The 72,089-nt window shown below is 35.6% G+C and overlaps 1 protein-coding gene across 6 annotated transcripts; it reads left to right on the plus strand.

Moving 5' to 3' along the window:
* Nucleotides 1–15,782: 15,782 nt before the first annotated feature.
* SLC35B3 (solute carrier family 35 member B3) lies at nucleotides 15,783–38,594 on the plus strand. 6 transcript variants are annotated; one of them, XM_039869366.1, is made up of 11 exons: nucleotides 16,063–16,162; nucleotides 19,467–19,589; nucleotides 21,021–21,314; nucleotides 23,585–23,706; nucleotides 27,129–27,283; nucleotides 28,560–28,667; nucleotides 31,573–31,670; nucleotides 33,626–33,718; nucleotides 34,120–34,231; nucleotides 36,861–36,930; nucleotides 37,989–38,594. In XM_039869366.1, exons 3-11 carry the CDS (start codon nucleotides 21,114–21,116, stop codon nucleotides 38,137–38,139), a joined length of 1,110 nt encoding a protein of 369 aa, XP_039725300.1. In that variant the 5' UTR covers nucleotides 16,063–16,162; nucleotides 19,467–19,589; nucleotides 21,021–21,113; the 3' UTR covers nucleotides 38,140–38,594. The 6 variants fall into 6 exon arrangements, with proteins under 6 accessions (XP_039725304.1, XP_039725305.1, XP_039725302.1 ...); XM_039869367.1 differs by lacking the exon at nucleotides 16,063–16,162 and adding an exon at nucleotides 16,229–16,372; XM_039869370.1 differs by lacking the exons at nucleotides 16,063–16,162; nucleotides 19,467–19,589 and adding an exon at nucleotides 15,783–15,980.
* Nucleotides 38,595–72,089: the final 33,495 nt, after the last annotated feature.

A 72,089-nucleotide genomic window follows, 5' to 3' on the forward strand; every position in this document is an offset into this window, starting at 1 on the left:
AAAAAAAAAAGAATAAAATACCTACAAATAAATTGCAACATGTGAAGAACCTATATAACGAAAACTATAAGACTTTATTAAAAGAAATCAAAGAAGATACAAAGAAATAAAAAGATATTCTTTGTTCTTGGATTGGATGAATCAACATAGTTTAAATGACTATATTACCTAAAGCATTATACAGATTTAATGCAATCTCCATCAAAATCCCAACAGCATTTTTTAAAGAAATAGAACAAAAAATCATCAGATTTGTATGGAAGCTCAAAAGACCCCAAAGTGCTAAAGCCATCCTGAGAAAAAAGAACAAGCCTGGAGGCATCACTCTACCCAACTTCAAATTATACTACAAAGCGGCAGTAATCAAAACGGTATGGTATTAGCAGCAAAACAGATACAAGATTAGTGGAAGAGAATCGAGAGTCCAGAAGTAAACCCATATTTATATGGGCAAATAATTTTTGACAAAAAAGCCAAAACATACAGTGGAGAAAAGAAACTCTCTTCAATAAATGGTGCTGGGAAAACTGGAAAGCCACCTGTAAAAGAATGAAACTAGACTGTTGTCTATCACCACACACCAAAAGTAACTCAAAATGGATTAAGGACCTGAATATAAGACCTGAAACAATAAAATGCATAGAAGAAAACATAGGAACTAAACTCAAGGACCTTGGACTTAAAGAGGATTTTATGAATTTGACTTCAAAGGCAAGAGAAGTAAAAGCTAAAATAAATGAATGGAACTGCATCAAACTAAAAAGCTTCTGCTCAGCAAAAGAAACCATCAACAAGGTAAAGAGACAACCACCTGAATGGGAAAATATATTTGCAAGCAACGCCTCTGATAAGGGCGTAATATCCAAAATATACAAAGAACTCATACAACTCAATAACAACAACAAAAAAACAAATGATCCAATCAAAAAATGGGCAGAAGACCTGAACAGACACTTTTCCATAGAGGACATACAAATGGTCAACAAATATATAAAAAGATGCTCAACATTGCTAGCTATTAGAGAAATGCAAATCAAAACCACAATGAGATATCATCTTACACCTGTTAGAATAGCTATAATCAACAGGACATGTAATAAGAAATATTGGAGAAGATACAGAGAAAAAGGAACCCTCATACACTGCTGTAGGGACTGCAAATTGGTACAGCCACTATGGAAAACAGTATGGAGATTCCTCAAAAAACTAAGAATTAATCTACCATATGATCTAGCAATCCCTCTACTGGATATTTACCCCAAAGACTTGAAAACCCATATCTAAAAAGATATTTGCACACAGATGTTCATAGCAGCATTATTCATGGTGGCAGGACATGGAAGCAACCAAAGTGTCCTACAATAGATGATTGGCTAAAGAAGCAGTGGTACATATATACAATAGACTATTACTCATCCATCAGAAGGGATGAAATACTGCCATTTGTGACAACATGGACGGACCTCGGGATAATCATGCTAAGTGAAATAAGCTAGACAGAAAAAGTTGAAAATCACAGGATATCACTAACGTGTGGGATGTAAAACTGAAAGCAACAAATGAACAGGACAAACAAACAGAGACTCACGGACATGGACTATAGACCAGTAGGTACCAGAGCGTAGGGGTTGCGGGAGGAGGGGATAGGTAGACAGGGTGAAGGGGTCAAATATAGGGGGATAGGGAGAGGGTGAAGTGGGGTAAAGGGGATCAAATATATGGTAGCTGAAGGAAACTGGACTTTGGGTGGTAAACACACAATAGAATATACAGATGTCAAATGATAATGTACACCTGAAAATTATATAATTGTATTAACCAATGTTACCCCAATACACTTAATAAAAAAATAAATAAAATATTTAAAAAAAGGTAAAGGGGGTTAAATATATGGTAACAGAAGGAGACTAGACTTTAATGTTGAGCACACAATGGAGTATACAGATGTATAATAAAGTTGTACACCTGAAACAATATAATGTTTTTAACCAATGTTACCCTGATAAATTTAATTTAAAAAAATGACTGACCATACTGAGTGTTAGCGAGGATGGGAAGCAACTGGAATTCTCATCCAATGCTGATAGGATTATAATGTGTATAAACACTTTGGAAAACAGTTTAACAATTTCTTAAAAAGTTCAATATATACCTACTAGATGACTCAGCAGCTCTACTTCTAGATATTTACCCAAGAGAAATGAAAACCTACATCTACATAGATTGGTACGTGAATGCTCGATGGCAGCTTGATGCATAACAGCCAAAACATGGAAACAACTCAAATGTCCATTAACAAGTGGAGTGATAAACAAATTGTGCAATGCATGCAATTGAATATTACTCAGCAATAAAAAGGAATAAACTGTTGATAAACACAACATGGATTAATCTCAAAATAATTAATTTTGATTTTGGAGATATTTGTATGGATGTACACATATATAAAAACATAACAAATTGTACATTTTAGTATGTGCAATTTATATAATTATTCCTCAATAAAGTTGTTAAAAGCTATCATTGATTTTGAATTGATTACGGTTCTTAATTGTTCTTATTCTTGCTTTATAATTGTAAATTATTTTGAATGTATTTATCTTTGTTATTATTGATTTCATTGCTGTGGATCCATTTTCACCTTACTACATGTAATAATAGATATTTTTATGAAGAATATGTTTGGGCTAAATTTTTCAAATAATAACATGAGTATATGCATGCATTGCAATTCCAATAGCAATCATGCATATTCATAGTTAAATCAAAACCTCCAGAAATGTGTTTGTGCAGTGATCTTACAGTTTTATCACTAATTTCTTCCATGATTAAATAAGATAGAAAATGGTACATGAGCCAAGGGTTCTTTTGTCCATTTGAAGTAGGATATGGTCATATGTGTTTGAGCCTTTCTTCTAGACCTAGCAAGCAGCAAGAAGCAGCAGCCTGGAATATTAAAGATCCTATAAGTTTCCTGTGACTGTGTTTGAGGGATATGACATTTGTGAGGAATTCAGGGTCAGATTCTACAAAGATTTCTCTGTTATGCTAAGAACAGAATACACAATGTGTGCTAAAGGCAACAAAGCAAATAAATGGGAGACTATAAACTGATTAGACTAGCTGAAAGGATGAATTCCAAAAATCAGAAGGTTGCAAATAAATCTCCAGATTCTTGAGAGCCTTAAACACCAAAATAAGGAAATCGAACTTATCTCACAGAAAAGACAAAGCCAGTTAGGCTTTTATATCATGATATGGTAGATAGAAATCTAAGATGATTCCTAATGACCCTTTCCCTGTGTATGTGGGCAGAACCTATGAGTATGATGGACTATGAATATGATGAGTATGATGAGTATTATGTTATATTACATGGCAAAAGGAATCTTGAAGAAGGGATCCTTAAGGTTACTAACCAGTTGACTTAAGTTAATCAAAAGGGTCATTATCTTTATGGGCCTGACTTAATCACATGAGTTTTTAAAAACTAGGTCTAAAGGCCAAGGACAGAGCAAAACAGCATTTTGAAGCATGAGAAGGATTTGCCATGTCATTGCTGGCTTTGCACATGGAGGGAACTGCATGGCAAGAATTACAGGTGGCCTCCAGAAGCTGAGAGCAGACCCTCTGCTGATGGCCAGCAAAAAAACGGGGCTTCAGTCTAAAATCCTCAAGCAACTGGATTCTGCTAACGACTTGAATGAGCCTGAAGAAACACCCCCATCTTCAGATAACAGTCCTAGCCAACACTTTGATTTCAGCTTTATAAAACCCTGAGCAGAAAACCCAGCCAACCGAAACCAAGACCTCTGATCGACGGAACTCTAAGCTGATAAATGCGTCTCATTTAAAGCTGCTAAGTTTGCAACAACTTGGTTAGCAGCATTCGAAATCTAATATAGATGGTAACACTATGATTAAAGAAGTATTGTAGAAATATCGATATTCATCTCACAGCAATTTGTACAGCAGAGTCAGGAGTAGCAGACTGGTGTCTCACTGGGCTTGGCCTCACCATTCTCATATAGGACCATAGTCCTGAGAAAAAGAAAAGCAGCCCCTGACAGCTGAGAGATACCCTGGCACTCTCTGCTCGGCCATGGTGTCCTGTGGAACATAAACAGTTTCACAGAACACCAACATCAGACAAGACCATTCAGTGATCACGATGAATCAGAACAAAAACAAGACCACTCAGTAATCATGTCTGAACTCAAGTAGAAACAAGAACATTGTCTAAACTCCAAAAATAGCCAAACATCCCCTGATCTGAGCTAATATAAGCAACAGCTATTTTTCTTACCAATTATGAGTTTAGATTCCTTTTGTTCCTCCATCTAGGTAAAAATTATAAAGATACCCAGTCAGAGCCACTGTGTTTCCTGGCAACAGACAAATTTCTGTTGGGTTTCCCAGAGTAAGTCTCCACTTCCTGGAAATCTCCCCCAAATCACTTGATATCCCAAATCCTGTAAGTCCTTTCTACTACTCTCTTATTGAGATGCCCCACAGAATAATATGCATTCTCCCTCATTGAAGTAAGTCAATACAGAGTATTGTTCAATCACGGGCATGTTACTGCTAGCCTTTGGCTGGAGGGCACTGGCAGTATCTTACTAAGTCCCTGCCGAGTATTTTCTCTTGGCTCTGCTAGTTGGCATGGGGAAGGCTGAGGGAACTGCTGGGGTATTACAGCCTTAGGAAAAGACCTCATCTAATAGGAGGGAGTTGGAGGATAAGTATCCAAGCTTCTTCACTCCTTGAGGAAAATAACTCAGAAGTATGTTCTACATGGTCTCTCAGAGGTCTCCAGTGGGATGAAATTTCAGCTGCCCATAGTAGTAACCTGCTTGAAAACACAGCCTTATTGGTTTTCTTCCCTTTCACATCTCACTTCCCACTTTCCTACCAGTATTTCCAGGAATCAACTTGCGAATAAACAACTTACATATAAATCCTTGTCTTGGGACTGCTTCTGGGGAAACAACCTAACACAGTGGGTAAGACTGACATCGAGAAGTCCAGTCAGAGGCATGTATACAGAAGTAGACAGAATAATGCCCCTACTCCAGGATGCCCACATCCTAATCCCTGGAACTTATGAATAAATTGTGTCACGTGGCAAAGGAAAATTAAGATTGCAGATGAAATTGTTTGCTAATCAAATGACCTTAAAAGAGGGAGATTATTCTGGATTTTCTGGGTGAGCTTAATACAATCACAAGGGTCTTAAATGTAGAGCAAAAGGCAGAAGAGTCAGTATCAGGGTGATGTGATATGAAAAAGACTCAAATGACCTCTGATGGCTTTGAAGATGGTAGAGGACCATGAGACAAGATATGAGGGCAGCTTCTGTGAGCTGGAAAAGGCAAGAATATGAATTCTCCTCTAGAGCCTCTGGAAAGAAATGCAGCCCTGTTGATAAATTGATTTTAGTTCACTGTGACTCATTTTAAACTTCTGACCTCCAGAGAAAGAAAAAAAAAGTTGTCTTTTAAGCCATTAATTTTGTAGTAACGTGTTACAGCAGCAATAGAAAGTCAATACAGCTACCTATATACAAGATGGACCAAAGTACACTAATAGTAACTTCAAAGAGAAAGGAATAGAGTTAACAAATAATGAGAGTTTGACAGAAATAAAGAAGTGAGGGAATAATACTGTTTAGCGAAAGAGATTGAGGTCAGGTTTAGGATGATCACAAGGTTATATCACTATATCTAATGTCTAGGGAGCAATTTGGAAAACAAAACTAAAGCATAGGTAAGCAATTAACTTAAAGGTATAAAATATAGGAGATAAGTTTGTAGCTTTAATTTGAATTTATGCAAAAAATCAGGGAAACAAAGATTGAAATAGCGTACATTTAGAGGCAAGAAGTTGACAATGATTGAGAAAGGAGAATTAAAAGTACAGTATTATAGAAGTTAAGGAAGAAGGAAGTTTAAAATGAAACAGTTCTCAAAGGTTCTAGTTACAGCCGTGAGATAAAGAACAGCCTTGAGAAAAGATATTTAGGTTGAACAGTTACTGCCATAAACCCTTCACAAATTACATTGCAGTAGAGGAGTGTGGGAAGGGATATGCTTATCTTGAGCAAAACAGGAGTTAGGCTTAAGCAATATTCCACCAGCTTGCTCCTACATCCCTGGGAGCAGTCTCAATTATTATCCCACCCAAAGCTGGCCACAGAATTTAGCTTCCTTTAAGTTCACCTGAAATAATCCACCTGCACAGAGGCATTAATGAGCAAAGCAGATTTACCGAAGCTTTTCAGAAAGTTGGGAGTGATGGAATTACAAACTAGACACTTAATTTATAATTAATTAATTTCAATGAAATACCTATTCTTTCCCTACAGCTCTTTCTCAGCCATACCACCTTGATGGTCCTCTTTTCTCTCTCCTTCCTCCATGCAGCTTTGATCCCTGCTCCCGGATTCCTCTAGTACTTTAAACTTTGTTTCCCTCTAAATGTATCACCATAATTCATCAAAATGCTCTAAGACTGCACTGTTTAATATGGTAACCAGTAGTCACATGTACTATTGAGTATCTGCAATATAGCTACTCTGAACTGAGATGTGCTGGAATTATAAAATTCACACTGGATTTTCAAGACTTTATGTAAAAAAATTAATGTAAAATAACTCATTAATAACTTTTTATATTGATTGCATTTTGAAATGATAATCTGTCTATATTGAGTTAAATAAAATGTATTATTAAAATTAATTTTACTTGTTCCACTTCACTTTTTTAATGTAGCTAGCTAGCAGGAAATTGTAAACTGCATGCGTGGTGTACATTATATTTCCATGAGCACTGCTCTAAGAAGTGAAAGGAACTTCATGTTAAAAAGACCAGCCCTCCATAGATAGCAGTTTAGGAATCATCTTCTAAGATGCTATCAAATTACTTCTTACAAAAAAAAGAAAAAAGAAAAGAAAAATTTGTCTCAAAGGGAATTCTTAAACCAGGTACTAAACGAGTAAAATACTTCTCCATCTCATTATAAATGCTAACTCTTCTTAATGTAGAATTTCCACCACACAAATTATTAGCGGTGGGAAAGAATAGGAGTAGGGGCTGGTGTCCACAAATGGCCCAGCTCTGTGAACCCCTGCGCATTTGGGAGAGAGCAGAGCAGAACCTGTAGTCCTGGAAATCAATTAACCTACAGGGGAATTGAATCTGCAGCCATAGCCTCATTAGCATAGCATATCACTCCCATCACATCCTGTACCTAATTCTCTTATCATTAACACTAATCACATTGTAATTAATTGTGTAAATAACTGTCTCCACCACAAGACAATGGTAGGCTTTGTGAGGGCAAGTTTCCACATCTGTCTTTCTCAATGACATGTCCACAGTGCCCAGCAGCATGTACAGTAAGTGCTCAATAAATACTTATTTTTTAAGAAATTAATGAAAATAAAATTAACTAGTTATTCTGTTCACTGCATCTGAAACCATGCATCTACCAATAACAACCTGCCGAGCTTGAAAATGCCATCTGAGTAATTCTTTATGGCAGAGATAGAAAAGGGGCAGCTGATGATAATATTATGCAAATAAAATGGATGAAACACAACGATAGTAGGTCATATTAATAAAATTAATAGCTAACATTTACCGAGGGCTGATCAGACAATAGGCATTGTGCTAACCATTTAACCATTTTTCACTTAATCACCACAACAACTAACCAGATAAGTACTATTATTATCCCCATTTTACACATAGGAAGACTGAGACTTAGAAGAATTAAGTAATTTGTCCAAAGACATCGAACAAGCAAGTAGTTGTACAAGTATTTAAATTTAGCCTGACTCTAGAGCCTAAGTTTTCACACTAGGCAAGATGATTGCCCAAGACATTCTGAGAACCTGAGAAACATAAAGAAGTCCTCTCAATATTGTCCTACTAGGAGATGCAAGGCAGTAGCATTTATCCAAAGGTGCCCATCTCCCATTTGTGGACTATTGCCTGGGGGTGTTAACTTTCTTAAACCTTCAAAGGAGAAGCTATGCGTGTATGCGTGTGTGTGTGTGTGTGTCTGTGTGTCTGTGTATGTGTAAGTGTGTGGGGGAGCTGCAATCAGCTCCCTCAGGCCTTTGTAGTATCAAAGAAGCAGAAAGCAAAAACATGCATGCTTGAGGCAAAACACTATTAGCAAGAAGTAACTAGGCAAGATTGAGAAGATGCAGTTTCTAAAGAAGATTTAACACCCAAGGGTTAATAGAATCAGCTAGAGATCCTACTGCTGCAACCTGTCCTGTGGCTGTAGTTAATAGCCATCTTCTTCCTCTTCCACCATCTATTCTAGATTTATCTCACCCTTGGCCAACACTACAGCTATTGCTTGCCTAGTGGGGTAACTGAAGCATTTGAGCCTTTAGTTGCTTTGCCTTTGTTAGGTCACTGTTGCTGCAACTTCCCATTCACCAATTTCACTGGACATGAAAACACCAAGAGACACTCCAGAGAATCTCTCAGCTTTGTATACATATATCCTCCTTGTCCCACTATGTGGAGCAACATTCATAATACCCAGGGTCTATTATGTAGCAGGTCCTGATAAGAATCCAGGTCTCTTTTCCACCTGCTTGTCCTCTAGTATGAGGCACCAAAATGTCCTCTAGTATGTAGTCATAACTTCAGTTTAGGTGGCTCCTATTATAGTTCCTAGTAGAAGAGTTTTTCCATGGAGGCCGGAACCTCTAATTAGTAGAGAAATGCAAAGCACAAGTTCTTCAACTGAGTCACCAGAAATTATTGTGAGAGAGGGCAATATTATTTCTACTTCATGGTTCCCAGACTCATATATTCTAGCTTAAGGGAGCACAAGACCATTTCTATCAGCTGTGGATTTTATGCATATAAGTATCCTGGATGATGGCCTCCCAACCTATCAGGGTGTTATTATTCCTCAGCAGGAAATTTGTTGTTCACTAGATCATGTCAATGTTCTATTAGGCCAACTGCCTCCAGGTGATGCAATGTACTGTAGGACCAGTAGATCCCATTTTCATGTGTCCCTTGTTACAACTCTTTTACCATAAAATGGGTCCTACAGTCAGAGGCAATGTGTCAGAATATCAGGTGTTTTGTAAGTCCAACAGACTGTAGTGCTGGCAAAGATACTGTGAATGGGACAAATTCATGTCAAGAGGTGTCAATTCCATAAAGACAAATCACTGCTCTGCTAGTAAAGAAGGGCTCTTATGTAATCAACAAAGTGGCTGGCTGCTCTCCTTCCGAATTTACCATCAATTGTCTCTACTGACAGGTTGGACATTCCAAGAGGCCGTAGTTACACCAGCTTTAGTAAACAGAAGCTTTAGCTGTCGGGCCAGGCATTATGACTCCTCCTCAACATCATGGTTTTTTCTCTACACGGGCCTATCAGTTAAGCACTGAAGTAGCCAAGAACAAAGGCTAAAACACACTAGACAACTGTGTTACTTGATTACTGAGGGCCTCCTCTGTGATAAAGGCTCTATATAGGGCATAAAGTGAGACATGAAGATTTAGGATTTTGTGCCCACTCCCTTAGATCTATCCACATGCCTCTTCCCCAGAGCTCCTTGTCTCCAAACAGGCAATTTTGCACCTTCTTAGCCCCTGTCCAAAAGTAGAAACTATTCAGAAAGGAAAGGCCATTTCTCCCTCCATACTAAGTGGACAATCAAGTGCTCACAGCTCTGTCCCCTGGGAGCATTTCATCCCAATGTCTTTTCGGGGCCACCGATGAGTGGGGCTGCAATAGAGCAGTAGGACATTTTCAGCTCACACCAAGCTATTCAGCCAACTGATCTTTGAATAAGGTCTGTGTTGTTGTTTTTTTCTTTCTGTAGTCCTATGGAAGACCCTCCTGAAACCACAGGTATAAGCTGAGATGCATTGGTGCAACAGAGGTAGGTGATATGAGTCTGGGCCACTCATCCAACTTTCTTTACCCTCTAGACTTGCTCAGGCCTGATCCTTAATGTACCATTTTCCTCCCACAGCAGATTGCTGCACCTGTCTGAATTTATGACTCAGTGGGTCTGAATCTGAAAACAACTAGGTCATGATGGGCACCTGCAATTTCTTAGCCACTTGACATTCCATGGTGAGCACCCAGTCTCTCTTAGGCACCAGGAGCATCACAGGAGCTTATCAAAGTTGAGCTCTTCTCTGCTAAAGAAGGTGTGCACTGGCCCTCTGATCGGCCAGTCTGCACCGTGATTCTTCTGTTAGGGTTTCCAGAGGTTCCATTCAACATTAGCTACAGAGATCCCTCCAGCTCCATCGAATCTATTGGGCCACACAGCTCAAGTGACAGAGCAGTTGACAATCCAGTGTAGTGTGAATCTGCTACAGAGCTCTCTCTTGCCCTCGGCCCCAATTCAGAGCTGAAAGTTGACATAATGAACAGATTAAAGCAGTATCCATAAATGAGGCCTATGTGGCCTCTGAAATCAAGAGGCCATGAGGTGCTTTATCTCTTTTTTTGTGATAGGGGATACAAAATGCAATAACTTTTCCCTTACTTTAAAGAATGTAGCTTCTGTGCCCCACATGACATCCCTTTGGCAAATCTCCGATTTAAGCCACAGCCATAGTGAACACTTTTGTGGGTACTCAGATCCATTCTGTACTCACAGCGTTTCAGGGTCATCTTTGATACTACCAATGTCCTTTAGATAGTGTTCATATACATGCTGGAAGTTTGAACAGAAGCTGTGGAGAATGTTCCAAACTCCAGTCTTTAAGGCTTTCAGTTCCTCAGGAACTGAGCCCCATGCCCAGAGCAATATCCTCCATTTGAACCCTAGTGCTGCCTTTGTTTTTTCTATCCCTCTCCCTCTTGTTTACCTTCTGCTTTCTGGAATGACCTTCCAAACAAATTACCTGCACACGAGTTCTTGTCTCAAATTCTCATTTCTGGTAAACCCAAAAGAGGATGCCAAAAGACTCTTCCCAAATCATTAGATGCCTCTAACTTTGGAAGATTCCGAATCCTTATAGGTTTTATTGTCCATTCTGTGGCACACATGTATCTTCCTAGAGTATCCTATACTTGCCTCCTGTTTTCTGAGTCCAACTAGCTTGATGTCAACAAGATAGAGGGCTTCATGACAAGCAAGGTTCCTGCAGGACTCAGTGTTGACAGAGAGTGGGAAGGTTATCCAAGCACTAAAGAACTATAGTGAATGTGCACTGAAGTCATCTTCACAAAGGAGCAAATTGCTTTTATTCTGCTTTACAGATGGGGCATTTGCCAGCTCAATAACTAGATAACATGTATGAAAGATAGTTTTTATCTATTTTAGTAAAAATATCACATCTGGCACAATAGCAGCTGCTACTGGAACTACAACTTGGACACAGTCTACCAATATACACCATGATCCACCTAATTCTTTCAAGAGCCAAAACTATAAATTGAATAGATATATGATAGAGATCATCACCTTTACATTTTTTAAGTCTTTATTGGTAGTACAAGTTTTGCAATTTCTCCTTCAGTGCAATAAGCTTCTGATTTACTGTCTGGGACCAGGGAGCGGAGATTATTTCAAGAGCTTCCACATGGCCCCTCCTACTATAAGAACTCTTACCACAGATCAGAGAGGGTTCTATCAGTTGTCAAACATATCAATACCAATTAAACCTTGGAGAGTTCACAGACCCATTGGACACACTATGAGACACACTTAGCCCAAACTCCTTTAATCACTTGGCCTTCATATTGACTGTTTAATATCAGTGTAAATTTAGTCCCTCTGTCAAACAGGCCTTGAAAATCTGATAATTCGCTTTGCACAATGTGCTTGGGTAAATGGCTTTTGGTTTCTTGGGGAATTTATTGGGGAGTATAATGTAGATAACTTGTGGTGCCATTGCAAGTTTCCTCAAGGGAACTGGATTCTCCCTCAGTTGATGAAAGTGGGTGTAAGGTTACTTTTGTTAAGGAAGTTAGTGTCAGTCTTTTGCTCACTAATTCTATTTGTTTTTATGGTTATTCATGGCAAAAAATATGCTTGGGACACATATCTGTCTTATCCTTAGGAATGCTTTGGTTGTAAGCCTACAGGACAAGGCAACTTGGTTGCTACTCTAGCTTTGCTGCTAGTTTTGTTAAAGGCATTCACCTTGCTTCTGTTGGCTAAATGCTGTCGCTGGGCTTCTGCTTTTCTGGAATCCTATTGTGTCCATTGTCCCTATTATTAGGAATCCTAGTTCCATGGAAGCATCTTCTACTTTAGCCCCAGCTTACAGAGGACACTAAGCTTTTCAAAGGTAGCAATGCCCTTCTCACCAGTGTATTCTATGTTACCTTACTGAAGGCAGTGTCCGCCAAGCCTTCCCATAGAACATGGCCAGGTGTTGGGTTCTTGGTTCTCACATAATAAATTCACTATAAAAATACCATCTCCTTAAGGCTTCTGATTCCTTCCTCGATATTCAGTCAAGGCCATTTCACTATCCCTGCTTAATTTACTGTAGGCTTTCTTCATTCAAGCTTCAAGGAATTATCTAAGCAGGGCATTGGGACTGGTTCTAGGTGTCCTCATCCAGCTATTAGATTCTGAGTCATAGAGATTACTCCTATGTCATTAAATCTTTCTTTATCCAGCCATATATTTTGTCCCTTTTCCAGCCATATATTTTGTCCCTTCTCCCCCACCCCCAAGTCCAATACCTGCAATATCCACTGTGAGATTCTTGCATGTGTTCTCCTAGTTGTTGACAGTTGTCATCAGCTAGATTAGTGATTCCTTGTGTGACAGAGCTATTTCCTCCTCAAAGGAGGGCTGCACTTCCCCACTCAGGCTATACTGAGAGCTGACCCTAAATTTTTATCTGAAGGCAATGAGAGGAGGTTGGAGCAGAACTTGAGGACAAGCATGATCTTGTCAGGCATCTGTCTCTATTGCTTTTTTGTGGTATTCAGGTGAGAGAAAGTTGCTCTGCTGAACAATGGGGAGGGGTAACTTCTACCAGCCCAGGCAGTTCCAGGGAATTTAGGGGTTCATGTTTCCATGTATTTCCCACACAACTGTCCCCTTTCTAGGTCTCAGGGTCTATTTCTTCCCTATTAGAGCCTTGACTTCAAGGTAGAGACCTACTACACTTATAATTAAATAATGAACTGGATATTTAGCACTCTGTCTTGTGGCTACAAGAAATGAGGGGTTTTTTTAAATATTAATATAGATGTTTTCCAGCTCTTGTGGTAAGCCCCGAGTTGATAGCTGGCAGACTATGAAAGTTAAAAAAAAAAAAAAAGCCAGCAAATTTCCTCATCCTTATAAGTACAATTGCCCCCTTCCCATTCAAGTGCCAGTGCTACCTTGCAGACTAATGTTTCATGTTCATCTTTTATCCACCACAGGTAAGAAGAGCCTTAGTAATTGTGATGATGTAGCCCACCAAGAGGTATTCTTTTTGCCATCTGACTTATAACTGACCCACTCCCAGAGACCTGAGAGCTGCATTTCAGGCTTTCTTCTTACACTAACTTTCTTAGCTTGGTTTCCCTCAAAACATCACCTAAGACAATTACTTGTGTTTGGTCAGATCATTTTGGGAGGTTATCCTAGTGAGAAGCAGTGAGGGAATGTGAAGAAATATGTAAAAAAATGATACTATAGTGCTCTTTCGAAGTTGCTGCTGTGGGCTACCAGAACTCAATTTCACGAGGATCTCTTGAGAAGCACAAAGAATGGCATTACAAAACTGATTGCTAAAGGAAATTATAAACTAGCCCTTGGTGAGGCAAGGTAAATTTTCACAGATCAGCTATTAGTAGTTTTCCTAGTTTAGTTATGCTTCTAGAGGTTAGCATATTCGCATCACTGTAGATTGGATTACTGCTCTGTTTATTTTGGCTTGGGCTTCCATTTCCTCCCCTCTTTTCCCCATTCCAAACCCATTTGAATCATTTAGGTTCTGCCTTCTACAGGAAGCTTTTATAAGCCACTCCAGTCAATATTTTACTTCTTCTAATTTCCATACTACTATCTTAACAGTCATTTGGCACTTAATCTTACTCATTCACCAAGTATTTACTGACTACAGATTACATGTCAAGTGCTCTGTTCTAAATAATGGCAATATAGCTGTGAATAAAGGAGACAAAATTCCTGCTCTTGTAGAACATTACAAGAGGTGGGGGAAACAGACAACAAATATGTAGGAAGTGATCAAAACAACTATGAAAGACAAGTAAAGCAGGGTGAGGACACTGTATGTGTGGGGGAGGGGGGAGTTCTCCTAGATAGGGTAGTCAGGAAGAACTGTCTTATCAGTTTACCTTTGAGCAGTGGCCTGAAGAAAGTGAGGACGAATGCCTTATGGATGTCTGAGAGGGCAGTAGTCCACGCAGAAGGAATAGTAAGTCCAAAGCGCTGATGCTTGATAGGCTTTGAGAGGTTTAGGACTGGCTTTGAAGAATGGCTGTGGATGTGGTCCATCCATGTCAAGTTCTTTCTTAGAAACCATGATAGGATTTTAACTTTAATCTGAGTAAAATGATAAGTCAAAAAAGAGTTCTGAGCAGAGAAGTATATATTCTGTCACAGGCTCTCAAAGGATTATTCCAGCTGCTGAATAAAATTTGTATGTAGAGAAATATAAAGAAGTAAAAAGACCTGTTAGAAGGTTACTGCAACTGTCCACACATGAGTGGATGACACCTCTTGTACTGTAAATTGTTTTATATTGGCATTTACCTTTCCATGTGTATCCATAACTCCTTAAAGGCAGGGAGCTTATACTTGTAATTTATGGATTATGTATATGACCTATGTACATGTCCATTTAATAGGGGCTCAATAACTATTACTTAAATGCCTAACAGTAGTATTAAATCCACATTATTCGATTGACAGTATGGCATCGTGGAAAGGCTTTGTCATTTACTATTTCTTTAAGAAATATAAATTCTCCAAGCCTTAATTTCAACTTTTGTAAAATACTGATAACACTAACCTAAGAATGTTGGTCAGAAGTCAAAGAAAGTCAGAAGTCAAAGAAAATGCCTAGCCACTTCCACTTACAGCGGGAGGTACCTGCCGCCGCTTCACAGAACCTTAACACCCAGTGCGGAACACAAATGCCATTTCCGTATAATGCCTGTGAAATTTTAAAAGATGTACATAACTGACAGGAGTCTAACATGTGTTAATGTAACTCATTCTTCTCTGGATATCCAAAGCAGGGACTCAAAAATGTTCCAATTTTGTTATAGTAATCTTTGCCTTTCATATCGTTTTAGGGTTACCTAAAAACACCATCAAAAAAACCATCGCCTATCCCATCTTGTTTACTTTACATCAATACATACCAGTAATTGTAAGTGTAGCCCTAAGTGCAGGGTAAACGTTTAGGGGTTTGGTGGTTGGTCAAGCTATGGGATTTTCATTCTGAGTAGTAAGTGACGCGTTCAAAACAATGCTGGCAACACCTAAGCTACCAAAGACCCGGTTGTTGTAGGTACAAACTGAATTATAACGTCAGAGGCAACCCAAGTGTTACTTCAGTCCATCCTCACCAGAAAGCAGGTGAGAGTCCGGCAAGAAGAACATGAAAACAGAAAAGTACAATGACTTTGCACCATTTCATTTGGATCAAGCAGAGAGAAGAGTGAAACCCAAGGATTTCTTAATGCAGGTTCAACATTTTCCCCCTGGCCGCCTTCTCATATTTCAGAGCAGAGTCACTGACGTCTCCTCCTGCGTGAGCGCCCACGGAGCTGGGGGTGCCGGGGAGTGCCAGACCACTGTAACCCGGGAGGCTGGGGTAGCTCAGAGGCTCAGACCCAGGAACAAGTGGAACACCGACAGGAGGATGGGAACACTCGATCCGATGGGCGACCACTGCCCCTACGCCATTTTTAGTGGGTAAAGAAGAGCACTCCTCGCACCGTTGGGCTCACCTTGCCTGCTCTCGTCCCTCGTCCGGAGAGATAGAGTATGCGCGGTAGGTAACCTAGCCAACGCCACCGGCCACCCGAGTTCGATCAGGGGGCGGGGCCGTGCCACTGCGCACGCGCACAGGGACACATAGGCGGAAGTGGCGCGCCAGCGCGGGCAACGCGAGCACCTTGCGAGAAGACGGCGGCTGCGGTGGAAAGTACAGGAGTAGAAGAGGAGAAGCAGGAGGTGATAGCGACGAACCTGGGGAGGGGGAGACTGTTCCACTGGCTGGCGCCACCCAGGCTGGGGTCATCCTTCCAGGTGACACCCCGGCTCTGGAGTGGACGTGCCCCCCCGGGCCTTTCGCCTTGTTTGGGACCCAGATCCCCTCTCTCCAGAGAACCTTGATACTGTCGGTCTTCCTCATCCGTAACCAGCGTGCGGGGAGACAATGAGGTCGGGATTGAGAGCACGGGTGACTTCCTTTTTTTAAAGAACGGAAACCTGCTGGCATGGTTTCTAGGGAGGAGCATCTGCTGCTCCTCGTCACCTCTCCGCGCTCCAGCTGGAGAGAACTCGCTCAGGCCTTGGTGGGTGGACTCACAAGCATGGGGCCACTTAAGACGGTTGGGCGAGGGTCTTTTAACTACTGTCTGGGCCTCTGGAGGAGTGTCAGTCGCCTGGTTTCCCCAAGACTGCATTGCAATTAAGAACTACTTCCGGGTTCTGAGTTAAATGGACTCTGCTGTCCATTTGATTTGCAGTACAGAGTGATTATTCTTGCAAGGTTATTAAACTCATGTCATAAACTTCCACTAGAAGTTATTTATGCAGATTTCTCCGGTCTTTGAAGCTTAATTCTCTCCCCCACATTTTAATTTTTCTTTTATATATTGAAAGAAGGCCTGATGATTTGGTGCACTCAGGATTTTCTTGCTGATGGGCATATTCATTTCTTCTACGTTAGAATACCAGATTTCGAGAATTGATTTTTGGATAAACATTTTCTAAGAGAATTGAGATCGTCTGAGACTAGGAAGAGAGATAGCAGCATTAGAAAATAATTTAAATAAGTGTTATTTGTACTTAATTTCTAAATAAATTAGTAAACATATACATATATATATGTGTATATATAGTCCTAAATTTACCTTTCTCCCTTTGGGGAAAAAAGAGTTGCCTTCAAAAATTAGCACACGGTTTCTTGAATTTTGTGGAATGAAGTGAGTACAGAGAATTGGGACAGAATCGTGTTTTTCTGTTTTATAATCATACTCCATAGCTCAATTAATATCTAGAGTACAGTTAATCTAGGTAAAATGGCAAGATTCTTTTATTAGTAGCATTGAGTATGACAAAATACAAAATCAAGCTTTTCTCATGTTAGTCACACTGAAATGACAATTTCCTCATATTCTACCCTTTTGTAATGGGAGACTTTTCTTCTGAAGGTTGGAAAAGAGTAGATTAAGAAATTAACTGAAATAATTTCGACTTCAGTAGGTCATGGTAAACATCATCACTTACTTATTTAGGATCACAGTTATTGGATGTAAGAGCTCACAGTGTCCACCTTTATCAGTCACATGATCTGACCAGTAATGTTCTGATTAATAAAACTGCATTCTAAAAGCAAGGTCTTAAAGGGCAGGCTTTCTGGTGCTGGTGTCTCGAGTAAGCAAAGGAGTGAATTTATTACCATGTTCATTTTAGATGCTTTGTGAGAAATTTCAGTAATGCTATCAGTATTTTGGCACACATGTCCAAAAAGTGACAGTGCTCCTGGAGGGATTTAACTGCATATCTGGCACAGTTCTGCGGCTTATAAGATTGCCAATAGGTGTGTTAGAAGTGGCAAAGTATTGGAAAGAAGAGGAATACTGTTGATTATATGGTGTTTACTAAAGTGCAGTAGAGTCTTTCATTTAATGTTACACTTTTATTATGTGCTAGAACATCATGAAGATGACATCAGTCTCTTCCCTCAAGGATTCCATAAACTCGTAGGAGAAGCAGACATAAAAACAAAAAAAGTTATACCGTTATGATTTAGATATTGTAAAAATATACATAAAGTGCTATAAGAGTTCAGAGAATCAACCAGTTTGTAATGTGTAGGGCCTTAATCATAGGTACAGTTTTATCAGAAGTCCTGTTGAGCAATGTGAAAGCTGGATCAGAAAGGGAGAAGAGATTATACAACTAATCTAGTAATCTAGGCAAGAGAAAATAATTGCTTGATAATAGGGTCAGAAACAGATTTTAGATATACAGATGTAGAGTCAAGAGGAATCTTAGCAAAATATAGAATGTGAGGAAAAAGAAAGAATCTAGGATAACTTCTAGTTTTTAGCTTGATACCACTAAGTGAGATTGGGAATATAGGAAGAAGTGCAAGTTTGTTTTGAGGGGAAAATAATGAGTTCAGCTTTGGGCACTTAAAATGAGGTGCCAGTAGATCAGGATCTCAGGATAGAATTCTGGGTTGGAAATCCAGACTCATATTTTCAATCAAAGGGGGTGAATCTGCTTCAGCAGACCATTATCACCCTAGCAATATTTCTAAAAAGTTCAATAGTGATAACCAACATTTATGAGCTGTTTCACTATATGCTAGACACTTTTACATTTATTTTGCTTAATCCTAGCAAAAATCCTATGATAGGCATATTTTTACTCCTTTTTAAAGATATAGAACCTAAAGTTCAGAAAGGTTAAGTAATTTGCACAAAGGCTCCTCAGCTAAGTAGTAGCAAAGCTGGACCTCAAACTTAGAACTGTCAGAATTCCAAAGCATGGGGAAAGCACCATGCCATACTGCTTTCTTATAATATTAGGTAAAATTTCATTGAGTCATATGTCAGGCATTTTGCTAAAATCACAAACATCTCAACAGAAGGTGATTTGGGGAGAATATTTTTGATACCAATAAAATCAGGAAAGAGAGGTCTCCCAGAAGTTTTATTTATTCTCTGTGTGTAAATATGTAATCATTATTTGTACTTTCCTCCCAACCTCTTTTCTATAAGGTTTTTAGTTTTGCCCAGTTTGCCAACACCACAGTACATTTTAAAAATCATATTCAGGTAGAGAGTGAGTGGTTGCAAGCCAAGGTTCAGGGCATCCAGAAGAAGGACCACTTAATTTGGTTCATCTAAATATTGGATGCAGAGTATGCCAATCAGAAATGCAGAGACAAATAAGGTGAGTTTTACCTTTCCGGTTCTGTTCCCTCCTAAATTGAGAAATTACGGACAGTGTCACAAAGGAGGGAACATTCAAGCTCATCTTCAAATCCTGACCCAGAGAAAAAAGACATCAGGCTGAAAGCACACCATGAACACAATGCAAGAGTTTTTGAAAGTCCATGGTGTGTCTCAGGAATGAAATAATAGTCCATTATGGGCAGTTTAGGGCTTGATCGAAAGAAGTCAAGGGACAGGAAACTTAAAATCCTATGTGGGGCTAGATTTATGTGAATGGTACTCTTTATCCGTGCCTACACGTATGGAAAGTAGTTGTTCAGATTTTTTTTTCTTCTACATTCAAGATCATTTAAAGCACAGTCTATAAAGAAATTTGGATCTCAAGGGGACTTAAAAGTCTTTCAGAGATGACAGTGATTGAAACATAGTGTGAGAAGCAAGAACAATGTATAAAGAAGAAAAAACAGGTAAAGGAAAAGAAATACAGTCAAATTTCTTAAAATTACACATTTTCTGTTTGAAATATGGCAGTTACTCTGTAAAACAAATGTTCTTTGATACCTGAGTATCGTTAGTTACAAGTTGTATTTCAAGCCTTGACCTCAAGTTTAAATTACTGAGTAGATGCTATTTGATCTCTAAATCAGCCACTGGAAGTGATCATGAAGAGGTGATTCTAATTTTTACCATTTTATACCATCATATGAGTTTCTTTAAAAAGATTTCCAGAAGAGAGTTCACTGTTGTAATTATCCTTATCTTTTTTTTCCTCAACTAGAGTCTAAATTTTAGTTCCCACTGGGATTGTAACACTGAATTTTGTGGTGGTGTTTTTTTAGGAAGATAATTTTTTCTTCATAAGTTTGTTCTATTCTTTAATTTTCACAATACTCTTTCTTTGACCTTTATATGGGATTCATTTTTCAGTTCACATAAATCCAAAGAGAAATCAACAGTCATCTATGGAGCCTTCATGATTTACAGACTAACAGAAAGTGGTGGTTTTCCAGCTTTTTACAATCCCAAAGACTTTTTGTTTGTTTGTTTTAAACAGCTTTTTTGAGGTATAATTGATATACAAAAAAAACACACATGTTCAATAGATACAATTTGATGAGTTTGGACATAACTATACATCTGTGATACCATGACCATAATCAAGGTAATAAACATATCTGTCACTTCCAAAAATTCCTTTGTGTACCCTTTTTTGTGTGTGTGATTAAAAACACTTAACATGAGATCCACTCTCTTAACAAATTTGTAAGCACACCGTGTTGTTAACACCATAGGCACTGTGTTGTATACTTGATCCCTAGGACTTAATTGTACAATTGAAACTTTATACCTGTTGAACACCAACTCCCCAAAGACTTTTTAAATTAAAATGATTTCTCCAAAGGAAGAAAGCATTTTCTTTTTAAGGGATACTATTTGCTAAAGTATATATTTTTTTGATAATTTCTGATAAATCTAGCTTTTTAAGTAACTTAAAGTTGTTTGACTTGATTTTAAGATGTCATTACCAAATACATTTTACAATTATCTAAATAGAGAAGCATCGTTTGTTCTTTACTCTTCTGCAATTAAAGATTGATATTAATGTCGAAGATGTTATGCATAAACCATCATGGACTTTAAAAATTATATCCTTACTACATATAAAAACAATAAAGGCATGTTTATTTTTTTAATGAAATAAATGTGAGGTTGTTGTTGTGGAAAGATAAATTGGAGAATTGACATTGTTTTTGGTTGGAAGCTTGAATGGGCAATTAATATATTAATATTGAGAGAATGAGACAACTGTATAATTTTAAAAATGTGATTTGAAATATTTGGAGCATAATACTTTATGATCCAAATGTTTTGCTTAAATTGCTTGTTTCCTTCTTTAGGACTTAGCTCAGCAAGCAAATGAAAGACTGGACAAAGGAGAAAACACCAACAAAGAAAACTTTGGAAGCACTGAATGCAGCAAAATAATAACCATGGATCTCAAGTTCAGCAACTCCAGGAAATATATTTCTATAAGTGTCCCATCCAAAACCCAAACAATGTCACCACACATCAAGTCAATAGATGACATTGTAGTACTTGGCATAAATCTCAGCAAATTTAACAAACTTACTCAATTTTTCATATGTGTTGCTGGAGTTTTTGTATTTTACCTCATTTATGGATATTTACAGGTAAAAATGGTTATGTATGTTAATTATAACATAAGTCAGTAAGGGCACTTGCTAATAGTTTTATTCAAAATGTTTTTCTTTATAGAACTAGTTGACGTTTCCAGTATAGTAGTAGAACTTAAAAGCAAGTGTGAAAATGGGTCAAAATTTCAGTTAAATATTTTAAGTGAGGGGAGGGGAGCAGAGACAATCTTAAAAAATTAAAATTATGAAAAAGTTTGAAATAAAGTGTAGGTAATAATTACAAACTTGGTATATTAGAGAATGATTCAGGTAATGATTGGTATTTTAGAACATGATTTTCCAATAAAATTGATTGATAACACAAAAGCTATATTCCAGTCCATTCTTGATTCTTGGAGCTTAATGTAACAGGTTATATTTACAAAAGCATATCAGGATGTCTTATATTTTTCTAAGGGTATCTCTTTAATTCTGTAATTGAATCATTCTTTTTTGAAGCTCAGCACGTATTATGTTTTCATTCTTATTGATTTCTTCTAGTGTGACTTGGCCAGAACCTATTTTTCAGTGATATTTTTACCTATGCAAAAGATTTTTAACATTGCCACAGTTTGTCTCATATTTGTATTGTATTGTGGCATAACTATATACATTTGACCAGCAGCAAATTCCTAACCTTCAAAGACATGGGCTGGATGGGAGGATCTAGACTAGTGTAAACAGAATGTTTGAATGGACTAATATCATTAGTGAGTATTTTCAGCCAGTACCAACTTTACCTTTTTATGTAACTCTCTAACATGAGGGAAACTTTTATAATTCAAGAAAAGGAAATCGTTTTCTTCAAACACAGGAAATATTTCGGTATTCTGTAGTATTAATCAGAGTGATAATCTTTGTACTCTTTTCCATTGTCTTATAGAGGTGAAATATAAAAAGTAGGTATAAATGAAGAAGATGATTCATGACTATTCCTTAGCTTATAAAAATGCTATGAAGAGTATTAGTGTAAAACAAAAACAGGAATTAAAAATCTTAATATTTATTATAATAACTGATTTTCTCACTAGAAGATGACTAAAAAAATAGGTATCACAGTGAACAATGAAAAATAGTAAATTTTACCAAATAAAGGTTGGAATTTTTTGCTGAAAAACATTTTTTCTCCTTCAAAATGTCATTGTTACCAAGTAACTTGGGAGCAAAGTTAGCCTTCGCAAAAGAAAATGAATTAGAATTTACTGTACAGACTTTATTAAACTTTGATCAGAGATTTTAATTTATAATTAATTTATAATTTATAACTTATGTGCAAAGTTTCTTTTAAAATTAGATAAATTAGATGTTTGTAACATCACTGTCACTGTGAAAACACATTGCTACCAGCATATAATTGCATATTAAAATAGTGTAAAGAAAGTGGTTGGAGTTTTGTAATAAAATTAACTAATAAAATTAGCTATATATAGGTTTGTGTATTCCAAATAAAATTATATATGAATGCCAAAATATTAAAGATATTTTCATGTTTTATAGTTCATAAGCCAGAAAAATCCCAAATGCTTTATAGACTTGAACATGAAATCTAAATTTGGGGAGTTGTACAGTATTCTAAATGTACGAAATCTAGTTCAGGGTCTATTTAGAGGCTCTATTCAGTTGGTCTTTCTAAAGAAATATATACATCTCTTTAAAATTTATTTAAAATACAATTGAAATATACATATAGGGGAAAGTTTGATTTTTTTTTTTTAATTAAGCCAGATTACATTAAGGAATACCTCTTAATGACTTCTTAAGAATGTATCATTAACAATTATTGTAAGTATTACTTTATGGTATAACATTATGTTTAGGCAAAGTAACTATTTTCTCTATGGCACAAGTATTCCAAAAAATAACATTATTGATTTGAACTGATTATAGTCCTGTAGAAAAACAGGCCTGAGATAATAGACTACTCATGAAATAATGCTTTTTGAATAGTGAATTAGTTCTTAAATAAGCTACCTATGTCATTGTTTGGGGCAACTCTTGGTCTTTTTAAAAAAAAAAAGCGAAAAGCATAGAATAATGCTGTTTCTCCCTCCACTTCTTTATTTTTCTTCTGATTTTTATACCTGGATATCTAGTGTCAGTTCTTTGGAAAGGCCTCCTAACTACTCTAATTTTACCTCTGAGAAATCTTGTGATTTGAGTGTGTGTGTGTGTGTGTGTGTGTGTGTGTTATTCTGTTTTTTAGGAATTTATTGTAAGGAAATTGGTTTGCCTCTTGAACTTAACAATATCGATGTATCTTTTGACAGGAATTAATATTTTCAATGGAGGGTTTTAAGTCCTATGGCTGGTTCCTTACTTTAATACAGTTTGCATTTTACTCCATATTTGGCCTAATAGAACTTCAACTTATTCAGGACAAAAGGAGAAGGTATGTGGTTTGTTTGTATTTTTTGACAGTTAAGTTCACTAGCAGTAGTTAAATTTTTTGTTTTGCTCTTTGGGCATACAGAGTATATTAGCCATGAACTATACATTTCCCATTAATAAAATTTATCTAACACAAAGAATTTTTATCGATATAATCAGTTTATTAAAATATTAAATATGATATTTCAATATACACTGAAAAAATCTCTTAAGTGTCATGTTATCAAATAAAAATGTAGTTTAGGTGCAACTTGTAGTGATTGTCTTCTTGAAACAGGAGAAAGTGTTCAGATGTACCAAGGTGTTTCTATATTTTACTGAAATAGGTATGATTACTGAAAGATTATTGGAAGATTTACAGTGCTACTATATCAAAGTGGTGATATGAAATATCAGTGCTTGTTTTTATAGTGGTGTAAAAATGTATAGTTATTTCTTGTGGGATATATCCCACTTAACATCGCCATATTTGTAATGTCCAGTAGCTGAGATTGTATTCTGATATATCAGAGAAATTCCATAACATTCCTTTTCATCAAAACCAAAGGAATTTGTATGAGTTTATTTTAAATCAGCCATCTAAGTTTGAAAAATACCTTGAAATATTTTCATGGCATATAGAACAATATGCAGTAAAAACTTTGTCTCTGATTATAAACAGAAAGTGGTTAGGAAATTGAATATAACTTTTTGGGAAATATAAATATAGTTATCCTATATCCTAAAATGTGAATATTTCATGTATATATTGGACAGTTTAAATATAATAAGTATCTCTAATACTGTACTGACATTGTCTTCATTGATATAAATATTTAATCTTTCAATGAAAATAAAATTTTCCCAGCTTTTTTTCTTACATAAATGTTTTTGATGTCGTATGAAAATAACTATTAAACTTTAAATATTTAAATCTGTATCACCAGCATTTCTTCGTGGGTCTAATTTTTTACCTCTCAACCTCTCTGTATTGCCATAAATTATTAAGCAGTGATATTAAAAAATATTTGAATCTGAGAATATCTTTTTTATTATTTTCATGCTCTGAAATCTAAATCATTTAGCCATAGGTAATAGAATAAAAATTAATGAGATTATATTTGTCAAGACTAATATGTAAGGAAGCCTGATGACTCATTACCTATTGCAAACTGCTGGACTTCTGATTACTTCTGAAGTAAAAGAATCTAATGCCGTCTCTATTAAAAGTCACACAAAGAAATTGTATCTCCTCAGTGTTAAATTTTAAAAAGATAGACCTCCCTCTCAGCTACCCAAATGAGATGAGAGTGGCCTCAAGCCATGTTTATCCCAACCTTTAAACCACATGACCATACATATTTAAAGATAATATCATTTGTGTTTGATTTAAACATAAGTGAAAGAATCTGGTAGAAGAATTTATAGATGTATAACAAATAAAATTATGAATTGAAACCTTTTTATTCTAAAGCATCTGAAAAGCTATTTTTAAAAAAGTCTTTAAAGTTATGTTACAATGAAAATAAGCCTAATCACATATTTCTAAAATTATTTCTGAGTATTTACCCATCTCTGATTTTATTTGTGGCACTGCTCTTTAGACTTTTGCTTAGTTTTTTTCTTTCTTCCTCTGTTTGTATGAATACCAGTGTACTTGAAAGAGTACAAGATTTGGAGTCAGAAAACATCACTTTGAGTCTTGTACTGCCTCTTAATAGCTCTGAAAAGACCTCAGGGAAGTTTCTTAAATTCGCTCAGTTTTATTTTGAGGATCAAATGCGGTAATGTGTGGGAAAGCACATTATAAATTATAATTTCCTAAATATACTACTTGTTATTTTTCAACTAAGATTACCTATAACTTTATTATTAATTACTTTATTTGAGTTTTTAGTAAAGGCGATCTATGAAATCGGTTTTGAAGGGGCTTTTTAAAGTTACGATTTTCCCTCTATATCTAAGGAAATAAGCAGTTGGGGTGTTAAATAGGAATCCTGTAGGCAAGATGATGAAATCTAACTTCCTTATTTACCGATGAGAAAACAGACCTAGGGAAGTGCTGGGATTTTCATGAGATCATATAGCAAATTGCTGTCACAATTTGAGCCATTTGAATTTAGGTTTCCTGAGTTTCAGGCTGGGTTTTGTTTTTTTGTTGTTTTTTGTTTTTGTTTTTTTTTCCTACTTGTACTATACTGCTTTTCCTTGTGATTTTTCTGGCTTGAATTTTTTTTTTTTTTTACTTTTTGGCTACTGTTTGACTTCTGTGATTTTAGTCATTACCTAGAAAAGCAATGCTGTCCTTCCATGATGATATCCCACTGAGGGTTAAACCCCATGAACAGCATAAAAATCAGTGTTTGTGTACACTGATGCATACAGGCATGCCAGAATGTTTCTGTGTGCATTTTAAATGTTGGCCACTGTTAGGGATTAAGTAGGAAAGACCTCAAAATTGAAATGTAAGTGGCAATGATGCATTTTAATTGAATTTTTCCAGTAAATTATTTTGCCTTGCATGTAGCCATATAAAATATATGAAAGAATGTTGTTGGCCTTGATTTACACATGAACACAAATTCCAAATGAAACTAGATCTAAGTACACAACATAATCTAATTATGTGAATAGTGCTTCCTATGTTAGTTACACCAATGTACAATATTATTCTTTTTAGAGCATTAATTATCTAATCAAAGTGAGCATATGCTCACAGTGATAGCTCAAAATTCTGAAGATGTCAAATTAAGAATCTCCTTTAGGAAATCCAGATAGAACCCAAAATAGATTTGGGGTCATAAGGAGAGAGTCAGATTCCTCACCTGAAAGCTGATTATTTTAACATTTTATGGAATACAGAGTTAGAGATGAAGCAAAAGATAGCGTAGTAATATAAATTATGTCTATAGTTTTAAACCACCATGTACTTTTACTAGAGAAATTCTGCTCAGGTTACTCTAGCAGAATAGATGGATGTCTTTTTCCTAAAGCTAGGTGGAAAATTAGAAAACAGATCCAAAATTTAGAAGTTAAAATTATTTAAGGTGCCTTTTACTATTATAGAGGCCAATATTTTAAAAATCACTTTTTCCCCCTAAATTTAATCAAGATCATTTTTATGTGTAGCTAGAACTGCTATTAAAAAACTTTTTTTTATATACTTTATACCTTCAGTTAGAATCCAGGTAACTTTCTCATACTAGTTTTTTATATAGTTGAGAGTTCTCACTGATGATTGATTAAATAAGGATGAATTGTCATTTTTACCACCATCTTTTATACAAGCAGTGTTAGAACTTTAAAAATAGTGATATCTTACCAATATTTCTAGAAATACTAAACAAATTAGAAGAGTAATTAGACATTTACACATTGTAAACACATTAACAATAGTATGAATTGGGTCAGAAAATGAAGATTTTAAAAAATTGTCTTTTACAGAATACCAGGAAAAACCTACATGATAATAGCTTTTCTAACTGTGGGTACTATGGGGTTATCAAACACTTCCTTGGGCTACCTGAATTATCCTACCCAAGTCATCTTCAAGTGCTGCAAATTGATTCCTGTTATGCTAGGAGGAGTTTTTATTCAAGGTACAGTAATGATATGTTTTCATACTGTTTGTAACTAGTAGGATATATTATGACATCTAGCACAGGAAAAACATTAAACTTTGGTTAGTATTTTTAATGAACAATCTAGCTATTGTAACAATTCCGAGTGATATTTTTATAATACCTTATAAAAATAAGGTATTATAAAAACCAATACTTCTGTGATATATACCTTAGTATTTGAAATCAATAATTTGAACTTGGGTAAACTAAAAGTAGTATTTTGTTTTATTCTTTTAATCTGGGATCAACTACATTTCCAGAAATACTATATTCACATATTGAAGGCCTAGCTCAGAAGTACCTGGAAAGCTCCTTTTTTCAAATTTTCATTCTTCTGTTCTTCGGAGCTCCGCCCTCTATGTCCATTATACAAATAAATGGATATTTCTCATGTTGAGCAGAACTGCTTTTTTACAAATTCTGCTGGCTTATTGATTTCCTAGAGCCCCAACCAAGTTACAAGTTATGTAGAAATAGCAGTAAAAGAAGAGATAATGATAGCAACAAGCAGCCAAACAAATCGTTATTCATATGACTCTCATGAAGAATATTCATGTTTCAATAATCAAGTGTTTCTATATCACTAACATTGTTATACAGCCTGACCTCATTTTATGCCTTAGATGCCTTCCCCAAAAAACCTTTTAAAATGAAAGTACGTATGTCAACACTTCACATATAATTTCAGGACAACCGTTCACACAGGAAAAAATAATAATCTCAATTACATTTACCATCACAACTGACTGGGCATGTATAATATTTCCTTACAATACTTCCAGAATGTTACAATACATGGTTATTTAAATGTGAATATACTAAAGGAAATTAATCTTCACCATCCTAGAAGTTATTTATTTGATTAAGGTATTTGCAAACAGAACAGTTATATAGCTTGAATAATTACTCTGGTTACTTTGTAAACTTATAAACTATAAGAAAATGAATAGCCTTACATTATACATAAAGAAAAAGAGGCTCTAATTTCCACAAACTTTAAATATTCATATTTACTCACTACTACAACAAATAAAATAGAATCTCATTATCTATATTATAAGATGCTCACTGGTAATTTAATTTTCAAACAGTCTTCTGTGACTATATCATGCCTTGACCTAAGTGTCCTTCATATATTTTTGATGTTGGGTATAAGCAGATTCCTGCTCTACTTGGTTAAATACATACATCAAAAACTATGCTGAGTGGGTATTTGCATAATGAGATTGACTTATATTTGTATTTTGCACAGGAAAACGTTATAATGTTGCAGATGTGTCTGCTGCAGTATGTATGAGCCTTGGTCTGATATGGTTTACCCTAGCTGATAGCACAGTTGCACCAAATTTCAACCTGACAGGTAAGGAGTTTTATTGTCTACTTAGATTTTGTAGGCAGTTTGGTTTAGAGTAAGAATTTTTAGTTTCATAAGGATTTTAAATGATGGTCTGACATGTGTAATTCTCATATCTAACATAGCTTTCGAGCGTTCCAAAAGATATAGTAAAAATATTACAACTCTCGAAATATACAATTGTTTTTAGTACTCATATATTTTTGATTTGACAAGAAGCTGTTTGCCCAGTCAAAATATGTTGTCAGGTACATGATAGGTCAATTTATTTGGGCTGAACTGGAAATATATGCATGAATTATAGGAGAACCACAGTAATTATTTTATTCTCATGTATTTAAAAAGATTGAAACTTGCACATTTACTTGTCATTGTTTTAGCTAAGGACGGAAAGTTATGCTGTGCTTTAATGTTAAACTGGGTGATATAAATATGGTCATAACCTTAACATACTTAAAGTTTCCACCATAAATAGTTTCCTCCTAGTGTGCCATGTGGAATTTTGTAAATTTTGGATTTTTCAAAAGCAGAATAGGTATTATAGTATGTTTAGAAATAAATAAGAATTAAAAAAAATGTGTGTTGGAATTTTTTTTCATTCTAAAGACCTTATGGAGAAATCGTATATATACATAATGTCATTCTTAACTATTGAGTTTTACTCATAGTTATTTTAGTATCACGTTTCCTAGCCTGACAAAATGGTATTTAAAATATCTAGGTCTTAAAAGGAATTCTGAGAGAACAGGAAAAAAAAATATGCATATATCAACAAGTACAAAGTATAGTGAGTATAATTACTTATGGAAAAAAAAGTATTACGTAATGAAGAAAATCATTTTACATCAGCTTCGCTGTTCTTACCTTCCTTAGGAACCTGGTTAACCAGGCTAAGTTAATAGATTTAAATGTAACTAGTTCAGCCTCTTAGAGCAAGTCTTTACCAACTAGAAGCTCCAGTAGAACCTCTTACATTTGTTCTTTCACCTTGGATCATTTGGAGTGCCAGGGATCATTATTTCAATGAGTTTTACTCTGAGAAAGCTTATAGTTGCACATGTTTCTAACATGGTTTAGATTTTTCAGACACACTTTGTTTTCATGTCAGCAAATCTAAAAGGAAGATTATATTTGAAAACTGAGCAACTTAACTTATGACAAAGCAGTTTAAGAGAACTCACAAAACTTACAGTCAGAGACATGGCATCAAATTCTGTTTGAATCACTTAAAAATATAACCATGACTAAATTGCCAGATGCCTTTGTGCTTCACTTAAAAACAGAGGTAATGTTGATAATTCGCCTCACACAATAGTAGCTATATAAGGTAGAATGAGATGATGGAATAATGGATGTGAAAGCATGTATACCTGGTGGGGTGAAGATGATGGAAAGAGGTGGTTCTGTAACTTCTCACTGTAGCATAAGTGCTAACTCTTCTGAGTTCTGTGGAAATAGTTTTGTAGAGAATTAGAACCTAAATATACTTAATTATTAAGAATAGTTATGGGCACTTATCATAATCCTTATCTATAAGAATATATTATCTAAAGGAGATTAGATTAACCTAAAATGGCCAAAATAGACATAAATAAATTTTGATTGTATAAAGGGAATATATCAGATTTGCTTATTCAAATAAATGTCTACCTTTAAAATATTCCCCTTAGGATACACTTTAGTTATTTTCATAAAAGTATTTCATGTTGCTGTTGTTCAGAACATTTTTGAAATGTCTTCGAATAGCCTTTTAGGATTTAGGCCGTTATTTTCAGGAGCTTCAGTAATACCATGTGTTTTTCTTTTGAGGACAGATATGATATTTGAAACAAGTAAAAGAGCATTGAGAATCAAGTTTGTAAATAAAAATGCATGATTAGGTAATAAATACCTAAGTTAGATCATAAAAAGTCAAATTGTAGATTAAGTATGAAAACCTGAACATTTTCAAGTGTATAATATGTATATATATTTTTCTGCTACCTTTGATTACTTATGCATTTAAAGAAAATAAAAAGAGAAAACTCCCTTAAATTCCATCGGACTCACAGATGTAACCAAGACTGCTCTTTATTCTTTCTGTAAAGCACCATGACTGGTGACCAGTGTCCTAAACATTCGGAGTTAAGACCCTGCTTCTTAGGTAGACGTGCACATCTGTATGAATGTGTTGATTTCTGGTTTCATTTAGGCCAGTTTTATCTCTTATTATAATTATACAGTAATTAAATATATACTTGAATTGTTCAAAAATGAGTTTGAAGAATTGTTTCTGTAGGTATGAATGAGACAACTGCAAAAATTGGGAATATTATGAAAATATGAAAGGATTCTGCACTCTGTTTCAGAAGTTCCTAATTTTTTGGTGTACTTTTTAACAAAAAACAAATTTCATAAAGAATGTGTTACGAGTAGTTTAAACAAAAGAGAAAGTGCAGCATTTTAGTTAGGACTGCTACTCAAAGAAAAGACCTTGGCAACTTCATGCATGTTTATGTGTTTTAAATTAAACATTTTAATAATTTTTTTTATGATTTTCCCTCTGCACCTGATTTCTGTAATTGACTAACCACCAATCCTAATAAATCTTCTAAGAATTTCTTCTATATTTGTTTAATACAATATTTCTTTCAGACATATAATCTAGTTTAAAAGCAGAACTATTATTTGATATGATAGTGAAACACAATAATCGTGATGGCATTAATGCAGTTTATTAGTGCTATTGTTTTTTTTTTAATAACATCACCTATGTGCCTGTTACAACTGGTTATGGATAAAAATACTCCTTTTTACTGAACAAACATAATTTAAGACCTGCTTTTGATTTTTAGCTCAATTAAATCTGCTAAATCTTGATTATCATTTGTATGTTTAAATAAGGAGGTTGTTTTCTTATGCCTTCTTGAAGGTGTGATCCTTATTTCCCTGGCACTATGTGCAGATGCTGTCATTGGAAATGTTCAAGAGAAAGCTATGAAACTGCATAATGCTTCTAATTCGGAAATGGTAAATACTCTAGCAGTTTTTTCTTCATTCAGACAGACTTAAAAATGGAGATATACTTAATTTTTTGAAGTAGTTACAGTATTACAGACTGGCATTGCATTTTTAAACTAGTTTATCATATATTCTTTAAAGTATAGTACATTCGAACATAGGAAGAAAAAAAGTAAAAATGCTACTGCTAATAGCTTATTATAGAGTATTTGATAAATTTTTCTTCAGCAATTAATAGTTTTTTACATATTTTTAAAAATTCTCTGTTACATAATTTTTCTCCTCTCTTTGTATTTGGTATTGCTTTCCATTTAGAAATTTGTAATTTCTATGTGATCCAGTTTATCTTTTCCTTTATGGCTTCTGGCTACGTATTATGATTGCAAAGGGCTTTCCTGACTCAAGATTTAAGAATTTTATCCATGTTGCCTACTAGTTTTATGATTTCCTCTTTTATTAAGTCTTTGATCCACTCAAAACTTTAAAAGTTTTTCTCCATATAGCTATCCATCCATTTCAATATCATTTATAGAATAATCCACCTTTTCAGCTTATTTTAAGTGCCTTCTTATTTCATATTCTAAGAGTTCAAAATTGTATCCTTTTGCATTTATTTCTGCACCAGAACCATATGATGACAGCAGCTTAATCATACATTTACCATATGTTAGGACTAGCCACCATTGTTCCTTTTGTTTTTCAGAATATTACTACCAGTAGTTATTCTTGGGTGTTCATATTCCCAAATAAAGTAGAACTCCCATTGATATTATGATTGGTATGGCATTGAATTATAAATTAAATTAGGGAGAATGGCATCTATACCCTTGATTCTTTCAGTCCAAGAATAAGGTATGACTTTCCTTTTATTCAAGCATTCTTTTAAAAATGTCCCTTAGATTTTAAAGTTTTCTTCATATATACTAAGCATATTTCTTTTGAAGTTATTGTTAGGGGTTTCATCTTTTTGCCATTGTTACTGAAATAATGCCTTTTCTTGCAATATATCTTCTAACTGGTTGGTATTTGTATATAGGAAAGCTATTGTGTGTGTGCGTTTACATTAATTTTATAGCCAGTCACTTTGCTAGACAGACAGAACTTACTGCATTAAGGATCTATAGGACTGGCCTTTCCCGTTACTTTGTCAGCAGAGTAGTGATACTCTAAGAAGTCCCTAAGAACAAAGGAACTTTAATCTTGGTCAGTTTTCTTGATCATCATTACCATTCTTCCTAGATAAGGTAAAGATAAGAGAATTAAGGAAGTGTAGGTACTTAGAAAGTTTATGTAATACAGTGGTTAAGACCATAAGTCCTGGTCTCAGATAGCTTCAGTTCACATCCTCATTTTACTGACTCTCTTATTTGGGGAAAATGACCTAATATCTCTACGTTTTAGTTTCTTCATCTGCAAATTGGGAAATAATGATTAAAAGTACCTCTCTCATAGGTTAGTCATGAGAAATAAGTGGAATAATCCACATAGTGCATACAGAACATTATTAGCACAGCACCTGACACATAGCAGGTACTTAAGTTTGATTCTGATGTAGACTGTGTTGATAAGGAGTATAATAAACTGGAATGGAAAAAGTAGTAGGAAAATTGGGAAATTAAACAATAAATATGCCATATACTGCTTATTTTCATTATATTTTAATGTCTGCAAACTTAATGTTCGGGTTTTTCATGTTTAATAAGTTGCTTTAATTTTGTTTTGTTTTGTTGATGTATGTTTTTAGAATCCCAACATTAAAATCTGGTTCGAATTCATTATTAAGCCAGGCGAAAAATGAATAATTATGTAACTATATTTAAAAAGATCTGCACTGATGTGCTTTACATAAAATAAGGCATAGACTTATAAACAGGATCAACTATTATTTCCACATATTGAAAATTCTTCATTTTCCACCTCTGGTTTGATAGCACTTTTTTCCACTTTATTTTTATCTACTCTAGGTTTTGTATTCATATTCAATCGGTTTTGTGTACATTTTATTGGGATTGACATGCACTAATGGATTAGGCCCTGCAGTAACATTTTGTTCAAAGGTAAACATTAATTACATTTTAAAAAATAAACATCTTCCATTAAATAGTTTCCTCTATATTTCTAATTCCCCTTGTTCAAAAAGACTTTTTTATGTAATTTGATAACTTCTTTATATGCAGATCAGAAATTATTTCAGAAATGAAATGATTTATATTTAAATTTATTTTATCCTTGCTCTACCCTTTAATTTTTAAGATATTCATGATGTAGAAGTTGTAAATTTTAAAGTTCATCATTATTTTTCCATTAAATCAGGACTAAATAAGAATCTTTGCTTGACTGCATTGTTGAATGGCTTATTATTGCTCAAAAAGTTGATTAAAATCTGTAGTTTTATTTCATTTGTAATACCTCAGGGTTTGTTTTGCATTTTTCTAACAGGCTTTTTTATATGTTGCAGAATCTAATTCGGACCTATGGTTATGCTTTCCTTTTTTCCCTCACTGGGTATTTTGGAATCTCCTTTGTTCTGGCTTTGATTAAAATTTTTGGTGCACTTCTTGCTGTAACAGGTAGGAATGACATACTTGCTTAGGTTATGAAATAGGATTTAAATTTTCTCTGATACTCTTTTCCAAAAGATAAGGGCAGCATCTACTCTTCATTAACAAGAAAATTACCATATTTCACCAATTTATTTCTCGGCTTATGGTATTTCTTTAAAATTCTAAACAAAATGATGTTTTATCTTAATTTTGCATTAAAGGTTTAATTTTAAAATTAAATATATACTTTTATATACATAATAACTTAAATACATTAAAAGAACTTTTTTATTAAAAAGTATGATAGGATGAATACCTTCAGAGAAAAATACTGCCTTTATACACTTTAATTTATACCTGAAAATTCTCATTTTGTTGCACTTAAAGTATGACAGGTTGATTTTAAACAAAGCTTTTGGACCTTTCTCTTTTATACTTTCTAGTACATCAACCAGATAAGATTCTCTTTTTACTAATAATTATTATGCATCTGCTCTGTGGGTATTTTCCTCTCCCTTTAGAGGGATGGAGGTTGTATTTTTCTGCTTTATAGGAGTGAGGGCAACAGGTGAGGGACTACAGGTAAGGCTTAATGAGGACAACAGATGACTCCCTGTGCTACCTTGTATCGTTTACCAAGTGAATGGTATAGATGACAAGTGCTCTTGGCATCTCTCATAAGGAGAGAGCCCTGAAGCCAGGATTGGAAGTAGTGCGGCATGTTAAAAAGAGCGCTGGCTTGCAGTATCATAGAAGGTGGAGCCCAGTCTCAGCTCTGATATTTAATGATGTGTGACCTGGAGAGTAGTCTCTTATAGTCTCTCTTCTTCTTTGGGCTTCATTTTTCTCTTTTGTGTAATGATTAGTTGGACTTGATCATCTCTAGCACAGATTTGTAGAATTTGCATTTAAAATGCATGTATATGTTAGTCATTTACCTGATTTTAAATTTCCATTGTTTTAGAGGACTACTTATTTTAATGCTCCAGAGTAAATTAAGCAAATGAACAAATATCTCTCTCTTTGTAAAAGTATATTTGCTTCCTAACTTTTCTCTTTACTTACCCATGTATGACTCTCATTTTTAAAGTTTACATCCTGATAGCAAATAGAGAAAATTTAATTGTAGATCAGGCCATATCACTAATCTTTCAAGTCATCTCATGTTATCAAAAAAGACTGCAAATTCATATACTTTAGCTTAGGTTCCAGTTTTGCTTGTAAGATAATAACTGTTTTAAAAGGGTCTGATATCAATTGATATGTATTGATTGAGCCCTGTGGTTAGTATAAAGAAATGTGAGATGCAGTTCTTGTCTTGAAGATATGGGCCAGTTTATTTCTCTCATAAAAGAAATCCAGAGGTGATAATGATAATTACAACTAATACATATGAAGCCCTTATTATGTCCCAGGTGCCATTTTAAGTATTTTACATATATTATTTACCTTAATCTTCAAATAACCCTAAAAAGTAGGCACTATTATTATTCCATTTTACAAACAGATAAACTAAAGCACAGAGAGGTTAAGTGACTTGCCCACTTGTCAACGAGCTCGTAAGTTACAGAGTCATAATTACAACTGAGCTAGTCTGGCTCCAGACCTGGCTCTTAACCCACGTACGGTACTACCTCCTGAGCTGGTGTCTCCACACTCACTAGGAATCCAGGCTCCTTCTGTCTACTCTGACATCTTCATCCTCATTCCAGGCAGTGGTATGGAGCGAAGATGAAAGATACACCTTTCTCTTTATGGAAACTTCCTAGAAATCACACTCTCAGAAATAGCACTTCGGCTCACATTTTTGTTTTCCAGAACCTAATCACCTGACCACACCTAGTTGCAGGAGAGGATGAAAGGTATGCCCAACTAAAAACAGGGGTCCTTTTACTAAAGTAAAAAGAAAGACAGGTTTTGGGAATCGGGCTTCAATACGTTCCCAAAACAGTTCATTTGGTGTTTGTTCATTCATGCATTAAACACCAAGAGACAGGAATTTTAGAGTCTGGGGAGATAAGGATGAATAAGACAAGGAACTAAGTAAAGCACACAGTCCAGTGGGAAGATAGCAACTGATCATGTAAAGTGGGGGAGAGGTTATAATGGGAAATGTGCAACATGCCTCTCTCTACCTGATGGGACAAGGAAGGAAGATTTCAGGCCTTAGAGCAAGACTTTGAGATAATAACTTGAAGGACAAGTAAAAATTAATACATACATGTGAAGAGGATTGATTGTAAGCGTTACTCAAAGTCTTATCTAAAGATAACCACTATTAAGATACTAGTATGCTTTTAGATTGCTACTTTTAAAAAATAACCCTGCTCTACCTAATCATACCTTCTTTGGGACAGCCTTTACTGCTAAAGTAAGTCTCTCGAAGGGATGACCTTCCTCCATCATGTCATGGCCTCCATCAAGTGCTTATTACAGTTGTCTGTATTATTTTATATCTATACTCCTATTAGATTGTAAACTCCATAGTAGCAACAACAGTGATTTTTTTCTATGTTTTTTGCTTTTCATTGTTTCCTTTCACCTCGCATAGATCCTGGCACTGAGTAGGCTCTGTGAATATTTGTTGAGTGAATGATACCCAAAATATTGCCAGGATAGTAGGTACCTTCTAAACCAATCATTTTTTTCCCTACAGTGACAACAGGAAGAAAAGCAATGACTATTGTACTTTCATTTATATTCTTTGCTAAACCATTCACATTTCAGTAAGTACTTTTTAATTCAACAAGTTTCTCCACTTTGGGATACTTTGTTTTACATGCCTTTTAAACAGCCTTAATTCTTTATAAAGTATATTTTTTTATCCTGACCCCTAATTTATTGATATCTTCTGCTGTTTCAGAAATGTATGTAATTATTTTAAAGAAATCATTTTGTACACTTACCTAACCAGTTTCAGTGCAAATGTGACCTGCTTGCAATATAAATAAATGAATGTGAGTGATGTGTTGAGGTTAAGGGATACATTCCCCCTTGCCCTAGTGCGAGTATATAAATTATATAAATTTACATATTTATATAATTTTTAAATTGTTGGTTTATTCACTGCCTTTTTCTACAAAGGAGTTCAGGTAGAGTAGTATTGTGTAAATTGTGCTCTAATTATTTTATTTGTAGCTTTTAATGAAAGCCTTTGTTTTCTTTACTATCTGGGATGTGTTTGAAATTAGCATCATTTAAACTTAAGTTGGTTAGGAATTGAGAAGATTCAAACCTAGAAATTATCAATGTGTAAACTTAAAGGTAACAAAATAAATTCCCATCCATGTATTATTTGTCTTCTATAAATTAGTTTCTCTTTCTACATGCGGTAGCTATACATTATAATAATGTTTGCCAATTCCCCTTTCTCAGGATGTTCCCCTTTTTCTCTCTCTATATTCTACCTAACTAGGATAACTAGTTGGGCTGCTGTATTGTGTTCCCAAGATGGCCATTGGCAGATTTATGTATCTAGTGCTTTTAGTATACTCTTAAGACTTTTAGTAGGAATTGGACTTCAAATTTATTATTATCCTTAAAATTCAAGTGAACTTACATTTAGTATTTTGTAAAATACCTTATTTCTGTATATACTTAATATAAAAGATATGAAATTCTATCTAATCTGATCAAACACTACAATTTTTATTTTAATGCTATTATTGTAGGCTTCCAATAGTAAAATTTTATTACATAATTTCTGTGAACTCATCACCAAATTCTGTGGTTAATCATAAATTGTTATCTTAATATTAATTTTTCCCCTATTTTTTTCTCTTAGGTACATATGGTCTGGTTTGTTAGTTGTCCTTGGTATATTTCTCAATGTTTACAGCAAAAATATGGATAAAATAAGACTACCATCACTATATGATCTGATAAACAAAACAGCAGAAGCAAGAAAATCAAGGACGTTGGCACAAACTGTATAGGTAGTTATTTGGGCTGTTTAACATAGAATTCTAAGGGAACAATCATCAATTAATTAACTTCCCAAAGGGATTATAAAAACCAAAAGATCTGAAGGCACACTCTCCATTTGTGACTGGATTGCATATGAAGTCAGCACTTATCTTCAGAGCACTTGTTCGTTTGACTTCTGAAGCAATCAAGAGAGCCGCATCTGTCACACCTTAGAATAAAATGTCAATATGAAGGATTGTAATTCTTAGCAGTTTATTGAGAATTTCACTGGAAATGGACCATGTTTCAAGACTAATTAGATATCATGAATCAAAGAAATGATATGTAATAGAAGGTTGTTTATTCATTCCATTTTGGTGGTATTATTTAAACTCATTCTCTGTTATAAGAGTGAACTGATGATTTAAAGTCTAAAGAAAATAACTTCATTATAAATAAAAATGATTCTGTGATTTCTTTTTAAGAATGTGTTGATAGAATTTACTAAGGGAGAGGCGAAGGGTGGAGTAAGGCTTTACATCAACTTTAAAACTTAGGCTTTTCTCTGATAATTTAAAAGTGTTCTTTAATAGAAAACATGCTTTAAATTTTCTGTAAAATATAGACAGTATATGAAAAGGAGTCATACCATATCCTGTAAGTATCTATCACAAGAAAAATTTACTACTATTCATCAAAGAAGTGCTAAAAGATTTAATCATTTGGATTTTTTAATTGAAGAGAAAAGAATTTGTCTTAAATTATTATAAAATAATAAAATTATTGTTTTTCTCACAAAAGCGGAATCCCTGGCAAGTTAAAAATGAAATTGGATAAAGTTAAGAAATACAAATAGATTTAGCAAATGTGTATAGTATGTTGCTTGCACAGTTTTGAATCTGAACTCATAGAACTCAAAAGATTTTGGCCCTCGATTTTTAGCAGGGAGTTTTGGGATTTTTTCAACTATTAAAAAAATTCTACTAATCGTAATTTTCAGTATAAGTAATGTTGGTTAAAACAGCTCAGTATCTGTGTTATCGGTGGTATCACTAATATTTTGTCAATATAATATACTTGGGATATTTAATCTCAGTTCTTAAACTTCCATTGTATTCTGCTGGTGACTTAAACCTGGTGTGTGCATATGTGGGTACAACAGAGTCTATGATAATTTCAGGATTGAGCATGAAGAATTCTGACTGATTTTCATTTGTTACATGTTAAAATACTGGGGGTTTTTCCCCCAAATGATAATCACTTTTTAAGTTTTCACATTTTAAAATGAAAGGAGTCTTAATTTTTACTTCATTATGCTGCCTTAAACTCTAAAACAATAAGGATTTATACTTTTAAAAAAAGTTTTCTCAAATCTTTGATAAAATATTATAATTTTAACTTATCAGGGAATCTTTTTACCCTCTACACTTTTCTAAGTTTTTACCACTGTTTGCCTATTAAAACTCCTCATTGCACTCCTCAATTTTAAACAGTTTAGCACTGTTTAAAAGTCAGTTTTCCAGCCTAATCTTTTATACTTCATTTCTGTTTTTTTACCTGCCATCAGATGAAGATACATTTCATCTCACTTATTTATATCCATGGAATCATCTTAATGAATAGTCTGAAATATAGAATAATGTCTACAGTAAAGGAAATCAACATTTGAATGTGTATTTGTGCTAGATTTTTTAATATGACTCTTTCATTAATATTATGTTATCTCAACAACGAAAAATAATAATTGCATACAAGCCAAGGAATGCTGAGGACTGTTAGCAACAATCAGAATCTAGGAGAGAGGTGTGTAACAGATTGTCACTCAGAAACCTTCATAAGGAACCAACCCTAGCAAAACCTTCATGCTGGCTTCTACTGTCCAGAACTGTGAGGGAATAAATATATGTTGGTTTAAGCCACCTGGTTTGTGGTACTCTGTTAAGGTAGCCCTAGGAAACTCATATAACAAGTATTCAACACGATTACATTTAACAGAAGTTACTGTATTACAAGGGTTAGCGAAGTATGATCAATGAACCAAATCCTGCCCATTATCTTTTTTATAAATAAAATATTGGGACACAAAATAATAATAATTGCAATCTCTAATATTTAAGCTCTTGTTAGGTTTCAGGCACTATTATAAGTGCTTCATATGCAATACCTTATTTAATCCTCACAATATCTCTATGAGGATATTATTATCCTATGAGAGTATTATTATCCCCATTTTACTGATGAAGCTGTGGCCAGAGGGATTAAGTGACATTCCTAATCTGACATACCCATAAAGAGTCAGAGCTGTCTGTCAAGCAGCCTGGTTCCAGAGTCCATGCTCTTAACCTCTGTGTTGCCTCTCTAAGTAGATGTGATTATTAATGTTCATATTTTTGCAAATACAGAAGTTGAAGATCAGTGTAGCTCACAATCACATTACTATGGGATAGGACTGGGATTTCAAGCCCATTTCTGTCATTCTCCAAAGCATATTTTCTGTCCATTGGACCTCACTATGAACATTTAAATAACCCAAAGTGACATAATGAGTGATGAAGTATCTCAGTAAAGAATTTGTGAGATACTTAAATGAATAAGCAAGGACCATTTGATTGGAACATTAAATGCAGATAGATGTATTTGTTTCAAGCAATATGTAGATAGATAAATACAAAATATATAAGCAGCTGAGTTCACATTAGGTGCCTGTCATACAGCAGGTATTCAGTAAATGGACCAAAAAAAAAAAAAAAAAGCCTGGATAATTGACGTTCTAAATTTTGCCATATTATGTTCTCTTTTTTGGCATAATATTCAGTGCAACAAAATAACAGTAGAAGAACCTGGCTAACATTTTTTTTTTTCAATTAGAGTTGACAATAAATATTATTTTATATTAGTTTCAGGTATAGAGCATATTAGACATATATATAATTTATGACTGGCTAACTCTTGTTAGATTACTGTATTAAGATTGGACCTAGAGGTAAACCAACCTAGCCAGAAACCTCAGTAAGAACATGTTTTATAATAAAGAATTTGGCTGACTTTGGCCCTGGTTCCTGAAAGGGAGTTTCTGATCCTTGGAATTTCTCAAGTGATGGAAGTGTCTTCATGGTTTGCCATATATAGTGGCAGGATGGAGGTTGGTCATGCTAGAAAGACTAACAATGTGACGATAGGGTTGGCATTTTGAGCCACATGATATCAACCCAACCCCAAGGGAATGGAAAGGGTTTGGAGATTGAGTTCAATCCTGTGGCCAATGAGTCAGTCAATCTTTGTTATGTAGTGAGACCCCAATAAAAACTGGGCAACAAGACTTATCACTCCCCTGGTTAGGCTTTATGCTTAACAAATGTTTTAAATAGTTATTAGCATTCTCTGGATTGTAATCTAAGTCAAAATATTCTCAAGTGATTTTTTATCTTAAATCCACTTTACAGTCTAGATTCTTCTTTGGTCAAAGAGCACAGAATTCTAGTAAAATTTGACCAGGATAATGCACTAATAACATGGCTTACCATAATGAAAATATTTATATATTCTAATATCATATTTGCTCTGTAAACTACACAGTTATCAAATTATCAGACTATGAATATTTATGCTCAAAATCTTTGTTGTGTGCTTCCTGATTAAGCTTGTGACAATTTTTTCCTAGTTTGTGTTCAAGCATTAATTTTTTTATATATTCTGCTTGTCATGTGTCCCTATCGAATGTCCTTGTACTTGCCCATTGAGCCAACCATCTTAACCTTTTTAGCAAATTGTATGGCATCACTGACTTGACTGCCCCATTTTTACTTAACATCATTTATTCCATCATTCTCACTGGGCCAAATATGAGCCAGGCATTGTATGAGATAGAATGCAATAAAAAAAGCAATCATAACGTTCACTCTTCAGGAACAGCCATTCCAGAGATTTGCTGTGATCCCTATATAAAAATACATAACTATATTGATTTCCATCCAGTCATGGAGTATCTTAGAAAGGTGTGTTTGTTTGTTTGGTTTTTTTTTTTTTGAGTTAACAAGTGTTCATTTTTTTTATTATGCTTCAAATATCAAACATCACTATATATTCCTTTATCTGTATCAAGTATTACATTCTAAAAACATTTAACTAAATATTTGGCACCTCCGTTCTTAAAGTTTCCACAGCCATTAACGCTTGCAGCAATGTAAGGTTTTTTTAATTTTTTATTTTTCAGTTATAGTTGGCATACAACATTATATTAGTTTCAGGTGACATGTAAGTAAAGTTGTATGATATTCGTCTTTCTGTGTGACTTACTCCACTCAGCACAATACCCACTATGTTTATCCATGTTGCTACAGATGGCAAGCTTTCATTCATTTTTTTTTAATTTTTTTTTAATTTTTTTTTATGGCTAAGTAATATTCCTTTGTATACATGCACTACCTCTTCTTTATCCATCCATTGGTTGTCTCCATATCTCAGCTATTGTAATTAATGCTGCAATGAAAATAACATGGATATGTCCCTTTAAAGTAGTATTTTTGAGTTCTTCGGATAAATACCCAGAAGTGAAATTACTGGGTCCTTCTTTATCTCTTGTTATAGGCTTTATTTTAAAATATTTGGTATAAATATTGCTACCCCAGATTTTGTTTTCATTTCCATTTTCATGAAGGATCTTTTTCCATTCCTTTACTTTCAGTCTGTGTGTGTCTTTCAATCTGAAGTGAGTCTCTTGTAGGCAGCATATGTAAGGGTCTTGTTTTCTTATCAGTTCGGCTGCCCTATGTCTTTTGATTGAAGCATTTAATCCATTTAAAAAGTTTCTGTTGAGAAATCAGTTTACGGTTTTATGGGAGCTCCCTCGTAGTTAACGAACTGCTTTTCTCTTGCTGCGTTTAAGATTCTCTCTTTGTTTTTAACCTTTGGCATTTGAATGATGATGTGTCTTGGTGTAGACCTTTTGGGGTTCATCTTGCTTGGGACTCTATGCTTCCTGGGCTCGTATGTCTATTTCCTTCACCAGGTTAGAGACATTTCCATCATTATTTCTTCAAACAGGTTTTCAATTCCTTGCTCTCTTCTCCCTCTGGTACCCCTGTAATGGAAATGTTAGTATGCTTGATGTTGTTCCAGAAGCCCCTTAAACTATTCTCATTTGGGGGGGGATTTTTTTTTTCTTTTTGCTGTTCTGATCTGGGGTTTTCTGCTACCTTATCTTCTAAATCTCTGATTCGATCCCCTGCTTCATTTAATCTGTTTATTTCCTATAATGTATTCTTCATATCAGTTTTTGCATTCTTCATTTCTGACTGGTTCTTTTTGTGTTTTCTGTTTCCATTTTTGTTTTCTCTTTGTTAAAGTTCTCACTGAGTTCATCTACTCTTCTCCAAAGTTCATTGAATATCCTTATAACCAATGTTTTGAACTCTGTATCTGGGAGATTGCTTGTCTCCTTTTTGTTTAGTTCTTTTTCTGGATCTTTGTTCTGTTTTTTCATTTGGAATATGTTTTTTTATTTTCCTATTTGGTTGTCTCCTTGTGTTTGTTTTTATATGTATTAGATAAGGCTCCTTAGTCTCCTGATCTTGGTTGAGTGGCTTTATGTAGTTGGTGTCATGTGGGACCCATTGGTGCAGTGTTCCCTAGTCACCTGAGTGCTCCAGGCATGTTCTTCATATAGGTTGTGTGTGCTCTCTTGTAGTTGAGCCTTAATTGTTGTTTGCACATCAATGGGTGTGACTGACCTTTGGGCTGGTTGATTATGAGGACTGGCTGGTGAGGGGCTGACCTTATGAAGCAGGATTCACTTTAGCAGGGCTCTGGTGCCTGCCTACCCAGTATGCCCTTTGGGTGTGTCATCATCTGATGCAGCCCTAGTTGTGCTTGGGTCAAAGCTGACCATAGGGCATGCTGGCCCCAGCTCCTCCTGGGAGGGGCCCCATCACAAGCCAAGTTCAGCCTCAGCCTGTGCACTGCCCGAGGCCACCTGGCAAAAGTCATCAAGCAGTCTGCAGATGGCCATTACACATACTGGCTTAGAGGTACCCCGAGAGGCCAAGCCCCAAACCAAGGCCAACTGCCACTAGTGCCAAGCTTAGGGCTGCTTAGCAAGAGGTACAGGGCATGCTGAAGCCATATGCTGCTTGTTTGGGTTTTGTGAATCTTTGAGAGATTTTAGAAAAGTCCACAGCACAAACCAAGAGAGGCCATTTGTATGGAAAAGCCACTGGAGGTGGCTTGGTTGGTCCTGCAAGTTGGGTGGGACCATCGGTGTTAGCCAGGTTGATGGAAACTCAAACAAAGCAGCTGCCTGCATCTGCATGCTGGGAGTGGGGAGAGATCAACAAAGGAACAACAGAGTCTGCCAGGATTCCTATCTCAGAGAAAGCTGCCCCTCCAGCCCTCATCCTGAAGCCAGACAATTTAGTTCCTCTCCAAATGTCCTTGGTGCTTTTCAAGCAGCTGCCCCAGTGCTGGCTCAGAGGCAGTCTGCAGCAAGCAAGTATTCATGTGAGCCTTTAATTGAAGGTCTGGGACTCTAACCACCCATTGTCTCACTAAACTACAAGCTCCACTGGTTTTCACAATCAGAGGTGTGGAGCCTTCTCTTCTTGGCACTGGAACCCAGGGCTGGAGAGGCCAGTGTGGAATTGGGACCCCTTTCTCCTAATTCTCACCCGCCATATGCAGTTATGGGACTAGCCAGTTTCACATCTCTGCCCATCCTACCAGTCTCGAGGTGGCCTCTTATGTACATCCCTAGTTGTAAGACTTTTGTTTGACCAGACCTTAGACGACTACCAATGATGGTTGCTCTGTAGTTTACTTGTAATTTTGATGTGGTCATGAAATGAAGTGAGAACAGCATCTACCTATGATACCATCTGACTGGAAGCCTAAGTTTTAAAAAATTCTCTGCAGTGGCAGTGATTCTAAAACTATAATGTGCATTTGAATCACCTGAAGATCTTAAAAAAGAGGATTTTTAATTCATTAGGATTATCTTGGGGCCTGAGATTTTGCTCCAAAAAGATGCAGATGCCGTTGGTTCATGAGTACAAACTCCAGACATTTTCAATGTCAAGACATCTTGAATTATTTGAATATGTTCACCCAATTTCCTTTTATTTGCTTTCCTAACTTCCCATTCTATATGACCTGACCAGATTTAAGAGACTCTCAGAGTCTCTTTGTCAAAACTAAGCAGAAATCTTATGTTGCAGAGTAGCTGGCATAAGTGAAAAGAGTTCTTTAATCATTGTAGGTGTACAAAAGATTTAATATTCATTACTTTCTCCATAAATGTTACCTTTTTTTTTTAAATCTTTACAAAAGTAAGATAAACTCTTAATTTCCTACAGTCATGGTCTGTTGTTTTAATTTCATGGCATGTAGTTAGAATATTTTTATGCTATTTTGTAGTGACATTATAAAGAAAATGTTCACTTCAGTAATTTACCGCTGCTTCAGAATGAACTATGCATTACAGGGGGTTCAGGAAGTAGGACTTAACACTGAAGTTAGTCACAGAATATGTTTTATTCAATATCTTAACCCTCCAATAGCCCCCAAGTTTCTAAAACATGATTAGACCATCTTAATCAGTTTAACACAATTGATGAGATTTAATAGATGAAATGAGTAAAGAAATGATGATGATAGAAATCAGACCTTGGAATCTGATTATTATAGATCTCATTGCAAGACTCATCTTTTATTTTTTTTTCTCCTAATGCCATTTACAATGAAAGGAATAAAAAGCAATCAATTCAAGTATATATTGTGTTTCATTTCTGACTAAACAGGATATGAGCATTTTGGAACTGATTTTTTTTATGTTCCAAAAATTATTAATATGTATTTTAATTATGTAGGATATTTATGTGTGTCTGTTTGTATGTATATATGTGTGTATTAAAAAATCTCCAGAGAAGATTCATAAAGCAGGTAATCATTTTCTCTAGTTTCTAACTACATTTTAATTAATATAATGTTGGTCTACAGTATCTGTGCTAAGCAACACAAAATCTTAAAATCTTAGGACTGATTTGCTGTTTAAATCAAAGTTGATTGAAGTGATTTTTCTTAAGGAGGTTTGATCTAGTAGGATGGGGTGAGGCTGAGAGGAATTTACTATAAATGCCTACTACAAACATCCACAGCCAGTTTGAGTCATACCCTTTTCAGAGAAGCTCTACTAGTTTGATTACTCCTTTTTTCCCCTCCTTTTCTGGGTGCCTATAGATGTTGGAGACAGTAGTTTTGTCTCACATATCCCTGAGTTACTCTTTAATGGTTCCCATCTCTTTACTTGCTGCTTCTGGGTGAGTTTCTCGATCTGATCTTTCAACACATTCATTCTTCATCAATTCAATCTGCTATTAATCCTGTCCATTGTGTTTTTGATTTTGTATATTCCAACTTACTTTTTATAATATTTCCACTTGGATTTTTCTAACAATTATTTGGTTTTGCTTTATGTTACCACTATTTTCCCTTATCGTCTTATTATACAGTAGTCTCTCTTATTGGCAGTTTCACTTTCCACAGTTTTAGTTACCCAGGGTCAATTGTGGTCCAAAAATATTAAATGGAAAATTCCAGAAATAAACAATAAGTTTTAAATTGCATGCCATACTGAGTAGTATGATGAAATCTGGCATCTTCCTGCTCTGTCCCACCCAGATATGAATCATCCTTTGTCCAGCACCTCCATGCTGTAGATGCTCCTCACTCATTAGTCATTTAGTCTCAGTTATCAGATAGACTGTCTTGATATCACAGTTCTTGTGTTCAAGTAACCCTTATTTTTCTTAATAATGGCCCCAAAGTGCAAGAGTAATGTTGCTAGCAATTCAGATATGCCAGAGAAGCCATAAAGTGCTTCCTTTAAATGAAAAGGTTTGTATGAATAGAAAAATTCCTGGGCTCTCTGTTCTAATCATTCTGTTTTTGATGGAAGATGTTTTTTAGTTGTTTTTCTTTTACAGTAATTATACATCTTAGCATAGGCATTAGCAGTTTCCCTCCAGCCTTCTCCTTGCCCTCCATCCAGTGCTTCCTTCCCCTGCTTCTAGTCCACACTTCAACATTAACATAGCTTCAGCCTTCCCAAAACGTCTCACCTTTTGGTATAGTTTTGTTTTTCCTAGAATCCATATGTGTGTCTGTCTATCTGTCTCCTTCTCCCTCTTCCTTTCTCTTCTCTCTTCCCCTTTCCTCTTTTCTTTCTCTTCAATAGTTTCTCCAGCATTTCAGGAAGAAGCCTACGCTACTTCACCATCTTGACAAGAGCCAAGACAAATTAAAAGGGAATTTCTTCCAATTCTTTGCACTATTGATTTAACTGATGAGTCTCTGATTTACCATTCTAATCCATATAATTAATAGCTTGCTGGTTGCTAGTTTGATTCAATTTATTTTTGAATACTGGTTCATTTACTAACTTAAATTGGTAAAAATTCAAATTTAACTAGTATAATTTGTAATGTTTAACAAGTATAGATTTAAAATCTTTCAGAAGGAAACTTAACTAATGAAAGTATAAAATTGAATTAAATCATTACAATAAACTTAAAATCTATATTATGGTTAATTATATAAAATTGTTTTTGATACATCTAATTGTTTGAGACAGAAAAACTTTAAAGTTTCAATTATTTGAGCTGATAACAGTTCATATACCTTGTAAGCTCCCCAATTTTGCTATTGTCTAGTGCACAGTGAAGGAAGACCCTATGAAATAGGAAAGAGAGAGATCATTTTGGTTGTGCATACATGGAAACAGGCCTCAACTAGATAAATGACTTACCTATGGTTCACATGTAGAAAGTAGCAGAATGGACCTGAATCCGGTTTCTATGACTCTGGATCCTAGTGTCTGTCTGATAACCTGTCATTCCTGAACTCTTATCAGCCACACCATCAAGTTAGGGTTGGCATCCTTTCTACATTTCTGTGTCCTCCATCAGGGCTTAACACTGCCTCCTCTGGCCCACTTAAACTGAGCAAGACTTTTTCCAAGGAAGGGCTTTTGTGAACAATCTCATTGGTGTACTTATTAACCCATCTCAGAAGACTGGCCTCCTCAACCAGGTTTTAAGAGAGATGCACATACAGGAGTAAAAGAAGAAAGGATTTTCTTCCTGGTGTCCCTGGTCAGCCAAATCCACCTATACATCAATGAGATGGCCCTGTTTTATGGGTAGGCACTTAGAGTAGCTCATAAGCAGGTGATGGGACTCAATCACAGAGAAGAATGTTTAGGGGCAACTGGGGGTTGGGGATAGAATCCAAGGACTGGTCAGATCTTAATTTCAGTAGAATAAAGAGCCAAGGCAAGTATGGCAAAGGCTGAGAAGACATCTCTGGAAACGAGATAGATGGTAGAAGCTTAATCACATAGGGAAAAAATAGAGAATGTTGGCTGCAAGGTCAGAGGAGAACCAAATGGAATATGACTTGATAAACTGTGAACTCCAATGTCCATTTACCTCCCCCACCAAGTAATCAAGGTGGGACTAAACCTAAAGCTGGTATAGGAATCAAAGGTAATTATCAATGAGTATTTTTAAATATGGCATGTAAGAACCAGATCAGAAGTTATACTTAATGACTCTTCTATGTTAGCTGGTGTTATATTACCACCATGAGAAAGGAAAATCTAGAACTAGGAGTCAATACTCCTGAATTATCAGTAATGTGATGAGATTTTAGCATAAATTGCTTGATTTTACACTTTATGTACCACATTGAAAAAGGAATGATTAAAAACTCTCACCACAGAATTGTTTTCTTATTTCTTAAGAAACAAGTGGTTTGTTAATAAGTGGTATATAACTTGAAATTATAATATTCAAAACTCAAATTACATGATCCTAAGCTTTTCTAAGCATACAACTTCAATAGTATTATGATTTCACTATTATCTTCCAAATAGGTATAAATATTCAAATGAAGTAGCTATAATATCAGAAGGCTTCATTATAACATGAACACAGACATTTTCTAGAGAGCAGAGATGGTCATAAATGGTTCAGCTCTTTTAAAGTGACATTGACACAAGTCCACGCAAATTAATAGTCCCACCTTAATTGACTTTGTGGAAAGGTTAATAAGTAACATTTTGGACCCACATGACCCCTCCACTGCAAAATATGAATTATCGACAATCATAAAATGAAAAAATAGTAAGCTTTTCTTTTTTGTGGTTGGTTTTTCTTGATAAAATCCATTGACCCAAATGCTGCATTGCTTCACCTAGTCAACAAATATGTATTGAGCAATTTGCAAGGCTCTTAGGATATATTAGGATCTATACATGTAAATGCCATAGCTCCTTCACTCAATTATTTCAGAGTGAGTAGAGAGGCAGAAATAGAATTATGATAAAATAATTTCTATAATGTAAATAGCTATAAAATGTAATCAGACTGTTCAGAAAGACTTTTTCTAAGAGGAAGTATTTAAGTCCAAGTAAGAAATTTTGAGAACCTAAAAAAGCACTCAGGGGTTGGGCCTGGAGAAAAAGGAAAGATATTAGAGATATTTAGGAGGTGATTAATATGGGAAGGGAGAGCATAAGGAAAAGGAAGAATTTTAGGATAACTTTTTAGGTTCATTCCGCAAAATACCTGCCTGGTCTTCTTTAAAAGTGTCAAGGTCATGAAAAAACAATGAAAGACTGAGAAATTGCCAGATTGAAGAAGACTAAGGAGACAGGACAACTAAATGCATCATGGTATCCTGGATGGGATCCTGGAAAGAGAAAAAGGGCAATAATGGAAAAGCTAGTGATATTTGAATAAGCTCTGTAGTTTAATAGTATTATATCAATGTTAATATCTGATTTTGAAAGATGTTTGAGATATTCGATAAATATGTTAATACTAGGGGAAGCTGGGTGAAGTGTATATAGGAGTTATTTGACTCTTCTACTCTTCTGTAAATCTAAAATTAATTCATAAAATTTTTTAAAAGAAAAAGTTCTGTTCTTCAAAAGACATTACCAAGAAAGTAAAAATGCAAGCCACAGAGTAGACAAAGAAATTGATCACATATATAACCAAGAAAGAGCTCTTATCTAGAATCTGAAAAGAACTTCTGCATTAAATAGGAAAACGGACAGCCCAATACAAAAGTTGGGAAGTGACTTAGGGGTTTTACAAAAGAGGATAGCCAAAAGGTCACGAACAGATGAAAAGGTGCTCAAACTCACTAGTTATCAGGGAAATTTAAATTTAAACTTCAAATGAATGTTTACTACAAACTTACCAGAAAAGCTACCATTAAAAAGATCATAACTACTAAACATTGACAACCAGGTGAAGAAGGAGGAATTCTCAAACACGGTTGGTAGAAATGTAAATTGATACAGCCCCTTCAGAGAACTATTTGGCATTATATACCAAATTTGGTTATATCATACCCAATGACCCAGAATTTCTACTCATACATACATACACTAGAAATGTGCGCCTGTGGTTGTCAAAACACACAAGAAATTCAGAGCAGCACTTTCATAAAAGCAAAATCTGAAAACCACCCAGATGCAGTAGCCACCTATAATAGAATGGGTAAAAAACAAATGTGCTATATATGTACAATAGAATAAATATGAAAAATAATAAATTTCACATTCATAAAGTTTCATGAAGAACATAGATACAAAAGAATACAAATTATATGATTCCATGTATACAAATTTCCAAAGGAAAGAAAGGCAAAGCAAAACTATAATATTTAGGGATGAATTAAATGGACATAACTAACACACACACCTACCTACCTACACGTGTTTGTTTTATTAAACTCTCCTTCAAAGACAGTATATTTGACTTTAAGTGATATATACAAACATCAGATATTTTTTCATCACATGCTGCATTTAGTGTTTTAATTTAGAAGACAAATCTAAAACACTAGCCTTATCATTCTTCGGTTTGCATTTAAATATAAAATCTTGCAAGTGTTGCATCCATTAAAATAAAACAGTCTTGGAAATTAAGCACTAATTTCCCCTTCAAATGGCAATTTCTGTTTTTTTTTTCTTTTTTCAAATTGCCACTGTAATGAAGTGGCCAGTATTATGGTAGGAAGTGATTTCAAAGGCAGCAATTTTTTATTATGAATCATACACTTTATTTACCCCCTAATTTGAGTCAGCTCTAGTGACATAAAATACATGTGAAAACTCCATCTCAGCTGAGACTAAAATAAGTTTGGAATGGCAAATCATACTTTCAGCTCAAAGAGTAAGTAGGCTTTCCTGCAATTCACTAAAGAGAAAGAGAAAAGCCATTATATTTTCACTATAGGATGATTTCTGATAACTCTCATCTGCTCCTCTCAGCAGGCAGGTTTTCAATGTCTTAAAACATTGCTATGTTGATGACACATCTGAAAAGAATAACTTATCAAAATTGATATGAGAAAAAGCATTTAGAAAACTATGAAGCACTATAAAAGTATTCATTTTTCTTAAACTATTAGTCTGACCATGATCTTCCATACCATTGGTCATGCCGTTCACTCTACTTCTAACAGGAGTTCCCCTTTTTAATTCCCATAAAATTGAGATGTAGGCAAAATATCTTGCTTCCCCAATTACGAAAAAAAATTTCTCTTTTAATGTTGATCATATCCCATATAGACTTCTGATCCATGTCCCCTTAAAGTTATTTTCCATCAAATGACTACAGTGTGGTCAGGTGAAGTTCGGGGCTTCCTCCTGTGGACTGCAGTGTAAAATTGAGTTCTGCTTTCAGCTGCTTTATTAAACTGGTATCATGGTCATTTACTCGAAGACAAATGGTGATAAGCATGCGCTTCATTCTTTTGAATCAGCACTATCTAATTTAAATGGTAGCATAATTAAGAAATGAAATTTTAAGATGTCTATTTGAAAATGAGCAGTACTGAGGTCTAAAGTTTGAACGATCACAACTGGGTTTTGTTCTGATGGAAAAATACAGAAAATAATACCGAGCACTGCAATTGCAATTGCCTAGATCATATTCCACGTTTATCCCCCAAGGGGTGGTTCTCCCACCTATAGCTTTAGGTTATATGAAGACAGGAAATGCAACCTGGTCTTTGAAAAACAGTCTAGCGAACTTAAAAAAATTCAATCTGTGAATATTTCCTGACTATGTAAAATAACTTAAATTTCATGAAGATATTATTTTTTTCACTCTAAGAAAACAGATCTGCCTTAAGAAGGTGATGAAATCTCTGCTTCAGAAATATAATGTTGGGGCAAAACTACAGTAACCAAAAAAAAGATCAGTGGCTGCAGGAGCTGAGGAGGGGAGGGAAGGGAACGATGAATAAATGAAGCACAGATGAAACCGTGCTCTGTAACGTGCATTTGTCAAAACCCATAGGATTGTATATCACAAAGATTGAGACTTAAAGTAAACTATGGACTGTAGTTAATAATGTATCAATATTGAAACATTAATTATAACAAATGTACCATACTAGGAAAAGATGTTAATAATAAGGAATCTGTGTTGAGGGGTGGGGACCAGATTGGAAGCGTATATGAAATGTTATGTACTACCTGCTCGATTACTCTGTAAATCTAAAACTATTGTAAAAATAAAGTCTATTAATTATTTTTCTTAAAAAAGAAATGAATGAAGACACTTACTGTGGTAGGCGAGGAATGGCCTAATCTTTTATGATCTGGGAGTAAATTCACAGCCCCCAAGCTTGTTTCTGGTGTGAGTTACACATAAAATTGAGAGCTTTACAAATACAAATAGACTGAAAAGAACAATAACTTTTTTGAAGCTTTACAATTCCTATATTCATCTGAAGCAAATCAGAAAAATAAAGGAGAAAGAAAAAGCCATTATTTATTCATTAAAGTATTTTAACCAAGGTTAAATGTTCTAATTTAAAAAGATGTGCTTGTTGATTGTGAAAAATTGAGGAGGGGGAATGGGGAAATAAAAAATTATTTTAAATGTTAAATATATATATATATAATGTCCGCTGAACAAATCCATAATGACAAGGAAATTAAAGACAAAGGCATAACAACCCAGTACTCAGAGGCTGGGCAGAATATAAGCAAATAATTAAAGATGATTTAACAGCTAAGGGAATGTGAGTAGGGGCAAGTAGTTTACTGTAGCGGATTTCAATTAAGGTTCAGCTGCAGAGGAAGGTGAGGGAGGCCTTGGAGTTTCGGTTTTGTCCTTTGGGAGTGGGAAGCCATTGTGGGGCTTTCAGTTAGAAGTAACGTGATTCAGCATTTTGCCTCAGGAACGACTGTGGGACACAGCTGAAGGGGTGGGACTAGCAGAAAAGATGTATTAGAATAATACGGATTAGACTTGCTCAGGGTTATACTGAAAGGATAGAGGGGAGAAGACTTTGAGAGATACAAAGGAGGCAGAACAATAAGACTAGGTAGAAACTTGGAAGTGAGGAGGGAGAGAAAAGACTTCGTGAGAATTACTTCCAGGTGCCACATGCCACAGAGAGAATATAGGAGGATCAGTGGGAGGTGCAGAGCAGTGTGTAGGGAAGGCAATGAATTCCATTTGGAGTGTGTTGAGATTTAGTTATCTATGGGTCATCCAAGCAGAACTGTCCAGTAAGAAGAAATGAGATCTATGGTTCTGCAAGTCAGAATGGTCTGTCCCAAAGATGAAGTCATCGATTTGGTAAGGGAACCTGAATGGATGAGATCACCTGGAAGACATCATATACACTGAGAAGGAAGAGGCCCAAGTACAGAACTCAGGGAAATACCAGCATCTAATGGGCAAGCAGAGGAGATGAACCCCCAAGGGGTTTAAAAGGAACTGGAAAGAGAGAACCAGGAAGTGGTGCCGTAGGAAGCAAGAGAAAAGAAAACTTCCAGAAGTTTTATAGTTTCAGGTGAAGAATGTTACCAAATATTTCCCTTCTTCATTTCTAGAGTATTTTAAAAAGTCATAAAAGGAAATAAAATTGTGTGCCATATATCTCCTAACTTTGCAATATTAAAAATATAGCTGAGTTAAATCAATCTAATGATAATGGAGTGCCAAGTAAGAATTAACTTTAAAATTGTTGTATTCAGCTTAGCACTAGAGTTCAAGAGAAGGAAAAAATCTGCTGGCATCTCTTGGCAAGATTTAGCACACCATCACGGCTAATACGTTTGTGAACTTCTAAGAGAAAAAGTAAAGCAAAACAATGCGTACTGGCCTCGGAGTCAGAAGATATAAGTTTAAATACAATTCTTGCCACTTACCAGCTGTGGGCAATTCATTTAATCTCTTCAAGGTCCAAGAGGGAGATGGCAAATTCTGGAAATTAAATATGTGGAGTATATTTTTATATAATTCAACTAATGTTCTTCAATTCTTTTGTATTTGTTACATACTCCAAATACTAAAATATTCTATGGCATTCCGGAGATTAGCTAATATTTTCCTTTAACGTAATACCTGCTTAGAGACACATAGGTACCCCTGAGATTGTAGATGTTTCTCCCTCTGTGAACATTCCAGTGCAAATACATGCAGAGGCCAACTGGCTGAGAATGACTTAATCGTGTTCATTAAAAGTGCAAAAATTGGTGTGCAATTTAACATCTTAATTAAATCTGAAGATTTTTTAAATGAGATCTCTCCAAAAGCATTATCTGTAGGTCTGTTGGCTTTTTTTTTTTTTCATTCCACACGTTATCTAATATGTAATAGAAACATAACAAAGGTCCTTCTCTCCCCTCATCTATCCCAGTCTGTTAACATCACACTGCAGCGGGGCAGGGGCCTCTCCATTATATCCTAAGCCTGCGTAATAAATAATAGTTGATGCTGAAAGCCTCTAGCAACAGCAAATAATATGCTACATAACACACCGTCCTCTTGGAATCACCACAGCAGGAAAGACTGGCAGCACATTTGTTACCTTAGTCGTTTTGAGGAAAAAGAAAAAAATAATTAGGTTCCTAGAAATGACAGAATTAAAAGCAAAATGCATATCCCTTGACACTTTGAACTGGAATTTTGCTTGTCTTCATGTTGTTGCTGTTGTTGTTGTTTTAAATAGGTTTATTGAGGCATCATTTACATATGGTAAAATTCATTCTTTTTCATATACAGTTCTGTAAATGTTGACATACAGAGTATTGCAGTGTATAAGTTATACTACCCAAAAAATTCCCTCATGCCCTTTGCTGTCAACCTTTCCTCCCCACTAGCTCTTAGAAACCAATGATATGTTTTCTGTCTCTATAGTTTTTCTTTTCCCAAATGTCATAAAAATGGAATCAAAGAGTATGTAAAGCCTCTTGAGTCTGGCTTCTTTCACTTAGACTAATAATGGATTTGAAATTCATTCCTATTACGGCTTATATCAGCAGGCTGTCCCTTTTCATTACTGAGTAGTATTTCATTGTAAAGATAAGATACAGCTTAGCATGTCACTTGTTGATGGATGTTTGGATTATTTCCAATTTGGGTGATTATGATTGAAATCACTATAACATATACCAGTTTTCATGTGAACATATGTTTCATTTCTCTGGAGTAAATAAATAGCTAGGTGTGGGATCTTTGTGCATTGTGGTAAGTATATGCTTAACTTTAAAAAAGTTTCCAAACTATTTTAAAAGTTGGTATTCCCATCAGCAACGTATGAGAGTTATGGCTGCTCTGCATCCTCACCAACACTGGGTATTATAAGGTTTTTACATTTTAGCCATTCTAATAGGTGTATAAATGTATCTCATTGTGATTAATATGCATTTCCCTAATGATTATAATCTTTCATGTGTTTATTTGAGATCTGTATATCTACTTTAGTAAAGTGTCTGTTCAAATTTTTTGCCCATTTTTTATTGGCTATTTCCTTATTATTGAGTTTTAGGAAATCTTTTATATTATGGCTACATGTTCTTTACCAGATACATATTTTGCAAATATTTTCTCCAGTGTGTGGCTCTTTATTTTCTCAACAATGTTCTTCAAAGAGCAGAAGCTTTTTTTCGATGGTCTAATTTATCATTTTTTTCTTTTATAGATCATGCTTTTGATCACTTCCAAAGAATGTTTGCCTTACTGAAGATCACAAAAATATTTTTCTATGTTTTCTTCCAGAAGTTTTATAGTTTCAGGTTTTATATTTAAGTCCAGTTATCCTTTTTTCGTTAACATTTGCAGATAATGTCAGGTATAAGTCAAAGTTCTTTGTTTTGCATATGGATTTTCCATTGTTTCAGCACCATTTATTGGAAAGAAGTTACCTTCTCCATTAAACCATCTTTGCACTTTTATTCAAAAATCAATTGACTGTATATGCATTAATCTAATTCTGGACTCCCTATTCTATTTCACCAATGCATCTATCTTTTTGTCAATACTACACTCTTTATTATTATTGTAACTTTAAAATATGTCTTAAAATCAGGTAGTGTGAGTCCTACAGCTTTGTTCTACTTTTTCAGAATTGTTTAGTCTAATTTAATTACTTTGTATTTACATATACATTTTAGAATCAGTTGTAAATTTCTTTTTAAAAATTGCTGCTAGGCTTTCGATTGGGATTGAGTTGAATATACATCGATTGGGGAGAACCGACATTTTACATATATTAAATTTTCTAATTCATGAATATTGTATATATTTTAATTTACTTAGGTCTTCTTTGATTTCTTTCATTAGTATTTTGTAGTTTTCAATATGTTTTCAATAAATATATATATATATATATATATATCTTGCACACATTATTTACAATTTCTAGTTTTCCCCTGCACATTATACATGTTCTAAAACAGCTGTCCTAAACTCGGCTGAAGCTTAAAATCATCTACAGAACTATAAATACACAGATTCCTGAAACTCACCTCCCACAAGTTCTTATTCTATAATTCTGGGACAGGACTAGGAATTTATGTTTAAAATGTCCCAGGTAATTCTGATCTTAGTGAGGTTTGGGAATCATCATAAAGCATGTCTGGATATAAACTTTTCCTAGACAAGACAGATATGAATAGAACATAATTCATTTCCCACAATGACACTACTAATCTATACTCATTGGAGATTTTCAGTTGGATTTCCAGTGATGGATTTGCAGTAACATGTCTTTCTGAAATCTAACTGTTTCTTTTCAATCAATGGCATGCATTTGTTGGAAATAGTGCCAAATTACTAACTGGAGTTAGAAACATTAAAAGTCCATCTATGGCCGTGCTTGGCCAGATTAGCACCACATTGCTACTTGTTTGAGCAAACTGTGTATAATTGCTTGTGAGTCGGGCGAGCAAATAAGAGAACACTGGTTAAAAAAGCAATAAAAATGTGGTTAAATTCTAGAGCGGTTTGCCAAGGTAAGTATTGTGATAAATGGATTGTTGTGTGAGAGTGCTATAAGTCATATTAAGTAGTTTTGTCAAGAGGGTGGGAGTGGATTTATTACCAGGACATTGTAGTATCTCTTAGAAGAACCCAAGAGCTGGAATTGCAAACTAGCCTCCCCAGGGGACAGAAAGAAGAACAAAGAAAGCTGTTGGCATCCCAGGCAGTTCATGGGATTCCTTATGCTCCCATAGCTGTTTCTTGCTCTCTTTTGTTTTCTTCCCACAGAGCAGCTTTCTCAGCTCCCTCTCAATCAAGAATATCCCCAAAGGAAATTCCGCACCCTCCATCTACATGACTTCAGAAGTCACAGCAATGTCCAACTAACCAAAAAGCTCTCAAGTCAAGTTGTGGGATTGGCCTAAATTAGATTACATGACCACCTTTGATATTGACTAATGAAGCCTAGGAGGCTATGAGAAATTATCTCTGAGAAAGAGATTGGTAACGTATGCAACTTGATTAAAATCTGTCATGTATGGATGCCATATAGAGACTTTCCTAAGAAGTAAGAATGATGGCCATATAATAGTATGAAGTGTTTTACCATGTCATTCTGTGATGGTGACATATGTCCCATATTAAGTATACATATTTTGAATTTCCTAATAAACTAAGAAGAGCATTTGCTAAATAAAACTAATGCTTGTAAAGAAAGCATTCTGTTCTCAACTCATAAAGTTTAAATTTATCTTTTTTAACATGAGCATTGCAGAAACAGTATTGGGGTAATTAAAATCAAATTACTTCTAAATAATTAGCTAATTACATAACAGGATTATGGAAATATAGTCATTTACTTGGATTTTATACCATGCTTTTTTCTTCTTCTCTAGTTCTAAGATTATGGTGATGTCCAAATTATACCTCAGAATTCAATCTAGCTGGGTATAAGGCTTGGCATTATAGAACTACTTACATTTCAGAGGGGAAGGAAAGTTTTTATATGTTGCATAGCAAGTGTTCTAGAAATATTGGAACCGGCATACACATTCTCCAGAAGTAAGTCTTAAGAGTCGTAGAAACCAGCCCCTTAGGAATAAGACAGGGTCAGTCTTACTGTTCTCTACACTTCACTTTAGAGAAGAGGAAACTAAGGGGTCTGGGGATTATGAAAATTGTCTAAGGTCTTCCTGAGGTTTTAGCAGCATTGGTTGGGGGAAGAATATAGGTTTATGACTACCAGCTGGGCTACCTTCTGTGAGACCATGTTTTTCTGCTTACAAACTCTGGGCAACAGAAAATAACAATAAGCTTTTAAAAGCCAAGCCTGTTGTTCTCTCTGAAGAAAAAGCCTGAACAGAATTCCTTCAGCTCTCACTTCACTGCTGATTCTCACGTCTGTCTCATTATATTTTTATCCTTTATTCAACCTCTCTTCCACCATCTGGGTGTCCCAGCCTGGACTACCATCCACTGCTTTCATAGATGCTACTTTAATCTCCAAAGAAATAAGTCAACGTTGCTGATATTATTATAAATGCATTTAGAGTTTACAAATGATACCTGGCCAAAAAAAAACAAAAACAAAAACAAAACACCACTATGTGACTAAAAATATTTATAAATAAATATGTAAAACAGTAGGAGAAGAAAATTTCTTAGTAAAGTTTTAATAACTCAGTTGTGGTTTAGCTCTTCTGAGTTGATATTGATGAGTGTGACAGACCGAATTGTACTCCGCACAAAATTCATATGTTGAAGCCCATTGTGCTTGTATTTGGGGAGGGAAGACCTAAAAGGAAGTAATTAAAGTTTAATAAAGTAATAAAGTTGGGGCCCTAATTCGATAAGACTGGTATCCTTATAAGTAGAGAAACAGAAATCTCTCTCTCTCTCTCTCTCTCTCTCTCTCTCTCTCTCCTCTCTCTTTCTCCCCAGCCCCCTCTCTCTCTCCCTCTCTCCCCACACATGCACAGAGGAAAAGCCATGTGAGAAAAACTACTGAGATAATGAGCAAGGCTGTTGGCTATGTTGTGGATGGTAAAATGTTTTCTGAACTCCTATGCAAAACACTTCTAATAAAAGAAATAACAAGCATTTCTCCAGAACTTATTATAGTATATATTTTTTTATTTTCACTTTCCAATGTTAGAACTTTTATTTTTTTATTAAATTTATTGAGGTGACATTGGTTAATAAAATTATATAGGTTTCAAGTGTACAATTCAAAATACATCATCTATATATTGCATTATATGTTCACCACCCAAAGTCAAATCTCCTCTTGTCACCATATATTTGACCCCCTTTACCCTTATCTATCTCCTCCCCTCTCCCCTTTCTCTCTGGTAACCACTAAAACATTGTCTGTGTCTATGAGTTTTTGTTTGTTTGTCTTGTTTGCTTTCAGTTTTATATCCCAAATATGAGTGACTTGATTATTTTGACTGCATATTATCACATGCATGAAACTCCTCTCAAATGAGTCTCACAAAAATAAATGCCAGAACAAGAACATGAACATGAAGTGGCTACATTACCTTTCAGCTTGAATACAAACTTTTTATAAAAGACAAGTCCTCATTTACCTTTCCTTTCCAAATTCTCTTGTCTCTCTCTCCTGTTTTAGCCTCTACTGAAGCCTAACCAAACCTTCTTCCTTCTTGCTGTTCTATGAGTGTGATATTTATTTCATGCTGCTTTCAGGGTAAAACCAGAATTCTTGACTTATGATTTACTGGTCTTCTTAGCCAAGCCCTACCTGCATCTCCAGGCTCATGGTTCACTCTCCTTGACACACACATCTCCTTTCAGCCAAATCGAGGCATGTGACAAGCTCTCTCTTCTCTTTCCTGCTTACCTTCACCAAATGATTCCATCTACCTGGAATCTTCTTCCTCTCCTTCTTTCTCTGGCTGAGTTCTTCTGGTCTTAAGATTTCTCTTAGATGTGAACAACTCTGGGGAAATTTCCTTTGTCCTCTTGTCTCTGCTTCCACTGTCATGTAGCCCTCTTCTGAGGTCAACAAGCAGACCATGCTCAGCTCTAGCATGAGCTCTATGCTCATCACTCTGCATACAACAATCTGCTACAGCCTATTCTATTTTTAAGTCTAGAACATAAACCATGTCTTTTATCTCTGTGGCTCCCTCACCTAGAACAATGTTTGTTAAATAAATATCCAACATTGTGCATTTGTTCATATTCTTCCCCCTTGTCCTAAATTCCCTCCTTTATTTTGTCTACCCATCTTGAACTTTTTCTTCTTCCAAAATCTCACTTAAGCCTCACTCTCTATAAAACCCTTTTTCTTCTCTGTTTTCTAGAGCATGTAGTTTGTTCTTTTATTTATTTTGTGAAAATCTTATAGATAACTTGATAATTTCATCAAATCAGACTAGAAGACCTTCTAGGCAAGGATTAAATCTTTATTCTGCTGCTTAATGCTCGAGCACATAAAAGGTTCTTAGTACTTATTGATTTATTTGCCTGAATGTAGAATAAAACACTGGAAATAGGGTTGAGGTTCAACCCCTTCAAAAGAAGAATGATCTATATAAGGCTATGGCACCCTTTTAAAATAAAATAATTCCCTTTGTAAATTTAATATAAGCACTATTATCATCATTATTATTTTTATTATTATTATTTGCCAAATAAAACAAATCTATCCTGAAGCCAAGAAAAGCAATAAGACTAGTGACATGCTTTGAGTGCTTTTATTAGTCAGAACACTGGTCTATTACATGCTCAAGTCTTTAATATGCATGAAACAATATTCTCTGATGCAACAAATGATTAAAGAAATATATTAAAGCATTCATTCTGAATGAAAATACATGGACAAGGTAATTCCCAAGGCTCAGAGCAACTACAAGAAGGAATATAAGCTGAAGTAGGTCATTTCTCCCCAGAGAAATTCTATGAAGATTGCTTTCAATTTTTGGTTTTAAATCTAGGAAGTTGTGGCATAGTTGAAAAATAAGGTTTCTGGCTTATTTACATATAAGCTCTGGTTGATTTTGTGTGTGTGTTTGTGTGGTTTGTGTGTTTTAAGGGACAGAGGTAAGAAAAAATTTTCTTTTTCTTTCTCCTATGAGGACCACTCATTGATAATTTCATCATAGGACCTATTTGTTGTCAAAGTGCCCAGGAGCCTCCTATTTGTCATTCTAGGCTACTAGCTAGTTAGGGGCCTTAGTGAAGCCTCATGACCTTTCTGAACCCTGGCTTTTTTATTTTTCAAATAGGAATAATATTTTCTTTGCTTATCCCAAATTGTTGTGGGGTGGAGTGGGACTGGGGGATTGAATAAAATAAAACGTTATAAATTTTCAAAGCAAATTCAAAGACTAGGCATTAAAATTCACTTGTCCCCACAGTTTGGGCCATTCCAAAACTGAATTTACAAACACATATTAAACCATGGGACCAGCACCAGTATATGCTTAATGCAGGGTTAAATCAAAACCTACTTTGTTTATCTACAGGGAGAAGAATTATTCTTGGGCTAGCCAGCACACATGATTGTGAATATGAAGTCCTGAATTATATTCTTCTTTCAATCAATCAATCAACAATTATGTATTGATTAACTGGTATTCACAGGCGAGTAGGGTGGACAGTGTATAGAGTTTTCTCAGTATCCAGAATCATAGTGCCATGTGTCAAGTTAATTAAAAATCCACCCAGGGTAGCTGTGTGGGAGCATGGGAAGTAGGAGGGATCAGGAGGCCAGGAGAAGAAGCACCTGAGCTGACACCAGAAAAGACAGTGTTTTAGTGTGCTAGGGCTGTCTTAACAAAGCTCACAGATTGGGTGGCTTAACCAACAAAAGTTTCCTCACAGTTCTGAAAGCTGGAAATCTGATATCAAAGTGTCAGCAGGGTGGGTTTCTTCTGTGGCTTCTCTCCTTAGCTTGTAGATGCCACCTTCTCGCTGTAGCCTCACATGGTCCTACCTCTTTGTGTGTCTGCATCCTAATCTCCTTCTCATTAAAGCACACCAAACGTATTGGAGTAAGACCCACCTTCATGACCTCATTTTAACTAATTAACATCTTTAAAATCCCTATTTCCAAACACAGCCACTTTCTGAGGCACTGGGGATAGCACTTCGATATATAAATTTGGGGGAGGACACAATGCAGCTCATAACAGGTATAATTCAGATATTTAGAAGAAAAGGAGAGAAGGCATTCCAGGCAGAGGGAATTCCAGTTCAGATGCAGAAAAGTGTATGAGCTGGCAAGGATAGTGAATAAACCAGTATCGTATAGCTTATAGCTCACATTAGTAATGTGCTTCACAGTCACCAGAAAACATTGTTTTACTAATCCTCACAGCAGTTCTAAGAGATTATTCTTTAAAATTAAAAAAAAATGGATTTTTAAGTGGCTTGCCTCTCACCTCACTCCTCAAACTTAGTATACTTTAGGGACCTTGCTCCAGAGCAGATTCAAATTCGTTAGGTTTGAAGTGGAGCCTGAGAATCAGCATTTCTAACATGCTTAAGTGATGTTGAGGCTGCTAGTCTGTGACCAAACGCTGAGTAGCAAGGGTGCAGAGGACGGTGGAGTAGAGTAGTAGAAGGTTATGTTTGAAAAGAATATGATGGGAAAGACAAAAAGAACAAACTAATCAAAAACAGACCCACAAATATACAGGACAATCTGGTGACAGCCAGAGGAAAGGGGGGTTAGGGGGCTGAAACAAAGAGGTGAAGGGTTAAAGAAGTATAAATTAGTAGTTGATAGATAGTCACGGGGATGGGGAGCATGGCATAGAGAATGCAGTTAGCATTAATGTAATGGGTAGGTTGAGAGCCAGAGGAGAGAAAGAGCAATTGGGAGGATCGTTTTATAAACTATATAAATGTCTAACCAAGGTACTGTATACCTGAATCTAATAATAAAATAAAATTTAAAAAAAAAAAGAATATGATGGGAACATGCTACAAGTTCAGGTTTGACTATGTGGTATTGAAACTGCTGTCTCTGATCACATGTTAGATTAGGTATAAATTTACACAAGTCAAACAGTAGGGATAGTGTCTTAATTTATAGAAAAACAAATAAAACAATTAGGTGAGGTTTCCTTAATTAAAATTTTTTATCCCATAAAATTTTTTTGAAAAGTTTAACATTTAACTAAAATGGAAATACAAGTAGCAAATTTCCAGAAAAAAAATTTGGAAATGGCCAATCATGCTTAGTTTAACAATATGTTCTTAAGAAATATGTACTCACATCTGTGATTTTTATCTTATACACAATCAAAAAGCTTCCTCCTACAAATATTCTTGGTGTATTAATTGGAATTAAACATATTGCTACTCTATGGTGCTCTTCAGACAGCACGTATACGTCTAGGTGAACAAGCTGAAAATGACTCTGTAGGAAAAAGAGGACCACTGAGGGTTATTATCCAGGGTATGGTTGGATGAAACATGTTTAGGGAGGCTGAATATGGGTGCTTATGCAGAATGAGTGAAAGGAAGAAGAAAAATCGAAAGCAAAAGAATGCAGCATGAAGTTATGAAACTTTGAGCAAGAGTGGTAATAAAAAGTAAAGGATAAACACTGAATTGTCTAGATTTGGGGCCTGAGCTCAGTCAGACAGTATTAGGTCTTATGTTTCAAAAGCATGAATAGTGTACCAATTGGCCATGCGTATCAAGAGACCTCATTTAAGAAATTGATGCCAGAAAAAATTGCTTTATAAGATTTAAAGGTGTATCAACAACTCATGGGAAATGAGCATAGTGGACATATCCTTATAAGTAATCATAAAACTGTTCTCTGCATCACTATTTCCCTAAGATACGCTCCATAGAAAAGGGGGCACGAAGATTCCAGAAGAGGCATCTTTTCCAAATCAATTAAACTTTAAAAATGTTAGATATGATAGACCCTCTTTAGAGATTCGAAATGCACATTCGGTTATTTAAAGTTCTGAGAATCAATCCCACTATTAATAAACAAATGCACTAAAAGCTCTTAAATGGCATCTCCTTAGTTGAGCACCTAATTCTTCTTTCTTTATAAACACCCCACTAACATCAAGCTTAAACAATGTTTTGAGGAATATATCTTAGAAAATACCATTCTACATTAACATTACCATTCTACATTAGCTAAACAAATATTTTGTCCTTTGTAGTTTGTAAACTCTTATGTAATTCCTCCACTTAATAATTTATAAGATAAATTGGCCATTTCCCATAAGTTTTATGAAGAAATGAGACCCAAACTTATGGATCTCAAACTCCTCACACTGGGAATGGGTCTTCTTGTTGAATTTCTAGTCTGTCCATCAGTCATTTATCATTCAGCATATACATATGGAGTATTCACTTCTGTGCAAGGCACTGTCCTAGGCACTTTGGTGGCCTCTGGTAAAGTATAGTCTTTGAGTTCAAAAACTCTATAAAGAAGAAAAAAAGTCTAAATAACAATAAACAGGAGATCAAGAGAGGAAAAAGGAAAGACAATGTGGTTTTAGAAAGGGCTAAATCACAGCAGTCTAGACGATCAGAAAAGATATTTGAATGAGATTTTGATAGATGAAAATTAAAGGGAGATGACAGTAAGGTAATCATATCATTCAAACCAAAACACTTATGAAAGGGAAAGGGGATACCACTGATAATTAATCCAGGAAAACAGGCATAAGCTGGCCAATCTAGGTTAGGGGGAAGAAATGAGTCAGATACTCCAACTGCAGAGACCCCCGGGGAGGGCAGAGATAGGGAATGGACCAACCAGGCCAGGCCATTAGGTAGGTGATCTGGCTTCACCTTCTACATCTCAGTCTCCACCCTCGCCACTGCCCTCAAACACACCAAACGAACTTTTTTTCAGGGAACTTGCACAAGTGTTCCTCAAATGCTTACACAGTTAATGTCTTCATTTCATTCACATCGAAATGAAAATTCCTTCCCATGACCTTTTGCATGAGACGGTGTGTCACTGAAAGAGGGTGATATGCTCTGACTTACAGTTTAAAGGATCATTGTGACTATCGTGTGGGAAGTAAACAAGCCTGAGTGGAAGCAGAGGTCCAAAGGGGAAGACAGTACAGTTGTCCAGGTAAGAAATAAAAATTTACTCTAAGAAGATTGTTTTAGCAGCAGCATGTAAGAAATGAAGAGTGAGACCAGTTGGGAGGATTAATTCATTTAGACAAGAGGGATTGAAACCTAAATGAAGATCGTGAGAAAAACGATGGGCAAATGAGGGGGTAGAAATGACAGGCTGGGCATCTAATTGTACATGGAAGAAAAGAAAAGTAAGTAGTCTAAAATGTCATCCAGCAACACCCACCAAATTGTATTCCTGAGAAATGCTCCTCAGAGAGACCTTTCTAGCTGTTGGTCAAATCTACTGGGAAACACTTTTTTCTAGGCATCCTCTTGGATAATCACAACATACAGGAGGAAATTCAAGGTTCTGAGACATTCAGCAGTACACACTCTTTGCTTGATTTGATTATACAAATTTGTTTGACAGGGGAACTTAAAAAAAAGTAAAACCTATGAACATCCTGCTAGAGCCAGATTTTACCAGCTGGCTAGAACTAATAACTAAGTTTTTACCGATTTTGCAAGCCACAATCATTAGTAGCTTGAAATCAACTATTGTAGGACTATTTACACAAAGAATCCACAAACCACTGCCTACATGTTTTTGTATAGCTCCAAGATCAAACTGATTTTTATATTTTCAAATAGTTGAAAAATTAGAAGATAATATTAGAAGATAATTATATACTCTATGACAAAATTATATTAAATTCAAATTTTAGTGAACATAGATAAAATTTTATTGGAACATGGCCATGCTTATTCATTTGTGTATTGTCTATGGCTGCTTACATCTCCAGCAGCAGTCAGGTACTATAGTTATACATGGATTTTCAACTGCATGGGAGGTCAGCGTCTCTAACCATCGTGTTATTTAAGGGTCAACTGTAGTTGCAATAGAAACCACGTTGCCTGGAAGCACAGAATACTTGCTATGCTGTCCTTTATAGAAAAAGTTTGTCAACCCCTAATTGACACCAATTGACAGGAAATACTGCAAATCAGGGCTTTTAGGTGGTGGCTTTTACCAGCACACCACCAGAATGCACTCTCCTATGATTTCTAGCCCAGATGTTTGGGGAACTATGGTAATGTCATGAACAGAAAAACAAGGAAGATGACTTGGTTAGGAAGCAATGTGACAGCTTTCGTCTGGGTTATGACAAGATTATGCTGCTGAGACTAGAAACAAAATTTGTGGAACCACTCACACAGAAGTGACTTTTAAGGAAGTGTAAGATTAATGAGATCTGAGGACAAAGCTCTGAGTCATACCAAAATGTAGGGAGCTTGGTTGAAAACAAAAAAATATAAAAGGATCCAAGAGAAGCCAGGTGTCTTTATTTGTATGTGAGAAATATATGAAGGGAGGATGAGAAAATCTGTCAGATTTGGTGATCGGGTAGTATTTTGTGATTTGAATCATACTTCAAGACAAATGAAGAATGATGGAGGAAAGTCAGCAGGTATGGACTGCTTTTTTCAAGAATTGGACAAACAGTGATGACAGCTTGAAGGGAAGCTGAGTTTAAAGGGAAAATAAAAACAAATAGTGAATTGTGGGGATACCTGAGTTTTCTTGGTCTGAAGGAAAATTATTTATGGAAAGAAGTGATAAACTTTATATCTATATCAAGATCTACAGAATAAAGGTTGCCCCAGTGGCCCAGCCCATGTCACAAATCTAAACCTATGTCAGCCCGCATTTATGGGAAATGTCTGTCAAAGAAACCTAACGTATACCAGTCACAATCCCCCAACTCAGCTTTAGTCATCTCACCTCACCCTGAAAAATAGGATCTGCTGGTTTTACAAGAAAATCTCCAGCCTCCTAGCCATTCATGCCTTGTTTTTGTGTTGCCTCTTCTAACGTTCTATAGCACTAACTCTTTTCCAAAATCCCTAGGGAAGCATGTTCCACTGCTTGTGAGGTACTGTACTCACTCAATCCATGGATTGTTTTCCTGTGTATATAGGATATTAAGCTCAATACTAAATTTTTTTTTAGTTTTGTCATTATATAGACGTAACTCAAAGAAACAAGATGAGACAAATGAAAGAACAAAGTCTCAGAGACAGTGGGAACAAGATCAACATGAATGATATTAGGGTTAATTTTGGAAAGCAGACGCTTCTTTCTCTCAGACAGGAGGAAGAGAAGAAAGGAAAGGAAATATAAACAAAACCGGAGGTGAAGACGGTTGGCATTAAGACTATCCACACAATCTCAAAGAAATGACTGGTAAGGTGACTTATAGAGAGGGCAGAGGTGAGAGTGCAGCTTGGAGGTCGAAGTGAATGGAGATAGTGGGACAGCTCAGATCTCACCAAACTAAGGGAACTTAGGTACCACCTTATGTATTAGAAGTTATCCGTTTCAGGATGCAAACCTGCTTCTCAACCAAGTGGGCAACATTTGTGCATTAATATCTGAAAGACTCTCCTCACTGAGGGAAGGAGAAAGGGTGGGAAACAAAAAATGCTTGTTGACTGATTTTCACAAACTGATTCAAATGAAGCCATTAGCCTGAGTAAACTAATCAAGCCATCAGTGACAGGCACCAGGCTGGCCTCTGAAGCTACAAAGAGAGAAACACACAGTCTCCACCCTCAGGAAGCATACATTCTAGTCAAAATCTGAGCCCAAGCATTTGCTCAGGTCTTCACTGGTATACCACAGAATTCAGTGCACTATAGATAAAAGCTATAAGCAAACAGTACACAGGAACACCATTTGTAAACAACTAGGAGATGAAGCCGGACATGGCACACAGATCACCTAGGCTGTAGTTTTTAGAGTGTATTTTTATTAGATGTTAAATAATGGCAAGTTAAATTTTTTGATTTACACTGCAACTCATCACAGCTATTTTTTAAATACACCATTCACATAAACAATCATATCTTTATTATGCCAACCCTCTCTCCATTGCATATTATTTCTCTGTATGCTTCTTCATTGCACAGTAGAAAAGTTAAACTTGAAATAATCCTAAGAGTGAATCATAAATTAAGAGTGACTATAAAGTGCCTTCTGTTTTAAAAAAAATATGTATCTGGGGCATTAATTTCACATTAAAATAAATGGAAATATGTCCAAACATATCCTTTTCCTAAAAATACCTGGCAAATAAGAGAACTGCAAATATAAAGTTTTAAATTTGAATAAAAAAGAATGAAAACATTAATAACATTAGTCTGTAATGACAAGTAATTTCCAGTTAATCAAAGACGACTCTCATTTTTTTTCTCAATGAGAAAACAAACACGTTACCTATTTTTTAAGAAAACAGTTTCAGACACACTATAACACGGGGGACAATAACCCCATTTCGGTGCACTAGCTGTGTATATAATCTAAACCGTGATATGTTCAAGTGGCAATACTTTTGGATCTTCCTAGACTCAAATAAAACATTATAAATTAATTATAAATGGTGAGATAATGAAATTGCTTTCATATTCATAGCTTGAGTCCCTTTGGGGTACTATCACCAGTGACTTTAGAACTGTATTTTCTGAGATAGAAAAGTATAACTTGTATTTGCACCTGGGTTTATGCCAAGGTTAAAAATAATAATAGTAATAATAGTAATGACAATGATGATGAAGGTGATGATGGCTTCAGAAGTGACAAGTATTCCAGCATTCCTTCCTCTGTTCTGAGGTAGCTTTCCTGTATGTGTAATTTTTCAGTAAAGATCTATCACCTAGTTTGGTGAGTTGCCAGTTACTCACACACAACCTCATGCACACACACACACACACACACACACACACACAAAGAAACAAATGAGCTCCCCATACTCCATTCATGTCAGAACTCAACAGCTTGAGTAGCACAAATATTCTGCAGTCACTCATGAAAAGAAATTTTTAATAATAAATATCTAACAATTAATGGGCTGGTAGCTGCAATTGTCTTCAGGGCATACTATCTAATTTCCTTGCAATGTTTCATATCCTTACTTTTCACGCTGCAACAGTCTATCATTAAAACCAAATGCAGGTTTCTATCACTTTTATTTATTTTTCAAATCAACTTATAAATCAGTGCCAGGCCTTGTTACAGATGAGTTCCAATAAATTATCGGCTGTGGACAAATACTGAATGTTAAACAATTCCTTTCTCTTCCTCCCGCCCTTGGTCTCTGTCTCTTTCCCTCTATTGTTTTTCCTCTCTCCCGCCCTGAGAGAAGAGGCTTCTCTACAGCCCTCTAGGTCTGCATACCTCACTGGCCGTGCTTTGGGTACAAGTAACAGAGAGCCCTTGGTATTTAATTATGTTTCATTTAAATAATGCAAAAAGACATTTATTTTTCAGAGAAAAATATCAATATAGAAAACAAGAGTCATTTTTACAGTCCTTGGGAAATTTACCTTTCTAAGTTCCAAAAGTGAAAGCCTTCTTGTTAGATGCTTTTTACAACCTCTCAGCAGCCCGTGACAGACGACCTGAGGTCTATTTTTCACCGATGTCAGTCTGTTAAGCAGCCCACCTACCTTTTTCAAACTGCCCTGCTGTGACTGCCCTGCTAACTCTTCCTGGAAGGATTCTGTTGCCACTAATATGGGGCCAATGATACATACAGGAAACATGAGATACTCTTCCTATGAGATCAGGAAACAAAGAGTCTAAGACACAGTCTGTTACTATAACAAGTGACATGCTCACTCACATTCATACACACACTCACAAAGTGTGTCTGAAATCACCATGTCTTAGCCAGAAACTAATAAAAGTGCTTTAAGATCCTTAAAACAGTAAGAGCCTTTAATGAAAGCCATTGTTAAAGCTGTCCACCTTGTTGCACTGTAAGTAGAGAGTACACTGCATTTCACTTTATTACATGTCTTTGCCACAATTTTGACTGCTGGGTCCATTCTATAGCAGATACTACTATGTAGCACCTTCTTGATGTTCATTTGACAAACTCAGGAAAGTTCTCTAAAATTTCATTGTAAAATTTGACATTCTAGTAGGTTTCTGAAATAGACTTCTAATTTTCTGTTTCTCAAGTTATGGCAAGGTCTTCCTCCTGGAAATGTATAGCAGCCTGGGGACAAGGACCATCTGAAAAGCTAGGGTCTGGACATTGATCTTGGTAGGTTGGGACATAGTCCTGGGAGGCAGCATCCATAAGATGTGACATGAGGAGCCCTGCCTTTCCTCCACAGTACTGGGACCGTCCACTGTAAGGCTGAGTGAAAGTGTTGTCTTCAGATGGCCTCTACTAAAGTGAACCTATGTACTTGGGAGGGATCATCCCTGCCACGGGCCTCTTTCTTCTTGCCTGAAGAGGGCTTCCCATACCAGCAGTCATCTTTATTTCATTCTTCCTTCTACTAGTGCACATCTCCTTGTAGACAGAGAATGTGTTTATTCATTTCCGTTTTCTTCACAGCACCTGTCTGGTGCTTTGTGTCTGGCATGTGTGGTGTTCAACACAGGCCTGGTCTATTTGATAGGGGAGTAAAAAGTTCGTAACAGATACTTTCTTAGGAAAATCTAGTTGAGTTCGTAAGCAAGAGATACTGGGTAATTTGAGGAAAATAGGAGGCCTCGGTCAAGCACTTTCATTTCCTCATTTTGACCATAGCTAATCTTTTATTTGTAATGCATTCAAACCATTTATTAAGCACACATCTGCTAGGCATTATGCTTGATATGAAGATGAACAAAACAAAATCCTTGCTTTCATATAGATTAGAGTACAAAGTGCAAGACAAGTGAATAATTGCAAAGCAATCTTATAAGTGCTATACCATAGGTTTATACATGATGATATTGGCGTAAAGATAAGGGGCAGCCAAGAAGAAAAAGGTAACACATTACTGAGAAAGTGAAACCTAATCTAAGCCTTAAAGAACTGGAGTTCAAATGATGACTGAGAAAGGGCGGACAAATTGGAGAAAATAAATCACACACACACACACACACACACACACACACACACACAGAGTGTTATTTACACTTTCCCTGGCCCATCCCACTCCAGCCTGTGTTGCTCCAGCTTATCCTCTGGTCTCAGCATAGACCTCACTTCCATCATGAAGCTGGATCCCCCAGTTCTAGTTAGGGGTCGTGCTAGGACCTTCTTGGTACCCATATTCTCTATCACAAAATTCAACACATGTTTTATAATAGATTCACTGCTTTCTCAAACCCCTACTAAATGAGTTTCATTCATTGCTCAATTCTCAGTGCTTAGCACAGTGCTTGGCACTGAGCAGGTTCTTACATGCATAATACATGCTAATGATGTTCTGAAAAGAGGGAGGAAGGGGGAGGAGGGAGGGAAGGAAACATGAGAAAATTAGCTGCTTCCAGTGAATTTGAAATGACTGCAGTAATACATTAGAGGAGTGGTAGGGATGAGACTAAACCAGCAGATTCTGGCTTACGGACAAACAGCAGGGCTATCTGTGAAATCACATAAAGCTGCTACTAAAACTTACAAACATAAAACTGTACCCTTAGATAGTGTCTATAACTCCCAGGGGAAAAAGTGATATAACAAGCCATAGAGGAGACAAAATATACAGTTTGAGAACTTGATAACAAAATAAAAGGACAATAATAGAGCTTTAGTGTTGTGGTA

The sequence above is a fragment of the Pteropus medius genome, unplaced genomic scaffold, assembly GCF_902729225.1.
Source record: "Pteropus medius unplaced genomic scaffold, Ma_sr-lr_union100, whole genome shotgun sequence".
Classification (NCBI taxonomy): Eukaryota; Metazoa; Chordata; class Mammalia; order Chiroptera; family Pteropodidae; genus Pteropus; species Pteropus medius.

Coding starts and splice junctions, on each gene's coding strand:
- SLC35B3 (XM_039869365.1), top strand. CDS start 16,429: ATGGTTTCTAGGGAGGAGCATCTGCTGCTCCTCGTCACCTCTCCGCGC. Junction 31,671..33,625: donor ATGCTTCTAATTCGGAAATG/GTAAATACTCTA, acceptor TATCTACTCTAG/GTTTTGTATTCATATTCAAT. Junction 33,719..34,119: donor CAGTAACATTTTGTTCAAAG/GTAAACATTAAT, acceptor TATATGTTGCAG/AATCTAATTCGGACCTATGG.